General features: G+C 42.2%; 6 protein-coding genes and 1 pseudogene across 6 annotated transcripts; 2 read left to right on the forward strand and 5 right to left on the reverse strand.

Moving 5' to 3' along the window:
* The first annotated feature begins 12,136 nt into the window (after nucleotides 1–12,136).
* Nucleotides 12,137–21,252, forward strand: LOC131844069 (proline-rich protein 36-like). The gene is made up of 10 exons (XM_059192847.1): nucleotides 12,137–12,287; nucleotides 12,833–12,909; nucleotides 13,916–14,088; nucleotides 14,711–15,838; nucleotides 16,128–16,273; nucleotides 16,330–16,487; nucleotides 17,497–17,735; nucleotides 18,911–19,129; nucleotides 19,161–20,009; nucleotides 20,113–21,252. Exons 2-10 carry the CDS (start codon nucleotides 12,843–12,845, stop codon nucleotides 21,250–21,252), a joined length of 4,119 nt encoding a protein of 1,372 aa, XP_059048830.1. The 5' UTR covers nucleotides 12,137–12,287; nucleotides 12,833–12,842.
* Nucleotides 21,253–21,940: 688 nt separating this feature from the next.
* On the reverse strand, nucleotides 21,941–24,987 carry LOC131844067 (NKAP family protein CG6066-like). Its single transcript, XM_059192845.1, has 5 exons — nucleotides 24,507–24,987; nucleotides 23,938–24,082; nucleotides 23,383–23,615; nucleotides 22,557–22,809; nucleotides 21,941–22,150 (listed from the first exon to the last, which is right to left on the reverse strand). Exons 1-5 carry the CDS (start codon nucleotides 24,727–24,729, stop codon nucleotides 21,979–21,981), a joined length of 1,026 nt encoding a protein of 341 aa, XP_059048828.1. The 5' UTR covers nucleotides 24,730–24,987; the 3' UTR covers nucleotides 21,941–21,978.
* Nucleotides 24,988–25,160: 173 nt separating this feature from the next.
* Nucleotides 25,161–28,836, forward strand: LOC131844068 (transmembrane protein 138-like). Its single transcript, XM_059192846.1, has 4 exons — nucleotides 25,161–25,418; nucleotides 26,047–26,119; nucleotides 27,163–27,334; nucleotides 28,620–28,836. The coding sequence occupies exons 1-4, from the start codon at nucleotides 25,291–25,293 to the stop codon at nucleotides 28,724–28,726; spliced, it is 480 nt and encodes a 159-aa protein (XP_059048829.1). The 5' UTR covers nucleotides 25,161–25,290; the 3' UTR covers nucleotides 28,727–28,836.
* Nucleotides 28,837–36,189: 7,353 nt separating this feature from the next.
* Nucleotides 36,190–38,436, reverse strand: LOC131844070 (uncharacterized). The gene is made up of 4 exons (XM_059192848.1): nucleotides 38,351–38,436; nucleotides 37,852–38,006; nucleotides 36,235–36,450; nucleotides 36,190–36,200 (listed from the first exon to the last, which is right to left on the reverse strand). Exons 1-4 carry the CDS (start codon nucleotides 38,374–38,376, stop codon nucleotides 36,190–36,192), a joined length of 408 nt encoding a protein of 135 aa, XP_059048831.1. The 5' UTR covers nucleotides 38,377–38,436.
* Nucleotides 38,437–40,722: 2,286 nt separating this feature from the next.
* Nucleotides 40,723–48,372, reverse strand: LOC131844072 (uncharacterized). Its single transcript, XM_059192849.1, has 7 exons — nucleotides 48,211–48,372; nucleotides 45,671–46,793; nucleotides 45,124–45,460; nucleotides 43,855–44,347; nucleotides 43,023–43,313; nucleotides 41,912–42,108; nucleotides 40,723–41,070 (listed from the first exon to the last, which is right to left on the reverse strand). Exons 1-7 carry the CDS (start codon nucleotides 48,370–48,372, stop codon nucleotides 40,854–40,856), a joined length of 2,820 nt encoding a protein of 939 aa, XP_059048832.1. The 3' UTR covers nucleotides 40,723–40,853.
* A 183-nt stretch (nucleotides 48,373–48,555) lies between these two features.
* Nucleotides 48,556–57,394, reverse strand: LOC131844073 (E3 ubiquitin-protein ligase listerin). Its single transcript, XM_059192850.1, has 12 exons — nucleotides 57,347–57,394; nucleotides 55,607–55,807; nucleotides 54,406–54,537; nucleotides 53,656–53,790; nucleotides 53,098–53,210; nucleotides 52,547–52,721; nucleotides 51,973–52,505; nucleotides 51,341–51,509; nucleotides 51,056–51,122; nucleotides 50,828–50,945; nucleotides 49,018–49,834; nucleotides 48,556–48,576 (listed from the first exon to the last, which is right to left on the reverse strand). Exons 1-12 carry the CDS (start codon nucleotides 57,392–57,394, stop codon nucleotides 48,556–48,558), a joined length of 2,529 nt encoding a protein of 842 aa, XP_059048833.1.
* Nucleotides 57,395–59,841: 2,447 nt separating this feature from the next.
* On the reverse strand, nucleotides 59,842–64,740 carry LOC131844074 (zinc finger protein 1-like; annotated as a pseudogene).
* Between the last annotated feature and the right edge of the window lie 6,426 nt (nucleotides 64,741–71,166).

A 71,166-nucleotide genomic window follows, 5' to 3' on the forward strand; every position in this document is an offset into this window, starting at 1 on the left:
AATATGGTCGAGCGCAGTGATGGCTGGCTCATCCGTCATACTCGTGAACGAGCGCTGCTTGTAGGGACTGGTACTAGTCTGCTCTTATCACTACGACTGATTTAATCTTATTGTGTTTTTATATTTGACTCCAATAAATTAGTGCTGGTTGGTAGTTTGTATTCACACGTTTCAACTCGTTAAATGTAAACTTACTAGGATTATTTAAAAGAGCAACACACAAGTTTCTTGCTCGTTCTTCTTGTGATGAGACAGCTTTCTGAATAAAAATTTTGTTATGGCTATTCAATATCATACTTATATTGGATACCAGCTCGGTCCTTTTGACTCAGTTCAGAGACGTGCTATGAGAATTGTCGATGATCCCAATCTCTCAAACGGTATCGAATCACTTAGCTTGAGGCGAGACTTCGCATCGCTTTGTGTGTTCTACCGAATTATACGGACTGTGTTCTGATGAATTTTTTGACATGATGCCTACGGCTACCTTTTACTATCGCACCGCTCGCCATCGACAGGGAATTCATCCCCACACGCTGGAACCTAAGTGGTCCTCGACAGTGCGGTTTCAGAGGAGCTTCCTCCCTCGTACACTTAGATTGTAGAATGAACTTCCTGCCGAGGTTTTCTCGAGAGACTACAGCATGGGGTTTTTCAAGAAGGGTATATTAAGGTTTCTTAAGGGTCGGCAACGCACGTGACACCCCTGGTGTTTCAGACGTCCATAGGCTACGGTAACCGTTTACCATCAGATGGGCCGTATGCTTGTTTGCCACCTGCGTGGTATAAAAAAAAATTCAAAAGTGCTTAAATTAAGTTTATTTGAATAAATGATTTTCTATTCTATTCTATTATATGCTACATTCTCTGATTATACCTCGATACCAATCCCTTCCGCTCTGCAAACCATCGCTTTTAATTCCTAGTGAATTCATTAGTGGAGTGACCTAATTTCCTCCACATCCTTTCATCCTTCACTATTGACCTGGCAGCCTACATTAGCGAGGGCGAGATAAGCTCTCTATCAACAACCACAAGCCCACAAATGCAGACACGTGTTAACATTAATATGTTTGTCTGTCATGTACAGGATGTACAAGTAGAAACTTATGCAATATAAATAAGCTAATTTTACCTACATGCCGTCTACACAAAGTTAGTAATTCATTTTATGGTAATTGCATAAGTTTCTATAATAAACTGCTAGAATTTACGCTAAATCTGACAAAGAGGCAATTCAAATTTTATATTAAACAAATGTTATGTAAAAAAGCCTATTATAGGATAGATGAATTTACAGATGATAGCAATATATAGCAAGTATGAGTTTATTTGCGGACAACGTTATAATTTCTTTTTCATACTGCTTTCTTGATATATGATAGCGTAGCGGCTTTTGTATTGATTGCCGCATGCATCCTGATGTAAAGTGCGAATACTGTAACTACCATATAGTAATTTTAAGTAGCGGTGACGTGGTCCAGTGGAATGAGTAGTCGTGCTCACTAAAATGTCCAGACATGTGGCGGCGTGGTGGGCCGGGTCATTGGGCTCCATAAAATATGGTCCGAATTTCCGAACGAGTGGTAGATAAAAAACAAATTGTTATGACTATTCAAAAGTGCTTAAATTAAGTTTATTTGAATAAATGATTTTCTATTCTATTCTATTCTATTCTATTAATTGCCATTTCAAAATGGAGAACATCTGACGGTAGAACAAAGACATAATTGTAGAGTTATTATTAATTTTTTAATGACTAGCCGTACCCGCGACTTCGTCCGAGCAGGAATCAGCAGTCCGGGTGGAATTTAACTTCTTTTTTTCTAAAATAAAAATAGCCTAAGTTACTCCTTACTACATCAGTTACCTGCCAAAAAAGTCCCGTCAAAATTAGTCCAGCCATTTCAGAGATTAACCGGCATAAACAGGTAGACAGACAAAAATTGTAAAAAGTGTTATTTCGTCGTGTATGTATCGTATTTATATTCATAGGCATTACTACATGCCTATGAATATAAATACGATAATAAAACAGTTATTTCAATATTACAAACAGACACTCCAATTTTATTTATATGTATAGATGTGTCTTTGGAAAATAAACTCTATGGAATAAAATATAAAATTTAAAAAAAAAGTGAAATGACTTGAATCAATGGGCTATCAGTCGCGAAATAGTGATAAAAAAAATTGTAAAACACAATATTGTGCGCGTAGACTTTCCTGCGCTAAAACGCGCGCCAGCCTGATGTAGGTATGATGATGTAGTATAAAAATAAAAGGAGCTATTACCTACGACGTGTTGTATCCCTTTCATCTCTCGTTTAATATCCCTTTTTAGAACCTTTCAAATTTAACTAGACAACTTAGACATTATTGATCACATTCTCCAGTCCCGGGGGATGGACCCTTAAACATATGGCGGGATAAGTTTTTTGAACGTAAACATCAGGCCTGCGAGTACCCGTTCGGAGCCGTAAGCCCCCGGGCTCCGTTCACGTCCTGCATAAAGTTATTACCGTACGTTTCCCGAATATGGTATAGTACGCGTTTAGGATTTGTGACTTGATTTATTTGGCACGCTCTGTGTACAGAATTAAAACTAGGTTTATTTACTTCACAACTACTAGTCAGTACGTTAATATCTCAAGACATTTATAAAAATATCATCTATGCCAGAAAGAATATAGACCATTTCAAAAGAGTTAGTGATTACACTAATAAAAGCTTACGTAACAATAACAAACTGATTTTACCAAAATGTCGTTTAACTAAAGTTAGTAATTCGTTTTATGGCAATTGCGTAAGGTTTTACAACAAAATACCAGAGTCTGTTATAAATCTGCCAGAAAAAAGATTTAAATGTCATATAAAACACTTCCTTTGCAAAAAAGCTTGCTATAAAATTGAAGAATTCGTTAACGACAATAATGTTTTATAGAAAAACTTGAAATCCATAGCGCTGACAATATTATCTGATTACACTAATAATGAGTGCGTAGCGATTTCTATGTTGATTATCGCATGCCTCTTACTTGTTATACTGTAATTATTTATATAAAAATACATCTATTAAAAAGAGCAACACACAAGTTTCTTGCTCATTCTTCTTGTGATGAATCTGCATTCCGAATGAGTGGTAGAATCAAAATATGACTATTCAAAAGTGCTTGTAATAAATTTAGTATTAAGAAGAGAAGAATAGAATATAAAATCATTTATTCAAATAAACTTCCATTGAAGCACATTTGAATAAAGTAAATTACTAACATTGTTTTTTTACAGTGTATTTTGTTTTAAACAAATTTTTTAACAAACTGATTACGCTATATTCAATAATATTAATCTCAGGATAATTCACACAATAAGAGACTAACGAACACCAATTCATTTTTATATATATAAATATATTAATATTATAAACGCGTAAGTTTGTCAGTATGGACGGATATTTCTTACTTTTTCACGCAAAAACTACTGAATGGATTTTGATGAAACTTTACAGTATTATAGCTTATACATCAGAATAACATATAAATTTCGTGCACAGCTAGTACATAATATTTGCTTGTTATCCAGTTCTGAAATGCTTCAACTGCACTGGAACAAAATGTTAATTAAAGCAATTGCAGCGCTGTATGCAGCGACAATGAAATCACTTCAACTTTAGTAAAGTTATGCAAGCGGTCAAATCGCTCAATTTGATCAAAATTGCAGAAGTTTGTAACAAATATAATAATCACATCCGTCGGCAGCTGTTCGGTAAGATAGTTCAGGGCAGAGGTTCCCAAACCTTTTTGTGTCGTACCATATTTTTCGGTTTTGGGTAGACGGGGGTCTACCCAAAACCGAAAAATATGGTACCTTCCTAAATATGGTACATTCCTACCTGGTATTGATTTTTTGTAAATTTCTAACTGTAGTAAAGTTTAGTGTCAACATAAAGTAAAAACAACAAGAGGACCGCTATTGTAGACGCCTTGCAGTTTGTCATAGACTCCTGGGGGCGATATAGAACTTTGGGAATCACTGGTTTAGGGTTATATTCCAGCTGTTACTACAACCTACACAAATGTATTCTATGTGTAACACAGAGATATAATTATGTAAATCTAGCGAGTTATTTATTTGTTTGAACACAGTAATCTCTGAAACTACCAGCCTGGCTTGGAAGAATAATATATTTTTTTTAAATGAACTGAAATGATATTTTTTAGGCTGATGTTATAAAAATAAAAAACACATTAAAGAAAAAAATAACTAAAAACATTGCAACAATTAAAAAAATGTACATTTGCCATTTGATAAACTACATCTTGTTCTAGATTATAGACTATTAGCTGTAACCCGCGACTTCGTCCGCGTTAAAGTTATCTTTTTTATATTATAAGTAAATAAAATTACTAAAATAAGATATTTGAAAGAGCAACACGCAAGTTTCTTGCTCGTTCTTCTTGTGATGAGACAGCTTTCCGAATGAGCGGTAGATTAAAAAATGTAAAATGTAAATGTAATGACTATTCAAAAGTGCTTCATTGTAAGTTTATTTCAATAAATGATTTTCTATTCTATTCTATTCTACTAAAATAAGAATAATATATTTTTTTTTAAAGTAAGCAAAAAAAATACTCCGAGAGTACTAATGCCGTCAAATCAGTATGACAATTTCATAGATTAGCAAGAATAAACAGACAGACAGACAATTTTTTTTTTAAGTAATTTTAATTCAGTATATAAGTATGTACTTGCCTATACCGTGTATACTTTCGTATTCATTTAGTAAAAAGCTGTAAATTTTAAAACAAACAGACACTTTAATTTTGTCTATTTGTATAGTTTATACCTATATTACACTACGATTTAGAATAGAATAAAATAGAAAAAAAAATTTTGACTAATCAAAAGTGCTTAAATTAAGTTTATTTGAATAAATGATTTTCTATTCTGTTCTATTTATATATTTTTGAGTCGAAGTTTGAACCCCCAGTGGCGCCCTCAGACTAAAGTCGTCAGGCGGGAGCTGACCTCCAACCGATCCATAAGTCCTTCCGCGGGTTTGAAGTGCCATCTGTACTCATCCCCTATAGTCCGGTGAAGCTGTGATCACTTTAAAATATCGTATTTTCTATAATATTGATGTGAATTCTAACACTTATTTATATAAACGTTTAAAAATGTAATTCTGTACAACATCTATTCAAAAGAGCAATACGCAAGATTCTTGCTCATTCTTCTCATGATGTTCCGAATGAGGGGTAAAATAAAAAATAAGGATATTCGAAAGTGCTTATATTACATTTATTTGTATAAACTAAATAAACTAAATTAAATATATCACTGCTAAACTAAATATATCACTTAATTTTTGCATGCCAGTTTCTGGTGTGATACATAAATTTGAAAATCAGCGTCGTGGCTTTTGTCATGGCATAATGCTGAGATGGGCCCCTTACACACACATCAGTACAGTGACGCGGTGACGATGCTCCGCAGTGGTGGATAGGAAATGCATTTTACTTTGTTATTATTATTTATTATTGTTTTTTTATTATTATTATTTATTTGTTTGTTACTATGTTGTTCTTTTATTTATTTATTTTTTTGTTTTCCTCTCTAATTTAATGAATTGTTTTTTATTTACGTTTATCTTATATAATAATTTATATGCAGCAGTCGGCATCGTTTTTATTGTGTTGTGATGTGTGATGTAATAAATGTTATTCTATTCTATTCTATTCTAAATTATAATTTTTTTTTAATCCTGTAAACCACTCTTCAGGCAAATTAAAGATATTTGTATTTGTAAAGATTTAAATATATATTTTAATTTATTCGTACTTTTGCATACTCCAAAACATTAAATTTCAATTTGTATAAAATAAAAAACGCTTGCAGTGCGTTTCATAATTATACACCAGGAGGTTGAATACCCGTGACATAGCTATACATCTATACATATAAATAAAATTGGAGTGTCTGTTTGTAATATTGAAAAAACCGTTTATTACTACACGCATATGAATATAAATACGATACATACACCAAAATAACGTTTTTCAGAATTTTTGTCTGTCTCTCTGTTTGTTCCGGTTAATCTCGGAAATGGCTGAACCAATTTTGACAAGACTTTTCTTGGCAGATAGCTGAGTAATAAGAAGTAACTTAGGCTACTTTTATTTAAAAAAAATAAAGTTAAATTCCACGCGGACGAATTCGCGGGTACAGCTAGTTATTAATAAATTAACAATAACTCTACAATTATGTCTTTGTTCAACCGTCAGATGTTCTCTACTTTTATTTTAGAAAATAAAGTTAAATTCCACGCGGACGTAGTCGCGGGAACAGCTAGTAGCTATAAAATAAACGTATATTTAGAGTAATTTGTCCGAGGGGACTATGGGGATGAAATAGTCCCCCAACGGGGATTATTTCATATCACTGGTGGGATTAACCCTTTAGTTTTTACAAGTGCGTATAGGGACTTCTAATCCTAGATTATGAAAGGGAACAAAATTAATCATTTTGAGAAATATAACACAGTAAATTAACAGCTGTTACAATGGTTCTACTCTGAAGGTTTATAATTTTGTTTATATTTCCTACTTGACAATTGTACACTAAATGCATAGGTACATATATGCTACTTGTAACTTATATCATAAAAATAATTTAATTTATTTTAGTTTTTCTGTCTCTCTGTGTGCTAATGTTTGATACTGAAACAGCTGGATCGATTTTGACGGGACTTTCACTCAGCTAGTTAACGTTATGAATATCGTTACATAGTATAAAACAAAGTCGCTGTCGCTGTCTGTCCCTATGTATGCTTAAATCTTTTCCAGCGGTTTTTTTAAATAATAGAGTGATTCAAGAGAAAGGTTTATATATATAATACATGTGCACCCGTGCAAACCGGGGTGGGTAGCTAGTATAGAATATTTTAGGATACTTTTTTAATTAAAAACAAATCAAAATATCTTTATTCGTGTAGGTCTATTACAGACTTATGATATGTCAAATCTACCGTCAGTTCGGAATGATTTCGAGGTGAGAAGAACTGACAAGAAACTCAGCTTGTATTCCTATTAAAAAATATTGTTGTACATATTTACAATAATACTATATCATTTAAAGTCAAATTTGGAAGTATAGAGCGATCACCAGCATATGCTATTGCAAAAGCAAAAAGTCTAATCAGTGTTCGCAACCTGTGCACGAGGCACAGGTGCTGCTTGTGGGGACTAGTCAGTAGTTAGCATGACAGATCAACCAGCCACCATTGCACTCAACCATATTACAGAGAGCACATTGTCCCAGCCCACCACGTAAATATTTTGGGTAATTAACGTTTAAATGTAATTATTATAGGTAATTAAAAAAAACTGGTTTAACACGAACGAAGTCGTGGCTAACAGCCAGTTCCATATATGTGTGTAGATGGAGTCGTGAAGACGTACTAAATACGCAGTACGGAACGGCGGGGCGCGGCGTTTACGATCCCGTTACGGCGCCGCGACGCTCGCGTCTCGTTACCGACACGGGGAACATTTGTATTCTGGATACTCTCTGCCTCCCTAATTAGAGTTTACAGCCCCTATTTCCGGCAAAGAATATTTTATTTTACCATCAAAATATTCGTGGCAGAGTTTACTTCATTTCGAAGAAATTACCTACGGCGAACAAAAATAAAACTGTAGCGAATGTAATTAAATTACATATTTATTCGGTGGATGCTTGGAAACACGACACTCGCAATTATAATGTATTCAAATTAAAAATAAAAAAAAACATTACTAAGAATAGAAATAGAAATAATCTTTATTCAAATAAACTTAATATAAGCACTTTTGAATAGTCAAGTTTTTTTATTCTACCGATTATTCGGAATGCAAATTCATCACAAGAAGAATGAGCAAGAAACTAGTGTGATTTACTTATATTTAATTAACAACAAGGATTAGGCATGCGACAATCATTGAAACAATGACAAACATTGAAATCGATACGCACTTAATCTCTGTTCAATCAGATAACATTGTCAGCGCTATGAATTTTAAGTTAGATATTTTCTACAAAAACATTATTATTATTTATAAATTCTTAAATTTTATAATAAGCTTTTTTACGAAGAAAGTATTTTATAACACATTTGAATTTTTTTCTGGCAAATTGAGTACAGACTCTTGGAGTTTGTTGCAAAACCTTACACAATTTCCATAAAACGAATTACTGACTTTTGTCAAACGGCACTTAGGTAAAACTAGTTTGTTAACTAATTACGTAAGCTTTTATTAGTGTAATTACCTACTTTTTTAAATTGTTAATATTTTTTCTGGCATATAATATTTTAGTATATGTATTGAGAAGCGTGTCGATTATTGTTGATTATTTCCGTACATGTATTAATTAAGACTTACCCAATGAATCATCATCATTACATATTATATAACAAAGTCACTGTACTGTCCGTCCATCCCTATGTATGCTTAAATCTTTAAAATAATACAACGGATTTTGAAGCGGGTTTTTTAATAGATAGATTCAAGAGGAAGGTTTATTTAGGTTTATATATTATATATATAATACATGTACCCCCGTGCGAAGCCGGGGCGAGTAGCAAGTATACACATATAGTCTTAAGTAAACAGAAAAGAAAACAAAAAAGAAGAAACTTTATACCCATAACTTTTTTGTATACATAATCAGCGTGTGTAAGTAAGCAGTAAGAGGCTTTTTTTTATACCACGTAGGTGGCAAACAAGCATTCGACCCATCTGATGATAAACGGTTACCGTAGCCTATGGACGCCTGAAACACCAGGGGTGTCACATGCGCATTGCCGACCCTTAAGCTTCTCTGAAACCGCACTATCTGAGACCACTTAGGTTCCAGCGTGTGGTGGTGAATTCCCTGTCTATGGCGAGCGGTGCGTTGGTAGGTAACAGCTAGTTATTATTTAAAAAAAACCTGAAGATTTTGATGCCTGAGTAGTACAAATATAACTGAATCTTAACGGTTTTGATATAACTGTATGTATAAGCAGTGAAATTACTACCTGTAGTACAACTAAATATGTGCGTATAACTATGCAAAAGTAAAATAAAAACGAATTAACTAGTAATGTGAGGGTGGAAGGGGAGTAGGGTAGTGTACTATCAAAGTTCACGGGTAAATTAATAGCCGGCAAGTGTCGGTGGTAAGCCGTTCCAGCTATAGTATCGGCCCTCTTGCATTCCTTGAGATTTGGACGAATATCTCGCCACGTACGACTCGTACCACCGTACCTACACCGAACTCGACTATTTCGTTTGCAATCGATGCATTACTATCATAATACTAGAAATCAATAACGTGTGTATACCTGCGCGTTATTGTAAATCGTTCATTGCAGTTTTTAGAGTTTCGTGGTAATGGGAGCACGCTGTATAACACGTAGCGGAGTGTACGCTGCGGGTCTGGTACGTGACACGTATCCGGCACTATAACCTAACCTGTAATGTACTTCATACGTAGATATATACCCAATGTACAAGACAACCTAACGAGCTAATGCATTTTGTACATAACTGCGGCAACGAAAATATATTTAACATCCTGAAAACCGTATTATATAATCTTATTTCTCACATAGGGACATTTCTTTTATTGTTAGCTAGCTATAACCGCGACTTCGTCCGCGTGGTAGTTACTTTATTTTTTAATCTTTCTAAAATAAAAGTATCCTAAATTACTCCTTATTAAATCAGCTACCTGCCAAATAAAGTCCCGTCCAAATCGGTCCAACTGTTTCAGAGATTAGCCGGAACAAACAAACAGACAGATAGACAGACAAAAATTGTAAAAAATGTTATTTTGGTGTATGTACCGTATTCATATTCATATGCCTGTAGTAAAAGACGGTTATTTTGATATTACAAACAGACACTCCAATTTTATTTATATGTATAGATATGAGATACAATCTCTTTTTAGAACAGTAACAGTTAATGTTTTTTCTAATCTTTACGTAATAAACTGATGGTATATATCACTCAACCTTCACCGGGAAATAATTATGATGATTCTAAAGGTTTAAATAAAATAATTAATATTATAGGTTATCATATTTTTTACTCTATAATATTAATCATTAGAATAGAATAGAATAGAATAGAAAATCATTTATTCAAATAAACTTACATTGAAGCACTTTTGAATAGTCATAACATTTTTTTTTAATCTACCGCTCATTCGGAATGCTGTCTCATCACAAGAAGAACAAGCAAGAAACTTGTGTGTTGTTCTTTTAAATAATTTATTCTTACTTACAATTTAAGTTTAAGTGTGTGAATACAAATATTCTGTATGGTGTACCACATAATATATTAGTTACTAGCTATGCCCGCGGTTTGACTTGCGTGAAGTTTATAGCCTGTGTTATTCTGATGTATCTAGCTATAATATTGTAATTTATTAAAAAACCATTGAGTAGTTTTTACGTGAAAGAGTAAGAAACTTCTATCGTTCTAACTTACGCGTTTATAATATTACTAGCTACTCATCCCGCCTTCGCACGGGTGCACATGTATTATATACATATATAAACCTTCCTCTATCTATTAAAATAAAACCGCTTCAAAATCCGTTGCGTAGTTTTAAAGATTTAAGCATACATAGGGACGGACAGCGACTGCGACTTTGTTTTATACTATATAATGAAGTAAGATGTAAGAACATTATAATATTAGCAATCTCTAATGACAATGATAATTATATTAATACCTCACTAATGTGTTTTTTACTGTCCAATTGCTTTTTGTATTGTAAGATGCACTTGTAAAATATGATGACTTAGGCTTTGAAGCCGGCTACCGCAAGGGAAACCCCAAGTAGCGCCCGTGACTTGTGACACGGGTGTAGGTTTAAAAGGCTCTTTTAGAATGCATTAACACTCACCTTCACTACTTGCAGTTTCCCCCCAGGCCCAACCCATTTCTAATATAATTCACTTTAGTATCCAAAATACAACTGGCACGCTCTGCGCTCGTCGACTGAATGCCGCAGCTCACGCAACGAAAGAGGATTATTGCACTACCGACCTCCGTATTTATAGACCAAAGTCAGTGTAGTAGGTTGGTCTGTAAATACTAGATGGCGCTATTTATAATATTCGTAATAATCTTTACATTTGGTACTTCATTAGTATTAAATGCAAACTACCTTCTTTTAATATATTTTTAAAATATCGGATTTTTTCTACAATAATGATGTGAATTCTAACATCATCATCTGCTTCTTCCTTATCCCATTTATTTGGGGTCGGCGTAATATGTTTTTCTCTTCCATTCATCTCTATTCTCTGTTCGCAGTCATTTCGTTATTTACTCCCTTTCTCACCATATCATCTTTCACACAGTCCATCCATCTCTTTTTCGGTCTTCTTCTACCCTTATAACCATCCACATTCATATGTAACACCTTCCTTAGAATACATATAGAAAGGATGTGAATTTTAACAGTATCAAGAAAATTTGTTGGTAGATTTTTTAGGATACTCATATTAATAGCTGTAATAAATTTCGGTAGTTATTATATGTTTGATTTTATTAATCCAAATGAAGTATTTTGGTATTCTCAAGACTCAAACAAAGTTTAAATGTCTGTAATTAGACCTCACGACCTCATTCAGGCCACGTAACTGTTATACAGTTTAAATCTTATTCATTCCCATAATCTTTATCATAATAAAAGCGAGAAAACAACTTGAGCGTCTCTGTAATATAAGTTGGGCGACGTTAACCACTTTTTATATTATTATCTCATAAACTCGACTTGGTGGAATTTGTGTGAAAGAGCGAGAACAACTTTTAACTGAACTTGGAAGATGGCGCCACTATATTATAATGGACGTACGTAAAGTATTTCTATACTAAATTCAATCTCAGTTTCCCTATGGTAACAGCATCGTAATATACAATTTAAGATTTTATTTTATATACTGTTTTGTAGTTGTATATAAGTAGACTATTTAAATAACTAGTACATCATAATATAGTGGCGCCATCTTTATCAGATTTTGTTAAACTTCCTCATTTTCATGTCAGTCACAGAGGTTCCTCATGTCAATTTGTTTGACATTTGTTTAGCAATTTTTCGCTTTAGTATAAATAACACAACTAAAAGTAATGATATCTGTTGACGTTTGCATATTTAAGCATGAAAATAATCATAGAAGACTAAATTAGAGGTGTTTCTCTAATTATAGTGACCTAAGTAAAGTTCTATGTTCGAGCAAATTATAAAAAGTAAGTATTACAAATCTATCACTTCCGTTCAGAACAGGAAAAGGAAGTGTTATGGCGACAGAATGGTAATCTAGCTTCGAACTCCATATCCTTATCCTGTTATTATTAATCAATAATGCAATGGCGCAAAAGTGTGAAAACACTTTTCTAATGTCTATGCTCCAACAAAATCTAACGAAAACTAAAGCGAAAATATATTATTACTTTAAAGTCGTCCATCTTGATAAGTAAAAATGATGAAAAGAACATTTTATTATAACCAACATACATTTATTGCTGCAATTTTTTTATTTATATCACTACCAAAAATGGTTTCAATAAATTGTGCTCACTACAGAATTTCCTTCTCTGATATTAAAATATATAAGGGACATGTGTATTAAAGTAAATTGTCAATATATACCCATATTTTTTTAATAATGTTGTATGATTTGAATGAGTTAAGTACATAATAACACTTAATACAGGTAAAGGGTACTAGTATGTAGTAATGTACTTATTACTTGAGAATCATGAATAAATATGAAATGTTGCTTCGGACACAGGTCTGGCAGTATGACCACTGATCTCTGCACAGATGATGTAGTGGTGCGGATCACAGCTCCACAGATCATATCGGTATGTGAATGACAATAGCAATTGAAATAATTACTTATTGACTCTTATAATGTTACACTAAAAGTTTGGAGGTGTTCGGGTTGCTGTATGTATTTAAATTAAATAATAAACCATATCTTAGACTGACATATAACAAATTTTATTAAAATTACCATTAGCCACTATATAATAAGAAAGTTGTTCCACCATCTTGAATTAATATAGTATTGATAGTGTTGGTGGTCAAACAGTATGGTCCACTGCTTTACATCTGATGGACCCATGACGGTTAGAACAAAATAAAGTATTTCTATTAGTTGTCTAAAAACTAAAGTACAAGCTTTGCTTAGTTTGGGATTAGATTAAGCTATGTGAATTATACTGGTTAATTTTTTTATATCTTCAATGTATGCTACTATTGTGGAATACTGAATACACACAAATAAATAAAATTTAAGTATACATTTGTAATTTAAAGTTAACAGCTACTTACTAAATGCATATGAAAATATTATACTTTGTCTGTCTGTGTGTTCTTGCTAACTCTGAAAGGGATGGATCAATTGGGATGGAACTTTCATTTACAGTTAGCTAATGTTATAAGTATGAACTTAGACTACATTTTTTTTTAATTTTATTTTAATAATTAAGTCAATTTCACACGGATGAAGCTGCAGGTAACAGCTAGTTAGTGCTATAATACTGGGTGCATTTGTGTTATTTTTTCATGCATGATAATAGAATGGTACACCCGTCCTGCACTATCGGATTACACTGGCAGGGCACCAGTGGGGGATGATAAGATTATCTTGAGGTCAAGTCAGTTAGTTCATTGTGGCAAACTCACCATTTAACAACAAAGGAAGTGCATGGAGACGACTTAATATAGCTATCCATGGTGATCCTGTGGTACTTCACACATATAATTTTCAACCTTCTGCAGGTTGTGCTTCAGCATTAAGAGTCTTGTACTTATTTTTTGTAATTTCAACAACGGCAGTCGGAGGCAGAGGTAATCGACAGCGGTGGAGTCGCGGGGGTGGGTGGGGGTGCGGGGGGCGGCGCGGGGGCGGTGGGGGCGCGAGTGCACGCGTCGTCTGCCGCCGTGGAGCTGGGCCGCCGGCTGCTGCTGGCCGCGCGCGCCGGGAACACCTCGCTCGTGCTGGATCTCATGGCCAAGGGAGCGCCCTTCACCACCGACTGGGTGTGCAGCTATTACACTTATTACTAATTAGCTACATGTTATCTTCTTTTACATGTAATTTAGAGCGATAAATATGTGTGTGCAATCGTGACTGTTCGATAAGAACAGTGACGACTGCACACGCAAATTTCCCGCTTCTCAATATTCAAATTCGGTGTGTAGTCTGTGACGCGTAAGTGCGCCAGGTACATACGCATTGCACAGCCATACTTAGAAACGCTGCAGAGTACAACCTGCACATGCCGAAGAATGAACGTGACAGCAATGTACCAATCTCAATATAGTAGTTTGATAGATTTAATAGTGATAAAATCATGTTAAGTTTTGAAACGTTCTTGGGGCAATTGTATAATGATACGTATGCTTTCGCGTGTTTAGGGCTTTGATTTAATACTTTAATTGGATACATAATTAATTGATGCAAAAACGGGAACGGGCAATCTGCGCGCACGCATATCGTGCTCCTCGTCTGCTTTCACACGCACGTTCATTCCGGCACGAAATTCGAACTGACCGGAGCGTGCGCGTCAATACAGGCATCGTACCGAATCCGATGGTCGTTGCATTGACATGTACGCTCGCACAAAATATCCGGTATCGTAACGAGTGCGGTCGCGGTCAGCTGGGCACGTCGGCGCTGCACGCGGCGGCGGGCGGCGCGCACGCGGACACGTGCGCGGTGCTGCTGCGGGCCGGCATGTCGCGGGACGCGCGCACCAAGGTGGACCGCACGCCGCTGCACCTGGCGGCCTACGGCGGCCACGCGGACGTCGCGCGGCTGCTGCTGGAGCACGGCGCCGCGCCCGACTGCCGCGACATGCTGCGCATGACGCCGCTGCACTGGGCCGCCGCGCGCGGACACCGCCACGTGGCCGCCGCGCTGCTGCGCCACGGCGCCGACGTCGCCGCCGTCTGCAAGTTCGGCCGCACGCCGCGCCAGCTCGCCGCGCGCGCCCGCCACCCGCACCTGCTCGCGCTGCTCGACGCGCACCCGGCGCCGCCGCCCGCGCCGCCCGCGCCGCCAGGTACACACTCACCACCCGGCGCCGCCGCCGCGCCGCCCGCGCCGCCAGGTACACACTCAGCACCCGGCGCCGCCGCCCGCGCCGCCAGGTACTCACTCACTCGCCGGCGGCCGCCACCCGCACCTGCTCGCGCTGCTCGACGCGCACCCGGCGCCGCAGCCCGCGCCGCCCGCGCCGCCAGGTACACACTCAGCACCCGGCGCCGCCGCCCGCGCCGCCCGCGCCGCCAGGTACACACTCAGCACCCGGCGCCGCCGCCCGCGCCGCCAGGTACTCACTCACTCGCCGGCGGCCGCCACCCGCACCTGCTCGCGCTGCTCGACGCGCACCCGGCGCCGCAGCCCGCGCCGCCCGCGCCGCCAGGTACACACTCAGCACCCGGCGCCGCCGCCCGCGCCGCCAGGTACACACTCAGCACCCGGCGCCGCCGCCCGCGCCGCCAGGTACTCGCCAGCTCGCCGCGCGCGCCCGCCACCCGCACCTGCTCGCGCTGCTCGACGCGCACCCGGCGCCGCCGCCCGCGCCGCCCGCGCCGCCAGGTACACACTCACTCGCCGGCGGGGCCCCCAGGTACCGCCTCACTCACCAGTGGCGCCCCCAGGGACCGCCTCACTCACCAGTGGCGCCCCCAGGGACCGCCTCACTCACCAGTGGCGCCCCCAGGTACCGCCTCACTCACCAGTGGCGCCCCCAGGGACCGCCTCACTCACCAGTGGCGCCCCCAGGTACCGCCTCACTCACCAGCGGTACCTCCAAGTACCGCCCTAATTCAACAGGTGTTACACACCGCGCCGACAGACTATACCGAGCGCACGCTCAAACTCAGATATCAACTTCTAATTAAATAACAAAATTAATCAATTTGACTTCGCTTCAACATTTTTTATTCATCTTATGACATGTGGTTTTTATACTCGGCTTCGGATTTATAAATCGTTACGTTTCAGATGATATGCTGCACGACACAAATGAAGCACGACAGATGGAATTTCCCGCGGCACAAAGTAATGTCAGCCAGTAATACCCATTATATCTATTCTATACTTGATTAATGATGTTAATCCAAAAATTTACTGCCTTTCAGGAATACAGGAGGTTAAAGTGACCGTACCGAGAGCAGAAAAGCGACCGATCAAGACTGAGGACAACTTGGAGGTATAGTCAACTCGCTCAGCAATGTCGCATTGTTATTACGCGAGGGATAATAAGTAATAAGTCAGCGTTACTTGCAGACGGCCGGGACGGACGGACGCGCACGGGGGGAGACGGCGGCCGAAGCGTTGCTGCGGCGGCACGGCATCACGCTGCTGCCCGCCGACGACGGCAGCACGGTACTCAGCGCGCTGCAGAGCGGCTGCACCGTAGTCCTCTCCGGTACGTGCCCCCTCTGCACCGTCGTCCTTTCCGGTACGTGCCCCCTCTGCACCGTCGTCCTTTCCGGTACGTGCCCCCTCTGCACCGTCGTCCTTTCCGGTACGTGCCCCCTCTGCACCGTCGTCCTTTCCGGTACGTGCCCCCTCTGCACCGTCGTCCTTGCCGGTACGTGCGCCCTCTGCACCGTCGTCCTTTCCAGTACGTGCCCCCTCTGCACCGTCGTCCTTTCCGGTACGTGCCCTTTCTGCACCGTCGTCCTTTCCGTACGTGCCCCCTCTGCACCGTCGTCCTTTCCGGTACGTGCCCCCTCTGCACCGTCGTCCTTTCCGGCACGTGCCCCCTCTGCACCGTCGTCTCCGGTACGTGCCCCCTCTGCACCGTCGTCCTTTCCGGTACGTGCCCCCTCTGCACCGTCGTCCTTTCCGGTACGTGCCCCCTCTGCACCGTCGTCCTTTCCGGTACGTACCCTTTCTGCACCGTCGTCCTTTCCGTACGTGCCCCCTCTGCACCGTCGTCCTTTCCGGTACGTGCCCCCTCTGCACCGTCGTCCTTTCCGGCACGTGCCCCCTCTGCACCCTCTTCCTGTACGTGCCCCCTCTGCACCGTCGTCCTTTCCGGTACGTGCCCCCTCTGCACCGTCGTCCTTTCCGGTACGTGCCCCCTCTGCACCCTCGTCCTTTCCGGTACGTGCCCCCCTCTGCACCCGCGTCCTTTCCGGTACGTGCCCCCTCTTCACCGTCGTCCTCTCCGGTACGTGCCCCCTCTGCACCGTCGTACTCTCCGATACGTGCCCCCTCTGCACCGTCGTCGGTACGTCCATACCGTAACTAATAACTTCCTAGTTATCAACATCACTATTTTCCTTCTAACTAAAATTTTAAGTACTAAACGTATAGGTGAGTTAAAACCAAATATAAATAGGTAGGTACTCCAACCAAATATAGGTAATATTTCATTATCATATTTTTTTCATCCTCTCAAATATTAAATAATTATTTTCTGATCACAGATGCAGGAAAGTTAATGTTAAAAGAAAGCGGAACGAAAGAAGCGTCTCAGCCGGCCGCGCCCACGATCGTGAGTAAAGCCGCGTGTCAGCAGAAGGGCGTGGTGCTGACGGCGACGCCCGTGAGGACGCCGCCCAAGCCCGGCGTCAAGATATTCACCATCAACAACAAACTGCTCGCACTACCCAAGGACACCAACAAGTTACCCATCAAGAAGGTGCTCAACACGCAAGACATGCAGGTAACTAAAAATTGGATATTCTGAATGATAATTCCAAAGATATATTTATTACTAGCTAAAATACTAAATAACCAGAGTGTAATATATACCTACGAGTAGAAACTGTTTCAATTTTCAATATAACTTATGGATATTGTAAACAAAGATTTTATCTTAAAAATTGTCATATGTGGATCCGCTTAATAGAAATAGTAACACAATTATCCGAATCTTGAGCTATTTAACAGCATATATCACCACTTTTTGTAACACTATTTATTTGTGAACACTTTCTAAATTATATTTGAAAAATATTACGCAAAAATGTAAGCAAAATGAACGACGTTATAAAAAAAACTCTATAGTCAATGGTTAAACGAATGTAAGAAAAAAAATAGTTAATTTATTTAATACTGTTCTAAAAACAAGTGACATTTTATTATAATTATACGAAAACGCGCCAAATTTTTACACCGACAAATGACATCGAACATTTTTTTCAGGCCCTTGGTTTTGTGGTTCTGGATACACTCATTATTTTTGTATCGACAATGTTGCTGGGCGTATTATTGTGAATAGTGAATAATACAAATTTTGATTATATACAATTTTTATTGGATACAGAATACTTATTTTTAAACTTTCGCCTTTATAATAAATACAATTTTAAGGGGTTTTGATTTTCGTCAGGCATACTAGTATTTTGTAATCATGTATAATGAATTTAGTCGAACAAATCGTAATATTTAATTCAATTATTATTTTTTTAATCGTCTGTTATCGGCATCGTCACGTTAGTGATCACTATGTTTATCTGTTCTCTAAGTTCTATTGGAACAAAGTATCGTTGGTTATATGCTCAATGATCATAGATCACCATCAAACTAATTTTTAGGGTAATTATAATGTAATTAAGTATAGATTAAAGATCTATTTTTTTAAATAGTTGTTCGATGGCTACAGCTTTTCTCGTAGTATGGTAGTATGTAACGTAAAATAAAGTGTGAAATCATAGATAACAACCATAGCTCACAACTTTTATTGTTTCAAAGCGAGACGTACCAAAAATATTATTATTAAGAAAAAAATGTATATAATACATCTTTGAATGAGGATACTGTAAGCTCTAGTCGTCGATTTGCATACTTAAATAATGTTTGAAATATTTCTTTTCTTTGGTGTTACGTGACCGGCAGGTGGTAAGTTTGGACGCCACGCCGCTGAAGTCGATGCCGACGCCCGTGCGGATAGTGGTCAACAAGGGCGGCGGCAGACTGCCGGCCCCCTCCCCCGCCTCCGCCCCCGCCCCCGCGGTGGTCCCCGACGAGCGCGAGATGCTGCGCGGACAGCTGCGGGCGGCTCGCCGCGCCGCCGCCGGGCTGGCCGCCGAGCTGGCCGCGTGCCGGGCGCGGCTCGCACGCTACGAGCCCGCCGCCCCGCACTGACCCCGCCCCCGCCCCCTCCCCCGCCGCCGGGCTGGCCGCCGAGCTGGCCGCGTGCCGGGCGCGGCTCGCACGCTACGAGCCCGCCGCCCCGCATGGCCCCCGCCCCCGCCCCCTCCCCCGCCGCCGAGCTGGCCGCGTGCCGGGCGCGGCTCGCACGCTACGAGCCCGCCGCCCCGCATTGACCCCGCCCCCGCCCCCTCCCCCTCCCCCGCCGCCGAGCTGGCCGCGTGCCGGGCGCGGCTCGCACGCTACGAGCCCCGCCCGCCGCCCCCGCCCCCGCCCCCGCCCCCGCCCCCTCCCCCGCCGCCGGGCTGGCCGCCGAGCTGGCCGCGTGCCGGGCGCGGCTCGCACGCTACGAGCCCGCCGCCCCGCCCCCGCCCCCTCCCCCTCCCCCTCCCCCGCCGCCGAGCTGGCCGCGTGCCGGGCGCGGCTCGCACGCTCCGAGCCCGCCGCCCCGCCCCCGCCCCCTCCCCCTCCCCCTCCCCCGCCGCCGAGCTGGCCGCGTGCCGGGCGCGGCTCGCACGCTACGAGCCCGCCGCCCCCCGCCGCCCCGCCCCCGCCCCCGCCCCCGCCCCCTCCCCCGCCGCCGAGCTGGCCGCGTGCCGGGCGCGGCTCGCACGCTACGAGCCCGCCGCCCCGCACTGACCCCGCCCCCGCCCCCGCCCCCGCCCCCCTCCCCCGCCGCCGGGCTGGCCGCCGAGCTGGCCGCGTGCCGGGCGCGGCTCGCACGCTACGAGCCCGCCGCCCCGCACTGACCCCGCCCCCGCCCCCCCCCCCCCCCTCCCCCGCCGCCGGGCTGGCCGCCGAGCTGGCCGCGTGCCGGGCGCGGCTCGCACGCTACGAGCCCGCCGCCCCGCACTGACCCCGCCCCCGCCCCCGCCCCCGCCCCACACTGCTGCGGGCCGCCGCCGCCCACGGCTCCGACCGCTCCAGCCTCGGCTTCGGTGCCTCAGCCTGGTGCTGGTACCGCCCCCCGCCCCCGCCCCCGCCCCCGCCCCCTCCCCCGCCGCCGGGCTGGCCGCCGAGCTGGCCGCGTGCCGGGCGCGGCTCGCACGCTACGAGCCCGCCGCCCCGCACTGACCCCGCCCCCGCCCCCTCCCCCGCCGCCGGGCTGGCCGCCGAGCTGGCCGCGTGCCGGGCGCGGCTCGCACGCTACGAGCCCGCCGCCCCGCACTGACCCCGCCCCCGCCCCCTCCCCCGCCGCCGGGCTGGCCGCCGAGCTGGCCGCGTGCCGGGCGCGGCTCGCACGCTACGCGCCCGCCGCCCCGCCCCCGCCCCCTCCCCCGCCCCCTCCCCCGCCGCCGAGCTGGCCGCGTGCCGGGCGCGGCTCGCACGCTACGACGAGCCCGCCGCCCCCGCCCCCGCCCCCTCCCCCGCCCCCTCCCCCGCCGCCGAGCTGGCCGCGTGCCGGGCGCGGCTCGCACGCTACGAGCCCGCCGCCCCGCATTGACCCCGCCCCCGCCCCCTCCCCCGCCGCCGGGCTGGCCGCCGAGCTGGCCGCGTGCCGGGCGCGGCTCGCACGCTACGAGCCCGCCGCCCCGCCGCCCCGCCCCCGCCCCCTCCCCCGCCGCCGGGCTGGCCGCCGAGCTGGCCGCGTGCCGGGCGCGGCTCGCACGCTACGAGCCCGCCGCCCCGCACTGACCCCGCCCCCGCCCCCTCCCCCGCCGCCGGGCTGGCCGCCGAGCTGGCCGCGTGCCGGGCGCGGCTCGCACGCTACGAGCCCGCCGCCCCGCCCCCGCCCCCGCCCCCCCCCCCTCCCCCGCCGCCGAGCTGGCCGCGTGCCGGGCGCGGCTCGCACGCTACGAGCCCGCCGCCCCGCACTGACCCCGCCCCCGCCCCCCGCCCCCGCCCCCTCCCCCGCCGCCGAGCTGGCCGCGTGCCGGGCGCGGCTCGCACGCTACGAGCCCGCCGCCCCGCCCCCGCCCCCTCCCCCTCCCCCTCCCCCGCCGCCGAGCTGGCCGCGTGCCGGGCGCGGCTCGCACGCTACGAGCCCGCCGCCCCGCATTGACCCCGCCCCCGCCCCCTCCCCCGCCGCCGAGCTGGCCGCGTGCCGGGCGCGGCTCGCACGCTACGAGCCCGCCGCCCCGCACTGACACCGTCCCCGCCCCCGCCCCCTACCCCTCCCACTCGTGCACGTGCGGACTCACTCAACCCGCACCTTATTCGACAATACCTGCCTTTACACGACACGGTGACACTGACGACCTCGAACGGTTTAGCACACCAGCTTCCGAGGGTCACTCATACGGTACAAATATTTGTATTCATGAGTATGATTGTTTTAGGACAAATAACACAGCGCCACTGGGTGTCTTTTATGTATATATGTTCACCAAAAAAAATTTTCCATCCATGTATTTACACCACAAGCTTTGTTAAGCTCGGGACTAGAGGGCGCTGTGTGTATCGTCCAGGGTTAAAAGCTTATTGTGATTTAGTGCTGGAACGCCAGCGCGAAATCATGAGTGATAGCATTTTACTAATTTTCGTGTACGTGTAAAAGAATCAAATCGTTTTATACTTTTGTACAAATTATATCTTCGTTCGAATCGATTTTTGAATCAAAAATGGATTTATTTTATATTTAGCTCTAAAATAGTTCAGTAAATATGAATCACATCACCGACTCGTTCTTAGAACATCTCATGCGTGTGATGGGTTCACGTTTACTGACAAATAAGTGAAGGTTAAAGTTTATAGTTCTCGATCTTTGTTAATGGCTGACCAGACATGTCATGTAAAAAATATTATTGTTGTAAAATAAAAGATATTTCTCGAGTGTGGTGTTATTTATTACAATACGAATATCACGAGTAGAGTCATGTGTCCCGGCGTTGCGCGCGCGCCTGCAGCACGTCCCTGAACTGCGAGAGGATGGCGTTCTCCCTCTTGGCGCGCTCCTCCTTGCTGAAGGCGGCGAGAGCTCGTTTCTCGTCCGCTGAATATATCTGGTTCTCCTTGCGGATACGCACAGCTTCCATGCGGCGATGTCTATAAACATACAATTTAATTTTTATTTATTTGGATCTTAATAAAATAGTTAAATAGATACATTTCGTATAGTTACACTTTGTTTGATTTGAAAGGAATACGTTTCTTGTAAGTTCTTTTCATCTCGAACTGACGGTAGATTTGACATATCATAAGAGTCTGTAATAGACCTACATGAATAAAGATATTAAAAAAAAAATATTGTAGGTTAACTACGTACAATAAAGTATACTATAATAGGTAAATAGGGTACTAGCTAGCAATTCAGGACAATGCAGACAATTCAACATGATATAATATAGTCAATACGACGTTTACTATCTCAGTCTTTTTAAAGTAATATTATATTAGGATATAAGGCTGGTAGTCGGCCTGTGAGCGTGTGCGTGTGGACGTGGGTACGTGCCTGCTGCCGCTCATGACGTATCCGACGGCCTCGTAGGAGGCGATCTCGTCGGAGGTGAGTCCGATCTCCCCGCGGCGCGGGATGCGCTTGCCCTCCGCGACGTAGGCGGCCATGGCGGCGCCCTCGCCGGGCAGCAGGGCGCGCCCGAAGTCCCGCGCCGCCAGCGCCGGCCCGGCCCGCGGCACGGGGCCCGGCTCCTCCTCCGCCGCGCCCGCACTCCACGACCGCCCACCCGGAACGCTTTCCACTTCTTCTGGAAATAGAGCACCTCAATTACATCTCTTCATCTGGTCTCTACTTTACAGTCATCGATATTAAGCCCAATATTACTTTTGCAGTACCCTTATACCCTCACCCGTTGTAACATTATATATGATAATTTGATGATGTGCTGAGATGTCGCTACATAATTTATTGTTTATTGTGATATCTAAGTAATAAGTATACGGGTGAGATTATTGTACTATTTATTGTACATTAGTAAACTTATTGGAAAGTGTGCTACATAGCTCATTAGTAATGCGTCGTAACATGTCAAATGTTGATAGAAATATTATAAGTGTAGGCACACTCTGATCCAATAGAACTTACATAAAAGATTACACAAACAGTAAAATCACTAACCCACCAAAATCAATATGAATCTAAAATATCAGACAAGGTGGCTTTACTGCCCTTGTGTTGTAGACCCTTTTGCCTTGATTAATATCTTAAAATATTATTATATTCAAATATCAATAATTCTAATTTTATTTATTCAGATAAATAGAGATTACTAATATTATTACACTTTCTCATCAACAAATATAAGGCAATATTAACTTACTTCCCTTTTCCACCCAAACCTCCTCTTCAGAGCTGGAATCGGAATCACTACTTGAATTCTTAGATTTCTTTTTTGCTTTTTTCCGAGCCTTTTTAACTTTCTTTAATTTCTTTTTCAGTTTCTTTAATTTCTGTTTTGTATCTTTTTCTTTTGTTTTATCTTTTGACTTCTTGCTTTTCTTTTTCTCTTTGCCACCATTCGTGATATCTGTCTGAGATGTCTCATCTTCTGAACTGAAAAGCAGAAAAATATAATTTGTATCTTTTTGCCATTAGACAATTAAATCAACTATCTAATTAAAAAGAAAAGTATAATTAAAGTAAGTAATAAAACTAATGAAAACTCAGTCTGTCATGAAACTGAATATTATCCCAAAGATTTCATGAATTTGAATTCAGGCAACTTTCCATGAAATTGGTTCAACCTCTTGAGTCTGCCATATTCTCATCTTTCTAATTGACAAAATTGAATTCAAACACTTGCAATACCAAATCCAGGACACCTCGAATGCCCTACACAAGTTTAGCAAACAGCAATTAATAAGAATGTACTCACTCAGGTCTCGTGGGTGACTTGCCCCATACTGAGGAGACACCAATTTGACCAATTCGCTCCCGCTCCTCTCTCCTCGCGTCTAGAAATTCTTCCTCTTGTGGTTTATATCTACCTCTTGGTCCCACGCCACCACTACTGCCTAAACCTGTGATGCACATAAAGAACCTTTAGTAATAGCCCTAGACAATGTACACAGTGCTACTACTCCCAAACTAATAAGCCTTGTAATATGGATATACTAATAATTTATTAGAAACTAGCTACTTGAACCAGCTTCTTAACGCTAATAACTTCACAAAAAATAATAATGGGATAAATATGCCATGTTTCCCATCAACAATACACTAATATAAGAGGCGAAATTATTGTTAGTAGGGTAGACTAGTGACCTCCATGTGATCCTCATAGTTCCTTTGCAATGAGGTATTTGACCTGACTCATCTTGTTATCTATTCATCTGGTCATCATTCACTGGTGCCCCGCCAGCGTATTCCATTAGCGTAATTGGGCAGTATTTTTTTCTTATCAACCTAATAAATAAACTAATATTTATAATGAGACAAACATACCACCACCCAGACCGCCCCCCGAGTACTCTTTGTGGGAATTGTGGCCATAATTTCTGTCACGAGTCTTGCTCTGATCCCGGTATCTGTCCCGGCCACGCTCGTGCTCCTTGTAACGATCTCGGCTGTGGTCGCGTCGCTCGCGGTCTCGACTCCTGTGCCTTTCGCGGCTCCGAGACCTGTGGCGGTCACTACTGCGACGGTTCCGATCATGATCTCCTGCCATTGTTGTACTATAAAGCCATTTTTATGAATAACACGCTTTGTACGTTGATTCTATTTACATTTTATTCTGGTTACTGAAAAGTAATTTGTATATTAAATTGTAAACAACACTAAACTTGACACACTAGAGATACTTAGATATTTAGTTTTATAATTGTTATATAAAATGACTGTTTCGGAAATAATAACACAATCATTTACTACTACAATAAATTAATTGAAGTAAACAAAATAATTTTATGATTTGATGTTGCATGTAATATTGTAATATTAAGTGACAGAAGGACGTCATGTCAACTATTGACAATGACAGTAAAGCACCTTATTTATTACCTAGAAGCACAGATCAGACGGATTCATTCAAAGAGTAAAGTAAATATACTAAAAGGAAAACAGACTGCTTGATCTGTATTTCTTTATTTGTCAATAAAATATAATTTCATTTGAAAATTTATGCAATTTAATCAATATAAAAACGAAAAATAACAAACCATTATAATAATGAATGTTGACTTTAATCAAAACTATAAAGTAAAATAATCACATAATTTATTTTGTTACAATGAAGTTGTCAACGCCTAGATATTCGTTTTGTTTGTTTTTCCAACTTCTTTTTATGTTTTTGGACTTATTATTTAATTGTATCAGTTTATTTCCACGTAGTCGTGATGGGCTTCTCGTTTTGTTCATGTAAGTAAACACCAAGCAATCAGAAACGTACGCTTCTATTCCCAATTCAAAATTCCATCGGAAAAAAGCAAGTGACGGTACTTTAAATTGTAATGGTAGACTGATATTTTTTTTTATACTACTATATAGTGGCAAACGAGCATACAGCCCATGTGATGGTAAATGGTTACCGTAGCCTATGGACGCCTGAAACAGCAAGGGTGTAGCGTGCGTGTCGCTGACCCTTAAGAAACCTTAATATATCCTTCTTGAAAATTACATGCTGTAGTCTCTAGAGAAATCCTCGGTAGGTGGTTCATTCCATAATCTAAGTGTACATGGGAGGAAGCTCCTCTGAAACCGCACTATCCGAGACCACTTGGGTTCCAGCGTGTGGGGATGAAATCCCTGTCGATGGTGTGTGGTGCATGGTAAAATGTAGCCGTAGGCATCATGTGCCCAGATAACGAGGACAATTTACAGTGCCTTTGACTAACCCAACTGAGATAATAATTGTAAGAGCATGATTATAATATAATAGTAATAGCCAAAAATTTCTTCCAAACAACCTTTGCCTAAAGGAGAAACCACTGCTCTGTTACAGATGTTTAACTTGGTTTATTGTAGAATCAATATGTTATTATTTCAGATTCCAGGACCTGTTCCTCATACTGTCTATCACTGCAATGCTGATGACCTTCTTCTCAACATATTTATTTCAAGTGAGATTATACAAGTTATTTTAGGTTTTTGTATAATTTACATGTAAGATAGTTCATTTAATGGGAGATAACTGTTACCTATGGACATGTACATATGTATATGTTTATTTATGTTATACTGTATTTGTATATGTTTATTTATGTTATACTGTATTTGTATATGTTTATTTATGTTATATGTTTATGTATGTTTTACATGCACAATGGCCGAAATGAGAAGCTGATTGCGGAAAATGCAGTCCAACTTACATGTTTATGTTATGTTCTTTGTGGTTTACATTTCTCATGTTCCTTTAACCTATATGCAGGCCCATATTTAATAACATATTCTGTGAAAATTTCATTCTAATACTCCATCTTTTTTTTATGAAAAAACTAGGTACTAGCCCCGTCTTCACCCGGGCGTATTATACATATAAACCTTCCTCTAGAATCACTCTATCTATAACAAAAATCGCTTCAATATCTGTTGCGTAGTTTTAAAGATTTAAGCACACATAGGGACGGACAGACAGCAACATAGATTTTGTTTTATACTATGTAGTGATGCATTTCAATTGTAGTAGATGTATGATGTAGTATCTTATTGCTGAGATACCATCAAGACTCTTGACAATATGAAGTATGGTAAACAACTTCCTATTTGTTTTTCTACTCGCAGATTTGTTAGGAAATATGTAATATAATGTTAATTAATTAACATATAACAGCTTGATGTGTTTCACACAGTTGACATGTGTATTACACATTGTGATAGTTAAGTGAGTAGTGTGCTTAGTGTTTTTTTATGGATGATAATGGAATGGTAGCACCTGCCTGCGCTAACGGTTTATGCTGGCGGGGCACCAGTGGAGGATGATAAAATGAGGTCAGGTCAATTAGCCCACCGTGACAAATTCCCAGTGAATTTATCACGATGGTTTCCAGGGGGAACACGTGGACGTCAACCTGACATGCTACGTTGCTAGCAATGGGATAATCAATCGTCATTAATAACAACGTGTGATACACGAGTGACGGGTGTGGTGTGGTGTGGTGTGCAGGCTGGTCTGGTGGGCGTGCTGGTGCGCAGGTTCGGTGCGTGGGGCGCGGCGGCGGCGTCGTACGCGGCGGCCAGCGTGGCGCTGCACGCGGCCTGGTTGCTGCACAAGTGGCCGCGCGCAGACGCTGTCTCCCCGCCGCTACTCATACTGCTCTTCACTGTGCACAGATGCCGTATGTACACCATCTTATTTCCTATAGACGACAGTAGAATGGTGCACTCGCGTACGGTAACGGTTTACGCTGGCGGGGCACCAGTGGAGGATGATAAGATGAACATGAGGTCAGGTCCGTTACCCCAACATGATGGTTTCAGAAGAAACGCATGGAGGGCAATCTACCATGGTACATTGCTAGCAATGGGGTCAACAGTGCGCATTAAATTCTCGCCTCAGATTATTCAATGTAGTTTGCTGTTTAATATAAAAAAAAATCCTAATTACAATATTAGATATATATATGGCCCTTCTAGTAAATTATAAAAATACCTCTTAAAATAATAAACATACGAAATACGGCAAGCGTACAGTTCATCTGACGGTAAACGATGATTTGCCTATAAATGCCTGAAGCATGTTAGCGGTGTATTATTATAGGGGCTTTAATGCCAGTTTTGTTTTTTTACAATTTACAGACAGATAAAGTAATGATGAACAGTATAAAAAAATTTGTGATCAGAAGTACAATAGTTTAGAAGAATGTTTGCAGAAGAAGCCATTTTGTAGTTAATTTCCCGCGCAAACGCAACGCGCCACAGATGCACAATATGCAAGACGCGCTGCCGCAGTAGAATGACGAGCGCGTCATGGCAGTATGTGCGATGTTAATACTATGAGTATAACAAGCATATTATTAGTACCCTTCTTGGATAAAACATGCAAGCATCTCTCAGTGAAAAACTAAAAATCTATTATCACTTTAAATTAATCAACTTATTTATGATGATGGGCTATGCTCGAAGTTACTCTGCGTGATCGAATCAGAAATGAGGAGATCCGCAGAAGAACCAGAGTGACCGATATAGCCCGAAGAATTGCGACTTTGAAGTGGCAATGGGCAGGGCACATAGCTCGTAGGACAGATGGCCGTTGGGGCAGTAAAGTCCTCGAGTGGCGACCACGGACCGGAAGACGCAGCGTGGGAAGCCTCCAGCAAGGTGGACCGACGATCTGGTCAATATCGCTGGAAGGCATTGGATGCGAGCAGCGCAGGATCGATCGTCGTGGAGATCTTTGGGGGAGGCCTATGTCCAGCAGTGGACGTCTTCCGGGCTGCGATGATGATGATGATGATGATGATTTATGATGATAATTAATTCTAAATATTACCAGGGCATTGTGTTTTTATAATGCCTTTATTTCCTATCATGTCTATAGACTATAGACGGGCCTTCAATATATTCACCATACCATAAACATGGCTCCTTAATTTGCAAATCATATTGTGAAAATATTTGCAGTGTCACCCTGGTATTACTTCTTCTACAAGCGGGCGGCGCTGCGGGTGAGCGACCCGCGGTTCTACGAGGACATGGACTGGATCAACCACCAGCTGCAGACACATTGAACGACCCTCTGGACACGGCTTCCTTCGCGACACAACTGATATTACCCTCATTTGATTATCTATAAATAAGTATGTTTCTAGTCAATGAAGATCTCTATTTAAATAAAACATTCCAATATAGTTGTGTTATTCATTATTCATATGTAAATATCCCTCTCAGGACTTTTATAGCTTTAATCTTCCACATTTTTTTTTTTCGGACTACTCTAATGCTGTTGGCAGCAGTTGGCCTTTACAGCTTCACCGGATGATAGAGGGCGAGTGCAGGTGGCACTCCAAATCCGTGTAAGAACTTATGAAGCGGCTGAAGACCAACTCCTGCCTGACGTATACGACTTTAGTCTAAGGTACTAGGGGTTCGAACCTCGGCTCAGGCCGTCGTAATATCGATCCCCGTTTGAATTTGACGGGGGATCGATCGGAGGGGTCTTCAACATAATATTTTTATTTTAAACATTATTCTTATTATATCTATTATCGCCTTGTCTTATGTACTATCTCTATTTTAGCTGAATGTGTATTAATTTATATCAATTTATTATATATATCATATCCCATCAAAAACATAAATGTGAAATGATAGCCGAGTTCAATATTGTGATATATACCTTAATTGTTAACTTCGACGACAAAAGTGAGATCTAATGATCAACCTGGTAGCCAGGGATGGATCAAAGTTAATTGGTGGCTATCGACGTTTTCATAGAATTTTAGTATTCGTCCAATATAAGTTGAAATAGAATCAATTAAATTAAAAAATTATAATAAAATGGTAACAATTAACCAGTTTCAGTGGAAATAATTTCTGGAAGTAGGTTATAATTTTGATCTATAGTTGATCAGTGATAAAAATGACGATATTTTGACTTTAATATCTAAATAACCGTTTGAGATATGTTTATGAAATTTGGAACACATATTTATCTCGCAAGTCTCAACATATGTATGAACGAATTTGACAGGTTTATGTGAAAGAGTTTTTGAGTTATGAGGGGGTCAAAAGTGGCTCCAAATGGTTCGTGCAAAACTACACACGGTGGTGCTCGCCAGTTCTCTTACTTGAACTCGGCTTTGACACGCTCCCGCGTATCTAGATCATAAATCGTGTACAACACGGCAAGACACCACCCCAGGTCTTGTGCTGAAAAACAGCGTTGCAGCGCTACACATTACTGAGCACACATTCAGTAGATGCTTGACTAACATACACATTACACATGCATGTTTTTTTTTTGTAATTGTCGCACTGTTTGTTATATTTTTTTTGTTTGTTTAATGTAGTTTTTTCTTCTACTGAATAAATATTATTTAATTTCATTCATTATCTTTTTTTGTCTATTTATTATTTTTTCTTATTATGTGGCCCCCTCGAGTAAAAGAGTCCTCCATCTTCCGCGATCCTCTCTATCCATGGCAGTTCGCATCCAGTCTATTCCAGCTATGATTTTTATGTCATCTGTCCATTTTTTTTTCTGCCGTCCTACTTTTCTTTTGTCTGTCGGGCCCGGCCATTTTGTCGTTACATTAGTCCATCTGTCTTTGCATCGCGCCATTTCAGGGCTTACTAAATTTATTTCGATCATGCCCCTTCTATGGATGGAAGACTTTATCGATTATATAAGAACCAAGAGTAACCTGACATTGAGAGTGACGCAGCTGGAGTCGAGTCACAACGCGAGTTTTCTATTCTATTCTATTCTTAATCGGCTCTTATCAAATAAGAATTGAAACTAATTGAAAGACAATAAATCAATACTGCAGGCTGACTGAACGCACATAAAACAGAAATAGTATACAGGGTTCCCTTCCTAATAAAACATCCTCGTACAAAGAAGTAAAAATTCTCGAATATTGGCACAATTTGGCTGTCAAGGTTCGTACCAATTGCAGTTTCACAAAATCCCGTACGGTTGGAATCCCTGACAGTATTTGTATTATGTATCTCTGGAGAAACATAACACAGATTAAGTAAATATATTTAATAATGTTTTAACCAGAGATTATATATTTTACAGCGCAATGTGTTTAACGAATGCAATAACATAATACCATTTCCTTTTATCCACTAGTGTTTAATATTAAGTAATTTACAAAATAAAAAACGCCATGTTATGGTATCGAAACTTTTGTAATTAATTTTCAAAATTCGAATTTCAAATCATTGTGTAATAATAAAAACATTTATAATAAATTTTCAAAATTCGAACTTCGAATCATTGTGTAATAAAAAAAAACTTTTGTAATAAATTTTCAAAATTCGAATTTCGAATCATTGTGTAATAAAAAAAACTTTTGTAATAAATTTTCAAAATTCGAATTTCAAGAATTGTGTAATAAAGTAAAATAAACTTAGATGGCCTAGAAGGTTTTATATTCATAATAATTCACTATGGTTTATTAGATTACTTAATTATATATGATTATAAGCATTTGCACGCTTTTAAATGAAACATTACAAGAGATTTTCATTATATTTTTAAAAACTGTACTTTTTACAAATAATTAATATTATTTCCATATTTATCGGAATATTCTTAATCGTCGTATTGACGCTTAGTATAATATAATAAGGAAAATTTATTACTAGCAGTATTTAAAAACATTTATTTAATAACAGAATTTCAATATACTTTATTAATTTACATTAATTACTACTTTATCATTACATAGTATAAAACAAAGTCGCTGTCTATCCGTCCCTATGTATGCTTAAATCTTTAAAAGTACACAACGGATTTTGAAGCGGTTTTTTCAATAGACGAGTGAGTCTAAAGGAAGGTTTATATATATAAAACATGTACACCCGTGCGAAGCCGGGGCGAGTAGCTATGATTTAATAAATAGGTACGAAACTAATTCCGATGACCTCTGATTGCCGTTTTATGTTACGCAGCATCGTTCTAGAACGGTTTTTCCCAATTAGTGGTACGCGTACCTCCAGGGGTACGTGAAGTTGCATCAAGCTTGTAGTAAAAAAAAACAATTTCCGAAATATTATTTTATAACGATCATCGTGCACTGGGAAGGCCTCCAGTAAGGTGGACCGACGATCTGGTCAAGATCGCGGGAAGGCATTGGATGCGAGCAGCGCAGGACCGATCGTCGTGGAGATCTTTGGGGGAGGCCTATGTCCAGCAGTGGACGTCTTCCGGGCTGCGATGATGATGATGATGATGATCGTGCACTGAGCATTGTGACCGACCGTGCAGTTGCCACATCTCGTCATTCGGCTGCTCCCGTCACCCGTCACCCATTCCTGCTTCCCGCCAGTTCGGTTTTTGTCGCATTAGTATGATCGCTACAATAAGGGATACGCAAGGTTTGAGGTCTTTTTTGAGGTGGTACGCAGCAAAAACTAATTGGGAACCACTGTCCTACAAGATGCGGAGTATCAGTGGGCTTATACAAAGCATGTTAGCTGGTCTGGTGAAGTCTCCCCGTACTAGAGATACATGAGGTGAGAGGAATTTTATCTTCTGTAGGTTGTCGCCCTCGGGAGGCGGCTGGCGTACTATCAGAAAGCGGCGCGGCACAGCGGGCAGTTGGACTTGCCGCTCGACGAGAACCACTTGCGCTGCACCACAAACATACAGTGTACAATCAAATGAGAGGTTTATTTTTTAGTTCTACAACTGTATCACTAGATGGCGTAAGTATTTAAGGGGGTGAATCTGTACATGTCCCCTTAGGGTTTAGGTCTAGGATCTACTTCGTCGAGAACCTGGAAGCTTCAAATGGTAGAGGCGAGAGACAGAATAGATGTTTTTTTTATGTTGAGCTTATATACCAAGTTACACGTGTCGCGTACACGCGCTGCCGCAGATAGCAACGGCTTGTATAATAGGTCGTGCAGCTGCGTTGCTTATGTGCCACGTGCCAGCGATAAGAGTTCTAGGAAGTTGCAAGGACTAAAATTGGCACGTGTAATAAGTATGTTGTTACAAGTAAGTTAAATAGTATAAACATGTGTAAGAATGGAGTTAAATATTTTTGGTCCGTATATGACATTTTATGAAAATAAATGAGAGAGAGAGAGAGATAGAGCGGGGCACGTACCATGCAGGGCGCGTGGAACCTGTTCTTGCACTGCGCGCACTGCATCCTGGGCAGGTGTCCGGTGCGCGGGTGCAGGCGGCAGTAGCACACGTAGCACTGCGAGTAGCTCGCCACGTGTGTGAGAGAGACAGAGACAGAGACAGAGAGAGAGAGAGAGAGAGAGATAGAGCGGGGCACGTACCATGCAGGGCGCGTGGAACCTGTTCTTGCACTGCGCGCACTGCATCCTGGGCAGGTGTCCGGTGCGCGGGTGCAGGCGGCAGTAGCACACGTAGCACTGCGAGTAGCTCGCCACGTGTGTGAGAGAGACAGAGACAGAGACAGAGAGAGAGAGAGAGAGATAGAGCGGGGCACGTACCATGCAGGGCGCGTGGAACCTGTTCTTGCACTGCGCGCACTGCATCCTGGGCAGGTGTCCGGTGCGCGGGTGCAGGCGGCAGTAGCACACGTAGCACTGCGAGTAGCTCGCCACGTGTGTGAGAGAGACAGAGACAGAGACAGAGAGAGAGAGAGAGAGAGAGGGAGAGATGCAGGGCGCGTGGAACCTGTTCTTGCACTGCGCGCACTGCATCCTGGGCAGGTGTCCGGTGCGCGGGTGCAGGCGGCAGTAGCACACGTAGCACTGCGAGTAGCTCGCCACGTGTGTGAGAGAGACAGAGACAGAGACAGAGAGAGAGGGGGAGAGAGAGAGAGAGATAGAGCGGGGCACGTACCATGCAGGGCGCGTGGAACCTGTTCTTGCACTGCGCGCACTGCATCCTGGGCAGGTGTCCGGTGCGCGGGTGCAGGCGGCAGTAGCACACGTAGCACTGCGAGTAGCTCGCCACGTGTGTGAGAGAGACAGAGACAGAGACAGAGAGAGAGAGAGATAGAGCGGGGCACGTACCATGCAGGGCGCGTGGAACCTGTTCTTGCACTGCGCGCACTGCATCCTGGGCAGGTGTCCGGTGCGCGGGTGCAGGCGGCAGTAGCACACGTAGCACTGCGAGTAGCTCGCCACGTGTGTGAGAGAGACAGAGACAGAGACAGAGAGAGAGAGAGAGATAGAGCGGGGCACGTACCATGCAGGGCGCGTGGAACCTGTTCTTGCACTGCGCGCACTGCATCCTGGGCAGGTGTCCGGTGCGCGGGTGCAGGCGGCAGTAGCACACGTAGCACTGCGAGTAGCTCGCCACGTGTGTGAGAGAGAGACAGAGACAGAGAGAGAGAGAGAGAGAGATAGAGCGGGGCACGTACCATGCAGGGCGCGTGGAACCTGTTCTTGCACTGCGCGCACTGCATCCTGGGCAGGTGTCCGGTGCGCGGGTGCAGGCGGCAGTAGCACACGTAGCACTGCGAGTAGCTCGCCACGTGTGTGAGAGAGACAGAGACAGAGACAGAGAGAGAGAGAGATAGAGCGGGGCACGTACCATGCAGGGCGCGTGGAACCTGTTCTTGCACTGCGCGCACTGCATCCTGGGCAGGTGTCCGGTGCGCGGGTGCAGGCGGCAGTAGCACACGTAGCACTGCGAGTAGCTCGCCACGTGTGTGAGAGAGACAGAGACAGAGACAGAGAGAGAGAGAGATAGAGCGGGGCACGTACCATGCATGGCGCGTGGAACCTGTTCTTGCACTGCGCGCACTGCATCCTGGGCAGGTGTCCGGTGCGCGGGTGCAGGCGGCAGTAGCACACGTAGCACTGCGAGTAGCTCGCCACGTGTGTGAGAGAGACAGAGACAGAGACAGAGAGAGAGAGAGAGAGATAGAGCGGGGCACGTACCATGCAGGGCGCGTGGAACCTGTTCTTGCACTGCGCGCACTGCATCCTGGGCAGGTGACCGGTGCGCGGGTGCAGGCGGCAGTAGCACACGTAGCACTGCGAGTAGCTCGCCACGCGCGCACTTGTTGCTTCCGCCCACATTTGCATCGCCGTCAGCACCGATCCGTTCTGTGGAGCCAAGCAAAATGGTGTTTAAACATATGCTGTATAAGGTTCATTATAGTAATAAGATACGATGGGACTGGCATTATCATATTATGATAAAAGTCCCTAAATAAATGTAAGATTAAAAAAAAAAAAAAAAGGTTCATTATCATACAAAAGGCCAAATTGATGGTCTGAAGTTTCCGAACTCTTCCGAACACACTAGTGAACGTAGTGTACATCTTATGACAGTTACTCATCAAATTTAATTACTTGAGTCAGTTTATGCTTTTATATTTTTGAAAGGTAATACGTTTATGTAAATCAAAGACTTAGACTCTGTGTACGACGACTCTGTACCATCATTTACCACAGTGAAATTTTGGGTAGCTGAATTTAAACGTGGTCGTAACTTGGGAGATGATGAACTTTCGGGACGTCCAAAAACTGCAAATAACGATGATAACATTGCTAAAGTTCACCAGACAGTATCAGACGATCGAATTAAAGTGAGATATATAGCAGAGGTAATGAAAATGTCCAATGAATTAGACATTAAAAAGCTGTTGGCGTGTTCGATGCTGGGTTTGGTAATGTTAGACCAAAAACGTGGTCGAAAGTATACAACGTTCTGTTGGCGCAATAAATCAGAGTAGGAATTAAATATTGTATATCAAATTTGGATACACCCTTATATACTTGAAACAAAAATACACTTAAGTGGGTTGCAAAGATGGAATAGTTTCCAAAAAAAGCAAAATCTGTTTATTCTGCTGGGGAAGTGACGACGACTGCTTGTAGAGATAATTATGGAGTTATCTTAATTGATTATTTTTAAAAAGGAAAAATTATTACAGAAGTATGCTATATATCATTATTGGATAAGGTGAAGGAAGAAACTGCTGAGAAATGTTTATATTGTAGAAAAAAATAATCCATTTTTGCTAGGACAACGCGCTGCTTTACATTTCAGCGGTTATCTTGGCAAAAAATTTTGATTTAGGGTTTTACTTAGTAGTTTCAAATGAGTTTTTTTTTCTTATCTAAATTGCGTTGAGGAGGATAGAAATATTTGTCTAATGAGAAGATAGTTACTTTGCAGATGAGAGAGAGAGATGGGATGGACACATTAGAGAGATTGGAGCATCTTTGGGAGAAGTTCGTCGGAGTATTATTATTATTACGAATCTTTTTAGATCATTCAGGTATTTATATACGGGTATGGGTTTATCTGCTTGTATTTTATGTTCTATCATGATCGTTATATAATTACATACTAATATTTAACAAAGAAAAAAGTACCAAACGGTTCCTTTAAGTATAAAACTGATATATCTAAGAAGCTGTGCATTCGTAGTCACCTGGTACCCGAGGTAGAGGAGCAGCCAGTGCGTGCCGGTGACGGGCGAGGCTGGCCCGGGCGGCGGCGCGGCGAGCTTGGGCAGCGAGAGCGGGTGGTCCGCCGCCAGCCACACGCGCAGCTCCAGGCGGCGGTCCTCCACCGTCAGGGCCGCGCTGGCCTCGCGCGACGACCGGTGCGCCGACAGACACAGCCCGGGCACGCGCGGCGCGGCCTGCACCACGCGCGACAGCTGCGCCGACACTAGTGCGGGCGACACCGCGCGACGAGCGCACCCGGCCAATAGACGAGCCGCACGGGGCGGAGCCGCGGCCCGCCAGGCCCGCGCGGCGGCGGCGCCGGGCCCGCCCACCGCGTGGCACACCGCGCGGCACGACAGCGCGCCCAGGCTACTACCCTCCGCCTCTGTGCCGCGCCACGGACTACGATTAGTGATTTGTAGTTGTCTCTACGAAGTACTTGGCTACCGATTCTCCCTCCGAATTAATATCGATTAAACTTTATTTGAACGAGTATAATGGTTTTTGCCAAACGAGCTGAATATACAGAGGTAAAGCGAAGAATTATGAATGAACAGACTCTAATTAATAATACGTGGTTGTCTCCACGAAGTACTTGACTACCGATTCGCCCTCCAAATTAATTGGCGATCTTTTTGACTAAACTTATACGAATATAATGGTTTTTGACAAACGAGCTGAATATACAGAGATAAAGCGAAGAATTATGAATGAAATATCTAATAAAATCTTCACACCTTGAGAACAATACCCCCAAATGTAGAGCCCACCCAGCCCAGACCCACAACAACAATTTTATTTTCCCATACAAACCACTGACACCTATCAAACAGATCAGGTGCGTTCAGGAATTTATTGCTTCACTAAACTTAATAAAACCCAAGACATATTATTTAATTCTGAGACGAAACGGAATTCCTGGGGTCAGATAGTATGTACATAAAAATATTGATCTTATATATTAAATGACAATAAGAAAATGTAAGATGATGTTAAAGTACTTTATAATCCATAAAATAATATTGTTTGCATGCAGCGCCAACAGATGGCGCTGTAACAAAATTGAAACGCGCTAACGTTCCGTTTTACAGAAAGTCAATATGTATTTTGCTTTATAACATTTTAAGACGAGGGAAAATGTTAGGACACTTGATACGGCACGATAATTACATGAAAATTATTATTGAGGGTAAAGAGGGGGAGGGGAAGACCAAGGAATAGCTACATCAAACAAATTGAGGACAAAATGGGAGTCGTGTCGTATCAAGAATTCAAGAGCATGATGGTAGATCGCGAAAGTGGCAAGAGCTCCACCGACAAGAGCGTAGCTCTTAAATTATGAATGAATGAATGAATATATTTTGTACCTGTATTTGAAACCGACCACTAAACCTTATATACACGAGTGTAGTGTTTTGGTTTAGGACTTTGTGGTTTTAACAGGTGGAGTGACACACACAGTTTAGACACGGCAGTGCTTTGTACGCAATATTGTATTTGTCTTACTAGACATTATTAAATGCAATTATTATATTGATGTATATAGGTAACTGTGTCCCATAGATTACCACTTTACCACCACAAATTCAATGACAACAACATTTGCTATCGTTAAAACGTTTATGAGTTTCTCTAAAAACACAGCGTCGATATAAAGAAAGCAGTGTGATGCAGATATACCGACATTGACACATTTAAAATATAAATAGCTAAATTAAATGGATAATCAAAATGAAAATATCGAAAGAATTCAATCCTTTTGGATGCTTTTAAAATGATGTCTGACCGTCTACGGTGTAGTGTCGCGTGACGTTGAACATGTCGTAGTAGGGCTGCGGCAGTGGGGGCGCAGACTCGGGCGCGTCCTGCACCATGCTCACCACCGCCGCCGGCAACAGGCGCAGCGCCACCGGCAGCATCAGCTCCGTGTACTTCTGCTCCCTAAGCAGGTCCAAATAAATCTTTAAAATAAACCGCTCCAAATCCGATTTTGGAGATGTTTTTTTTAATAGATAGAATTATTTTAGAAGAAGGTATATATATATACACCAAACCAGGTATATACACCAAAATATTATTTTTTACAATTTTTGCCTGTTCGTTTGTTCCGACTGGTCCCTGAAATGGCAGAACTGACTTTGACAGGACTTTTATTGGCAGGTAGCTGATGTAATAAGGAGTACCTTAGGCTACTTTTATTTTAGAAAAATACAGTTAAATTTCACGCGTTCAAAGTCGCGGGGACAACTAGTAACAAAACATTCAAAATAAAGCATTGTACGTACTGGAAGAACTGTATGTAGTGGTACATGAGGTCGCCGCCTGCGGGCGCGGCCGCCGCCGCCGCCAGCAGCACGTGCAGCGCGTCCTGCACCAGCAGCGCGCCACGTGCGCGCGCACGTGTCGACTCCGCGCACGTGGCCGCCGCGCACGTGGCCGCCGCGTGCGCCGCCGCCAGCCGGTACGTGCGGTCCATGCGGTGCACCACCAGCCGCGGCGGGGGCTTCTCCTCCTCGCTGTCTTCGGACCCCTCGCTCCACTCCGCCAGCGCCGTCACTGTGATCGCAGTTACCGAGTTTCATTGTACAGTTGGTGCTCACTCGATTGTATCCGAATAACTAATTACGGAGTCATAAGAAGAGAAAAAAAAACCGAGTTCTTCCTCCCGATCAGCCGTTCGATTAAAATGGAAATAGAAATTATGATAGTCAGTGTCGAAATTCATGTCACTAGTTGAGGTCAGTCCTCAGACTAAAGTCGTATCCGCCAGACAGAAGTTTGTTTTTGCCGCTCCATAAGTTCTTTCGCTGATTTGGAGTGCCATCTTAATAATTTGGTGAAGCTGTAAACATTAGTTGGGTCCGATAGCATTAGAATAATAAAAAAAAAAAGACGAAAAATACTACAGATGTGCTTTGCATATATGTATATAGAATATATACGATCCGACGACGACGAATATACAATATTACATTGCTCATTTCCTTGGCCCTCATTTACGTAATTGATGTAGTACATATGACGTATTTGTAAATTATCCATTAAATTAGAAATTATGATTCCAATAACCTCAGAGTTTTATTCATGAATCTATATACACCACATCGTGAAACAGTGGACAAGTAACAGACCAGAGCTTCGTTAATTTATACCACTACTATTATAAATCCTGATGCTGCGTTCTATGTACGTAACATTCTGAAACAGTAAACAATGAACAGAGAAGGAGTAGCGGTGTGAGTGTATACTGTGGTCGTGGGCGGTGGTGGTGCGTACCGTCGTGCGCGGCGGCGGCGCGCGTGCGTGCGAGCAGCGCCGCGTGCGCGAGGTAGTGGTAGCCGCGGTGTGCGGCCGCGCTCCACGCGCCGCACGACGCCGCCACCACCGCCACCAGCTCCTCCACGTCCCCCGCACCGCCCGCCTCCCCCGCACCGCCCGCCTCCTCCCCCGACAGCCCCCGCTCCGTTGCGGTGGCCGCAGACAGTACTCGCGCCCGTCCACACGTCATCGGCTCTGCGTGACTCTCTGTAACCATCAGCATACAAGTTTTGTATGATTTGAAAACTTGTCAGTTCTTCTCATCACAAAGTCATTCCGAACGGACGGTAGATTTGATATATCATAAAAGTCTGTAATAGACCTACATAAATAAAGATATTTGGAATTTTGATAACGGCCTCGGCAATCTAATAAATTCACACCGTCCTACTCCAAATGGTCACGAATTCGATTACTCGTTATTCGTATTCGTGAAAATTATTATTTGTATTAATCAAACTGACTTTTAAAAAAGAAATTCAGTTAAATTTCTTACCAGTTCTTCTTAATTTATTTTTCGTCTGTATACTGAACTGGATAGTAAGAAAAAAATATTAATACAAAAATTTTGACTTTCATAATTTTTAATTTGACTTTAAATAAACCCTCCTTTTCGATTCGGCTTTCGGTTCTGTCCGTCCCTATGTGTAATTAAATCTTTAAAACTACGCAACGGATTTTGAAGCGATTTTCTTTAATAGATAGAGTGATTCTAGAGGAAGGTTTATATGTATAATACATGTACAGCCGGGCGAAGCCGGGGCGAGTATCTAGTAATATATAAGTGAGCAAACGTGGAGAGGTAACGCACCGAGCAGATGCAACAGCAGATTGCGGCTGGTGGCGAGCAGTGCGGGCGCGAACACGTTCCTCCACTCGGGCATCAGCGCGGCCACATGCGCCGGCGGCTGCCGTCGCTCACACGCGGCCGGCAGCGCGCGCACCCACCGCGCCGCGCTCCCCGCCAGCCGCGCCGCGCTCCGGTGCACCAGCGACACCTGCACACCACACGCTCTACGCTCCGCCGACGACGCATTCGGAATTATCCGGAACTCCACATCACTAACTACCCCCTTCCCCTCAATCTGATCTTGAGTGCTAAGTCATGCAGCACATACAGAATTATCTGGAAGTCTACATCACTGACTACCCCCTTCCCCTCAATCTGATCTTGAGTGCTAAGTCATGCAACACATATGACTGTGTTATCTGGAAGTCCACTTAGAAGTGGACTTTTTAAGTGACGTTAAATTTAGTTTATATATATTGTAAACATCTCATATCAGGTTGTCCCCTTTTGAAAGTGTAGAAAAATCTTCGTAAGACGTTCCCTAGCTACATGTTATGTTAAATTACATCCCTAGCTTCAATAGTCTGGACTAAGAGCTTCGTAATCCAGTTGTACAAAGGTCGTTACTACTGGAGTCGACACCGAGGCAAAGAGACCCCGAGGCCCCAATCTTCAATCCCTTAGAGAGGTGCGATTGAGCAGACGCGACCCACCTTGGCGGAGCCCCAGTTCTTCTTGGAGAGGTCGAGCGAGGCGTAGAGCGAGCAGAGCGTGATGGTGGTGAAGTCCCAGTGGTGGGCCGGCATGTCCCAGCCGCGCTCCGCCACCAGCAGCGCCAAGTACTCTGCGATGGCCGCGTTGCTCACCACCCGCGCCCACGGCGCATCCGATATGTCCCTGTCGTACGACATACATGTTATTGTCATACATTTACGGTACTGTTGTAAATGTGACCTGTTCCCGATGGTTCCATGTTTATATAAAAACTAGCTACTCGCCCCGGCTTCCTTCAGGTGTACATGTATTATACATATAAACCTTCCTCTTGAATCACTCTATCCATTAAAAGAAACCGCTTCAAAATCCGTTGCGTAGTTTTGAAGATTTAAACATACATAGGGACGGACAGACAGCGACGATGACTTTGTTTTATACTATGTAATGATCCACTTCCAAAAATATACTTTAAAATTTTTAAGATTTCTAACTTAAGAATAATTCTAAAAAACAATTATAATGAGCTTCAATACTAAATAAATATTTATGTTAAGGGTTGTCATCCTCATTACAGCCTTATGATAGTTGTTAGGGATGTGATATTAACTCTATGGTTGTCTTAGAGGAAGAACTATAGATAGAAAGGAAAATTACTTCAATAGTCGCTGGTGCAGATTTAAGTGGCTATGGCGAGGTAGAGTGGAATGACTAGTCATGCTCACTAAAATGTCCAGACTTGTGGCGGCGTGGTGGGCCGGGTCATTGGGCTCCCTAATATATGGTCGAGCGCAGTGATGGCTGGCCCATCTGTCATACTCATACATAAAATGTGAACTTACAAGGATTGTTTAAAAGAACAACACAGAAGTTTCTTGCTCGTTCTTCTTGTGATGAGATAGCTTTCCGAATGAGCGGTAGATTTAAAAAAAAATGTTGACTATTCAAAAGTGCTTAAATTAAGTTTATTTCATTAAATGATTTTCTAAGTGGGTAGTGTGTAGTGCGGGGTGTGGCGTGGCACCTGTCGTAGAGCATGATGTGGTTGCGGTCGTAGTAGAGGTCTATGACGGGCCCGGGGTCTGTGGGTCCCGGCTGTCCGAGGTCTGCGGGCGCGAGCCTCTCCGCCGCCCGCACGCTGCGCATCATCACCACGTGGGCGGTGGACAGCGCCGCCCCCTCCGCCCCCTCCTCCTCGGCCCCCGCCCCCCGGCTGTTCGCCTGCGACCACACGCACACGTCACGACATATTTCAAAAACGAGTGGCACTTTACAGAGAACTATGCGCCCATATCATTCAGAATAAAAACTGCAGGCACAATTACGGGCAATCGCACAATAAACAAGTATATATGCGTTGTATGTGTCAAATACATGGTCGTAATATTACTTTTTATTAATATTTTTGAATTTTCACACTATGAAACATTTTTTTTTTGTATATTGAGTCCTCTAGGCAGTTACTCTAACTAATAAGGGCTAGGGGAGGGGCATTAACAAGTACTGAACCAATAAATTTTAAACTTCTTAAAAAATAACGTATTTTATTTGTGTCAATTCTGAAAACAACTCCTTTACACAAAATCCCATTTTCCCCCATTTAAGTTCAGTCACCATAAAAAAAATGGATTTATAGATATTAATAATGATGACATCTCATAAAAGCTGAAGTTTCAAGCTTTCAAATAACATATAATTTTTATTACAATGTTATACACTTTCGCTTAAAACAATGTTTGAAGGAGGTAGCGCTTGAGTCGATTTGGTTGCTTGCGAGTGTAGTTAGCCGGCCCTGGTTACCATCCTGGAAATCGGTTCCGAAGATGCTAGAAGCGTCAATCATAATGCTACGTTTACATTCAGCCGCTTCCCCTGCCACTCGCGCTGCCGGAAATATTGCCGGGCGACAACTGAGCGAGAGGGCTGAATGTAAAAACACGCTGCCACTCGCGCTGCCAGTCCTTTGACTCGCGCACGAAAAACCGACAAACGAGGGAGCGCCGGACAACGCGAGTAGCAGCGCCAATAGCATGGGAAGTATCGTGTTTACTCTCGCGCTGCTCACTTCCCTGCCCACTCGGGCTGAGTGTAAATGGGGCTTAAGACTGAGGAGAGCATCATTTTTAAACACGTACCTGCAAGCTATGGCAAAATCCATTTCCAGTAACCACCTCCGTCAGATTATCAATGTTCATCGTCGCATTTTCTCCATCAGACTCTTCAATTTCGGAAGACTTTGCTAATTCTTTAGTCTTGACGTCGTAGAAGCGTCTCGCGTACGACCAATAGTAGCCTTCCTTAGCCGCTAGTACGGTCAACTCCACTAATATTTTATTCCGTAAAGATATCGGCGTTTCCTGAATGATTTCTCCCAATATAGCATCCAATTTTGATTTAGTTTCTTGGATTAACTCGTAATAAGGCCACTGAAAAATAATTAGAATTATTAGACAACTTTCGAACAATGTTAAAGAATTAATTAGTTAAAAAGTATTGACAAATTGCTTGTAATATAGGGTGCAAGCAAAATAAATTTGATTTTTTTGGACCCACTCAACTCCTAGATTTAGAAGTATAACCTTTAAAATTTAGTTAAAACGAGAAATTTAAACTATTCTAATGTGACAGAGCAGAGAGGTTAAAAATAATAATAATAATAATCTCAGGACAATTTACACAGCGCCATCTAGACCAAAGTTAAGCTAGCTAAAGCTTGTGTTATAAATACTAGATAACTGATACAAATACATAGATACATTTTTTTCGTAAATACATACATATTAAAATATCCTAACAATCATACTTCATATTCAGGAATACAAATGTTAGTGTCGTGTGAGGAATCGAAACCGCGACCATCGGAAGTAAAGCTGTGTGCTAAACCACTAGACCATCGAGGTCGTCAAATATAATTGAATTAGATTAAGACAATGTACGGATGGTCTGATATTACTATAGTATACTCACAAACGCGTAGCCTTCATACAACGACTCAATAATTACATAATCCCTTAGAACTTTCATGAACTCAGTACGTAGATAATCGTCGTTCAACAACGTACTACACGTGTCCTCTGGCGTGTCATCATCGTCATCATCATCACCAATTGAAGCTGTATGTAGCAACATGGTGCGCAGATAGATGGACCGGAACAGTATTTTCGTGGCATTATATATAAAATCTTCTACTGTCAATTCTTCGACGTCTGCTTGCGAGGATTCTGCTACTATCTGCTTGATGTGCTCGTTGTCGTCGTCGAAGGGGCAGTTGAGTTTGCCGACGATGCAGTCGTATCGCAATGCGAACAGCTCGAGTGCAGTGGTAGGGCGGTCGGTGGTCTGGGGAGGGGGAGGGAAATCGAAGATTAAGCCCGTCAGTTCTGACGGACCGCCGTCGCACACCAGGTACGGGCACAGCGAGGTCGCGTGCTCGATTTTCGGTATGTCCAATTTGTCCGTACTGAAATATAGAAATAAATATAAACGTTTTGAATAGGTATTTCTGAGGACTTTGTCTCATATTTGGAATGTAGATTTAATAAAGAAGAACGAGTAGGTTACTTGGCAGGTGATCGTTTCAAATTAACATTATACAAAATTGGAGTCGTGTCGTATCAATCAGCGATGTTGGGGAGCTCCGTAACCGAAACTATCGGATATCCGATATAAAAAAATATTCGTAACCATAACCAAATCCGAAATAAAAGTTTCTGACAATATCGGATAGGGGCGGATCCTAATTGAGACATGTTATGTAACTATTTCATTAGCTATTTACATTTTACTTTTGAAATTCTTTAACAAATTAATATCCGTAACCGAAATTATCCGAAACTAACGGTGAATCCGAAATAATTTCATATCTGTATCCGGTATAATAAACATTACTATATCCGAAACCTATCCGTATCCGATATTTCATATCCATAACATCCCTAGTATCAACATTTAAAGAGAATGATAAAAGTGGCAAGAATATCGACAAGAGCGGGGCTCTTAAATTATGGATGAATGATGCATTATATCATCATTTTAAGTTTATATTATGAGTCAACATAACTAACTAACTATTGAAAGAAACATGGTAATATTCGCCGTAACTGTTAATCATGTAATACACAGAACGTCTGGCGTGTATACGTTCAGATAGCGGTCGTACAGTGCAGTGTTGGCGGAGTAGTCGCACATGTGGAGGAGGTAAGGAGGTGAGGAGGTCAGGGAGTGAGGAGCACGTACCTGCGGAACACGTGTCGGTGCAGCAGGGCACACGCGCGGCGGGCGGTGGGCGTGCGTGTTCGCAGCGCTGTTAGTCCGCGCCGCCACGCGTCCGCTCCTCCTCGCTCCTCTTCCTTCCGCTCCTCCTCCTCCTGCTCCTCGTGCACCCCCTCCAATTCCAGCCGGAATAAGTTCAGCATCAAGTCCTCGTACTGCGGGTAGTCAGCGTCCGGTAGAACGCGTAGTATATGCGTGGCCAAGTTCGTCGCCCGTACTGCGCGCTCCTTGTCGCTCGACGCGAGGGCCTCGTTTAACATCGATATTATCTCGCCCACCGTCTGCCTGCTCACTATCGTCTCTGGAAGTAATTAATTACGGTTGATAGTAAATAAAATAAAAAAAATTATCACATTTAAGATGTGGTGCAGAGAAATCTTCGTTCTATGAAATCGTTCAAAGACGAATACAGTCAGGTTAGTTTTCATTACGTCGAAAGATTGCTTTCCAGGCCAGGCCGCGGACGGCGGCGGGGGAGGCGTGGGAGGCGGGGGAGGCGGGGGACACGTACCTGGTGTGGAGGCCCCGCCGCAGCCGGCTGCCAGCAGGCTGGCTGCGCGCGCGTCGCTGGCGGCCAGGCCGCGGACGGCGGCGGGGGAGGCGGGGGAGGCGGGGGACACGTACCTGGTGTGGAGGCCCCGCCGCAGCCGGCTGCCAGCAGGCTGGCTGCGCGCGCGTCGCTGGCGGCCAGGCCGCGGACGGCGGCGGGGGAGGCGGGGGAGGCGGGGGACACGTACCTGGTGTGGAGGCCCCGCCGCAGCCGGCTGCCAGCAGGCTGGCTGCGCGCGCGTCGCTGGCGGCCAGGCCGCGGACGGCGGCGGGGGAGGCGGGGGAGGCGGGGGACACGTACCTGGTGTGGAGGCCCCGCCGCAGCCGGCTGCCAGCAGGCTGGCTGCGCGCGCGTCGCTGGCGGCCAGGCCGCGGACGGCGGCGGGGGAGGCGGGGGAGGCGGGGGACACGTACCTGGTGTGGAGGCCCCGCCGCAGCCGGCTGCCAGCGGCTGGCTGCGCGCGCGTCGCTGGCGGCCCGGCCGCGGACGGCGGCGGGGGAGGCGGGGGAGGCGGGGGACACGTACCTGGTGTGGAGGCCCCGCCGCAGCCGGCTGCCAGCAGGCTGGCTGCGCGCGCGTCGCTGGCGGCCAGGCCGCGGACGGCGGCGGGGGCGGCGGGGGACACGTACCTGGTGTGGAGGCCCCGCCGCAGCCGGCTGCCAGCAGGCTGGCTGCGCGCGCGTCGCTGGCGGCCAGGCCGCGGACGGCGGCGGGGGAGGCGGGGGAGGCGGGGGACACGTACCTGGTGTGGAGGCCCCGCCGCAGCCGGCTGCCAGCAGGCTGGCTGCGCGCGCGTCGCTGGCGGCCAGGCCGCGGACGGCGGCGGCGGGGGAGGCGGGGGAGGCGGGGGACACGTACCTGGTGTGGAGGCCCCGCCGCAGCCGGCTGCCAGCTGGCTGGCTGCGCGCGCGTCGCTGGCGGCCAGGCCGCGGACGGCGGCGGGGGAGGCGGGGGAGGCGGGGGACACGTACCTGGTGTGGAGGCCCCGCCGCAGCCGGCTGCCAGCAGGCTGGCTGCGCGCGCGTCGCTGGCGGCCAGGCCGCGGACGGCGGCGGGGGAGGCGGGGGAGGCGGGGGACACGTACCTGGTGTGGAGGCCCCGCCGCAGCCGGCTGCCAGCAGGCTGGCTGCGCGCGCGTCGCTGGCGGCCAGGCCGCGGACGGCGGCGGCCCGCAGCGCGGCGGCGGCGGCGGGGGAGGCGGCCCAGCGCCGCGCCGCCCGCGCTCCCCCCTTGGCCGCCAGCGCCGCCTCCAAGCACCACTCCGTCACCACAGACGCCATCTGCGACAACTCACTTCATAAATTACTACCCCCTCCGATAGTCCAATTCGGGAATCGAAATTACGGATTTATAAATAGTACAGCAAGCTGCACGACCATATGTGGCTGTTTAGCTCGAATGGGCCGCTCGAACCGGGAAATTCTACATCTCAGCAGGTTACCGACGTTAAACGTTATCGCGTTTCGCGTTGAGGTTTCGGGCGCCCTTTTGACGGGAAGGAATTAGGAATGTATAAGGGGGGAGGGGTCCCCTTATCCATTCCTAATTCCTTCCCCTACCCACCCCTTTCTTTACCATAGCAGCCGAATACAATATATTTTTTTACCCCAAGAGTTGCTGATGAACCCCTGAATCCACGTTAAGCCTGCCCTGCGTAATCTGGGGCGGGTAATACTGCGCTCGTAATGGCGGGTAATTTGGCCAAAAGGAAACATAACAAAAATCCTTCGGCTTTTACCTTGCTCAGTTTTTGCAACATCATGGGCATTCATTTAATTCTGAACGCCGTCCACCATCTAGAGACGGCGAGGCCGGCATTCTTACGAAGACGCAAATATCCTGTCCCGACGAAATTTCGTATCTGCCCTGCCCTGGATATAAATTGGAATACCATTTTATTCCTCAGGCCAGTGTCTTATGTCGGAGAGGATATTTATTGTCACCGCCTACCGGTACATTTGAAGGTACTGTGTAGATTGCGATGACCATCCACGCATCTATGCACGTATGGGACACAGTCACCTAGATACATCAAAATAATAATTGCATTTAATAATGTCTAGTAAGACAAATTCAATATTGTCTACTAGGCACTGCTGTATCTAAACTGTGTCACCCCACCTTACTTTTTCCTATTTTTATTTAGTATATAAGATCATTATTTCTATGTACATATTGTCAGTTTATCATTATCTGTAATATACATCGTCTCGACCAGCAACATCTTATTATTTACCCGCAACACACGCTTATACAGGTCCCATAGTGGTAACACCGAAACTGATCAATTCTTTGATCATGTCCAATGGCTACAGATTTTTTTCTCCAACAGATTCCGTCGGAGATCGTGGTTCTTGGTGATTTTAATGCCCATAATGCTGAATGGTTCGGTTCACGCGGGAAGATGGAAGATCTGTTTATGTAATCGCTTTGGCGTATGGTTACGCGTAACTGGTTTCCTCGCCTACACGAATTCCTGATGTTGTTGACCATAAGTATACCTTCACTGTTAGACCTTCTGCTGACTTTTCATCCAGGTGGCTATTTGACCTCTGTAGAAGCACCACTTGGATTCTCTGATCATTGTCTGATATTGTCAGAGCGAAATGCCTCTCACGCGTCCTTCTTTGCCGCGATCTACTGGTCGACGTCGTGTTTGACATTTTATGTCGGCAGATTGGAAAGAGATGCGAAGTTTTGTTGCTTCAAGTTTTGTTAACCATGGGAGGCGAGCATGTTTCGCACTGGTACGATCCCTATGTAATAGCTGAATCTGTCACCGATGTAGTACTTCAGGGAATGGAGATGTTTACTCCGAATTCTCTGGTACCTGTCGGTGGTAGATATCAGTCCTGGTATGGCGGATCCTGTAGATCGGACCAGAGTCAAAAGAGTTATAGCCAAAGCAAAGTCAGAGCACATAAGCAGAATTGGTAAGAGACTGAACAGTCTCCAACCATCAACCATCAGGATCCCGGGTTTTCTGGTCTCTCAGTTTCAAGACACCTTCTTGATATAAAGCCAAATCTGGAGATCCTTGACGTTGATATATCCAGTGACGTTCAGTTTGCGATCATTTGGAGGACAAGGCTAAAATAGCCCCTAATGCCTATTAGGGGCTATTTTAGCCTTGTCAAACAAATGCGGTGCATATAGAATACTGTTCTCATCTTTGGGCGGGAGCACCACAAGCTACTCCCATTTGACCATATTTTTCAATATTACGAACAGCCACTCCAATTTTATTTATATGTACATATATAAAGATAAACTATAAATATAAGAAAAAAGAAACGGTTGGTACTCACCGAGTCGAACGATTTCATCGTAGCGTCTTGTTCGGTTTCCGTCATATACTTTAAAATAATGAAAACTATGTCCACGATAGCTTCACATCGCATAGCGTCGTTCATGAGCCAGCGTCTCAAGACGTTATCATAGAACTCATACACAGAATTCGCCCCCAGCTGCTTCGCTATCCCGACGAACGTCCGCTCCCTGTCGAATTCTAGCAACAGAGCGGTGAGCGGCTTCAGAACGGGCTCCGCGATGTTCTTGTTATCGACGAACTCGAAGTACCCGACGCAGACCTTCTCGATGAGCTCGTGGAGGTTGTGATCGTATCTCTCGACGACGTCGGGGTCGCACTCCGGCGTCGGACTCGAGCGCTCCTCAGATTCCGGCGAGGCGTCCTCGTCCTGGAACTTGACGCCGTGCTTCCGCCTCGGCTCGGGCCGGATGGCGGCTCTCAGAGTTCGGAGCAGCAGCAGGTGGGCGTCGACGAGGCGGAGGGCCTGGTGCAGGTCGGCGGGCAGCGCGCGCACGTGGTCGGCGAGGGTGGCGGCGAGGCCGTGCCAGAACCCCCTGACGAGGAGGTCCAGGCGCGGCGCGGGCGGCGCACGCAGCCAGCCGCGCAGCAGGCGGCCCCAGGCGGCGGCGCTGGCGGCGAGCGGCGCGGCCGCGCGGGGCGCCAGCGCCGCCGCCACCCAGCCGCGCAGCGCGCCCGACACCACCTCCGCCGAGTACTCCGCCTCCAGCGACGACACGTACCCCATGCACTCCGACGCACTCCTTATCCAGTACTCTCGCTCGCTCTTACAATTCGCTATGCTCTTCTTCTCCAACCTGTAACGAACCGACGATCTAAAAATTATATACTTTCACCTCGAACACGACAAGTGCTCATCGACGACGTTTCTGCCGGGCAAATCTACGACAACCGATTTACTAAGAATACTAATCATAATATATTTGTGATCGAGAGTCAAGAAGTACGTGCGGTATGCACTGACTTCAGTGAAACGTTTGATGTCGTCGACCACAATATTCTCAATAATAACATAGAACACTCTGATATTTGTGGCTCAAGTGGTCAAGTGGTCCTACCTAGAAAATCGTTATAATCACCTAAAAAGTCGTAATAGTAAGCAGACTTAAATACAAATAAGGAGTGCTACCTTCAGGTGTTCCCCAAGGCTCCCATCTGGGTCCCATGTTATTTTTGTTGTTTGTTAATGACCTTCGTTAATACATTACACTATTACAATATAAACTTCACACTGACGATCTTAATATCTAATTATTGTCAAATCGGTGGATGATACCAAATAACTACAAAACAATATTAATGATGTCTCTGATTGGTGTGCTCGCAATAATGACACAGTTCCCAATGTATCTATGCACACATCATATTTTCGCGAAAACGACAATTAACACTTTCTACAGTATTAATGGCGTTCAGCTCAAACAAGTTGCTAGATATCAACAAAGGTACTTAGGGGTTTTATCGGACGTCAATGTATTTTCTTCAAATGAACTACTTAAATAGCCATCTGTTTTATAATACTTCTGTGCGGAAAGGATCCTAGGATATTGCATGTTTGTAATCCTAAATACGAAATACATAGTTGTATAGTGTCTACATAGTTAAAAGTTTCAATGTAAAATACAGTATTCCGTAAGATAGCCAATTTTATCATACATAACTATAAATAAAAAAACTAAAATGACAATCACTGATAGCGATGACTGTGTAATGACGAGCTCTTTGACTCCAAGTGACCCGTTTCGCTTCGTCTACGATACGATCTATTCAACATTAGGCTCAAACCATACCCCTTATAGATGGCTGCGAAGAACTTAATATGGAATTCCTTGGTGGCGAGGTGCGGCGGTAGTCCAGCAAGTAGTGGCAGCAGTAACGTCGACAGCTGCTTCGCGTCCTCCCACCCTCCTGCGTAACAATTCAAGTTTTTAAACGAAACATGCATGAGATAATGATGTAAGTTGCCCAATTTATATCATAAATACAAACATAGTAATCAATAAATGTAGTTAACTCACCATTTTCTAATAGATCAATAATTCTTTTTGTAAGTAGATCGTTTTTATCTAACCACGTGTGCCAGTCCTGTAACCAAATCAAGTATATTTAAAAATTAATAATCTGCAAGTAGTACTTGTAGTATGCACACGTCTACACAGACAGGCTGAGAGAAAATGTATATCCTTTTAGTAAAAAAGATATCCGGCTCGAAGGACTAAATAATTATTACGATTGACATGGTGCAACAGAACAAGTATTCACTGTGATCAACATCAGTAGACAGTAGGGTGCAGGCAGCGTACCTGCAAGTTATGCATGATCAGCAGCAGACAGTCCCAGAGTGGCGGCGCGACGGGCGTGGCACGGTCCGTGGCAGCCAGCACCTGCCGCAACAGTTTCCGGCCGTGTGCTGCCTCGAAGTTGTCCTTGAACCGCTCCACAAAACTGCCCATCGCGGAGAACCACGCCGCCCTGCGTCACATTGTACATGTCTTTTAGTTACACATTCACTATAATAATCAAAATAGTTTTTTTTAATTAAGACTTGTAAGTATTACAAAATCTGTAGCGTTTATCACCTCACCACTGTAGCGTTATACAGGATGTCTCATAAGCCCTTTAAAGTGAAAAAATAATAAAAATAAAATGACGTAGTTTGTAAAAACAAATTTATTACAAGGTAATCTACATAAAATGGGAATTATTATTTAAATTTCATCCAAATGTGCTGTTTCTTAGCATAAGTATGCTAATTTTTTCCATCACTGTGTGACCACATAGGCCAGGGCATGTCTCCTCTTTGAGATATCACTTTGTTAGGGAAAAGTTGAGGGACTGTGCGAGGTAGGAGGCCCGTCAGGGCGCCTGGCGATGCGCGGCGAGCCTCCAGAAGGTGGCGTGCTGCAGCAGCGGCGCACCAGGCTGCGGGCGGTACCTGACGGGCGCCTGGCGGTGCGCGGCGAGCCTCCAGAAGGTGGCGTGCTGCAGCAGCGGCGCACCAGGCTGCGGGCGGTACCTGACGGGCGCCTGGCGGTGCGCGGCGAGCCTCCAGAAGGTGGCGTGCTGCAGCAGCGGCGCACCAGGCTGCGGGCGGTACCTGACGGGCGCCTGGCGGTGCGCGGCGAGCCTCCAGAAGGTGGCGTGCTGCAGCAGCGGCGCACCAGGCTGCGGGCGGTACCTGACGGGCGCCTGGCGGTGCGCGGCGAGCCTCCAGAAGGTGGCGTGCTGCAGCAGCGGCGCACCAGGCTGCGGGCGGTACCTGACGGGCGCCTGGCGGTGCGCGGCGTGCCTCCAGAAGGTGGCGTGCTGCAGCAGCGGCGCACCAGGCTGCGGGCGGTACCTGACGGGCGCCTGGCGGTGCGCGGCGAGCCTCCAGAAGGTGGCGTGCTGCAGCAGCGGCGCACCAGGCTGCGGGCGGTACCTGACGGGCGCCTGGCGGTGCGCGGCGAGCCTCCAGAAGGTGGCGTGCTGCAGCAGCGGCGCACCAGGCTGCGGGCGGTACCTGGCGCCTGGCGGTGCGCGGCGAGCCTCCAGAAGGTGGCGTGCTGCAGCAGCGGCGTCAGCAGCGCGTCGCTCCAGTGGTGGAGCGGCGGCGGCGCGTGTGTGGCCAGCCAGCTCGCGCCCCGCAGACTGCTGGCCGCGAGCCTCGCGCTCGCCGCTTCGCGCTCCTCCGGGTCAGCAATCCTGCACCATAACCACCTCACTTACATACCACCATCACTGGACCCGACCCGCGTCTGCCAAAGCTGTCGGTAGCTTGAGACGGTTGTTACTAACCGGAATAATCACTACGCCAAATTATGATTCGCATATGTAGCAGTTACATATAGATGATCTGGATGTTCCTCAGGGATCTATTCTAGGTCCCTTTTTTTATGAAAAGGATTTTGATGAAACTTTACAGTAATATAGCTCATACAACAGAATAACACTTAGGCTATAATTTAAAAAGATATTACGTTAATTATGTGAAATAAAATGATAAATGTCAAGTAAATGTGGTGCAAACGAAACGTTGCATGGGTCAGCGAGTTTAATATAAATTAACTTTAGTACTTACCTCTGAGCGATTAATGATTCACCATTTCCAATAAGATTATCTAATAGTTGTGCAATAATTTCATTTTTACAAAATATAATAACTTCAGGCAACTTCTTCTCAGGAAATGTGTCCTGAAATGAAACATTGTAATTTAAAACTATAGCTATGTAGTTAAAAGTATATTCATATTTATTAATATTATAAATGAGAAAGTTTCGATGGATGTTTGTTACTCTTTCATCCAAAAACTACTTAAACGGAATAGGATAGAAAATCCTTTATTCAAATAAACTTAACTTAAACACTTTTTTTTAAAAATCGTAACAATTTTTTTAATCTACCGCTCATTTAAAATGCTGTCTCATCACAAGAAGAACGAGTGAGAAACTTGTGTGTTGCTCTTTTAAATAATCCTTGTAAGTTCACACTTTTCAAGTTGAAATATGTGAATAAAAAGCACCAACTAGCACTAATTTATTAAGGTCAAATATAAATAAGAATTTAACATTAACACATAGACTTCATGCAGGTGAAACTACCTGCACAGGTATTAAATAGTTGTACATAGAGAAGTACCTTGAGGGAGAGTTGTGCGAGGAGCTGGGCAGGCGCGTGGTCGTCGTGGCGGGCCAGCAGCCACGCGGGCAGCAGCTGTCGCAGGTGGGGCGCCACGCGCCGCCCGCACGCCCGCACCACCGCCGCCTGGCTCGCCTACCTGACACACACACGCCACACACATACATACATACATACAACCGTCTCACAGCGGAACCAACAGTTAGCAGCTGTCTCGGACAAACTATTACTAATAGCCATTCAAAGGGGGAACGACGTCAGTATCAACGGAACTTTACCTAAAACGACTCCTTTTAATAATAATAATAATAATCATCTTTATTCATCTCAAACAAAAACTAATACAATTGCTTCCCATACAATAATAAAACTTAAAACTAATGAAGGAGACAAAACTCAGATGGTCCATAACTCAGAGGAGGCAGTGAGTCCACGCTCTCTGCTATTCTGTTATAGCCTTTACCAGTAAATTAATACAATAAGAGACCGACGACGATGATAACACGTAATGATATTTTAGTTATTATATTATATTTTTAAGGTTTTTAGTTTTAGGTTAATAATGTTAGTTAGTTATCTTTTAACTTTTTAATTGAAGCACTTTGAGATATAAGCTATCCTATCTTTTAAGTTGCAACAAATTTTAATCGAACTTTAGCTGCAGAAACGCGTAGCCACGACTGCTGGTATTATAAAAAAGTGGTATGTGCAAACATACAAGAGAAGATTCTAAAATTGATACATTCTTACCTGTGTTGCCTCCCGAACTTTCCAGTCGGTATCCACAGATAAAGTTTTATAGAAGTGGGTCCAACTGGGTAACACTGCTTCAACCTCATCTACATCACTCTTGTTTACCAATTCTGTTAGTTCTTGTAATGCCTGCAAAAATGGAATCAAATTTATTACAGTACAAATAAAATCTAAATATTCATGTATATCTGTCACAGTCTCTTATGATATATCAAATCTACCATCAGTTTGGAGTAATTTCAAGTACTGATAAGAAATTATTATGTTTTTGTTTTCAAACAAGTTGAGTATGATTAAAAAACTAGATTCATTTTTAAATGAAGTTATGGTGAACATAATGACCACCACCATATGTTATTACACTTATGTTAAAAGGAAAATATTAAATTCAAAAATCATTTATTCATGTAGGACATTAGCTACTTATGAACACCAAATTTTTTATATTATATTTTTCCGTACCATCCAGTATATAGATCCAATTGAAAAGAACTGGCAGGAAACTCAATTGAATTACTTTTTTTTTAAAAGCTAGTTAATCAGTGGCCTTAACCTGAATAGACCAGTCCTCCCAACCAAAAATATGTCTTTCTCATTATTAACTATGACCATATATAGTACACACAAGATTTGGGAGCCCAGATGAGACGCTAATTGCGGAGAGTCAAATTTACAAGATAAAGGTTAAACAAAAAAAAAACAGTCAAATCAACAAGATTTTTTAAATCTTAAAAAACACAGTATAAATATACTTATTTATAACATAATTAAAAAAAAGCAATATATCTTCATTTATCTATTACAGACTCTTATGATATGTCAAATCTAGAATAAAATTGATTATAATTAATAATATTAGAGATTTAAATATCAGTAAAATAAACAGTGTGCATAAAATTAAATGAAATATTATATGATATCTGAATTAGCCTATGTTTAAAAAGGCAATACTGCCAGTATCTTGGGTATGCTACCTCAATGTGCAGGGTTGTATTACAATGATTGTTTTTTGTGATTATATGTATTAATGTATTATGTATAATGTGTAAAAATAAATAATTATTAAGCCTATATGATGACCTGACTTTTGAATAATAAAGTTTATTTTAACATCTACAATTTAATTTTATGTACATATTAGGTATAATTTGTAAAAACTGAACAATAAGCATAAAATGAAATTTAAAAAAAAGAAAACCTTTATTTTAGTTATGGGATCCTTCTTGTTAAGCTTCTTAACACACATGGAGAACTCCTGATTGAGTCCCTGATCCAAGGATACAGTAGCTAACGTCGGGAACAGTGGGGGCATGCTCTTGCCTCCAACCATATGAGCAGGTGCAGGATCGAACTTCCCTGGATTATTCAAAAGTCCCGCACTGCGACCACTGCTTGAAGGCTGTGAATATTTTAAATTAGTACTTAATTATGTAAACATGTTTCATAAACTTATGTAGGCATAATTTAAATTTATGAACATGTATCAAAAATTTGTAAAGTACCTTTGGGGCTATTCAAGTATTATGAAAGAACTATGGGGTGGCAGGGGCATTTGCTTTGCTTTGCTTATTCTGGATGACATGGGGGTGGGGGAGCCTAGATTAGATGATGATTACGTCATCAGCAGTTATTTACTTTTTTACATGAATGGCAACCCTCACATTGTCTTTGCTAAAAGACAATACATTAATTGAAAAATGTTTACGTGAGAAGGGGGGGAGGGGGTCAGAGCTTTGCTTACTTTTACTGACAAGGGGTGTGGGGGGGTAAATAATTGTAATAATTCTGCTTACGTAATACTTGAACAGGTAATTTATTTATTGGGGGATTTGATTTGTGACACCTGTATAGATCTATTGTGCTCGCCCTTATACTTGTAAAGTACCACAATATTACATTTTTTAATATTTATTGATACTTTAATACACAAATAAAGGTACATATGAGACAGACAAGACCTTGAGGCACACTTATATCAAAATATAGCTCACAATTCTTTAAAGAACCAATTTCACCAAAACTTACTCTGTATTTATGATTTTTTTTTCTATCACAGAGGACAAACGAGCATGCGGCTCACCTGATGGTAAGTGATTACCGCCGCCCATGAGCACCCGCAACACCAGGGGAATTGCAAGTATGTTGTCTGCCTTTTTAAAAAGGAATAAGCTCTTTTCTTGAAGGTTTCAATATCATATTGGTTCAGAAATACCACTGCTGGAAGTTGATTCCACAATGTGGTTGTGCGAGGTAAAAAGTTTCTAGAAAACCGCACTGTGGAAGACTGCCATTCATCCAGTTTCTGGCGGGTGGTACGGTGGTGAAACTCAGCAGCTGGTATTAATCCGACCAATTCCTCAGAACACACCCCGTGATATATGCGTAGAAATTGCACAGAGATGCAATATCTTGCTGCAAAGTCAATGGGTCGAGTCTGTCACAGAGACGTTGATTACCATACAGGTAGTTAATATACAAATAAAACTATATAGGTAAGGGGTATGCAGGTTTTATTTGTATATATATACTACCTGTATGGTAAATCAGAGTAGGATGAGATATTACACCTCTACTATTTTTATATCTCGGATTATAAATAATATTGTACTTCTCATAAAAAATGGTGGGAATGTAACCTTAAAAGTGTCATAACTATTTGTAATTTTAAAATATGTTGACTTAAATAGCTAATACAAACTGCAATATTAATTAATAAAATAATGCTTATATTGCAAATTATTGCGTAATTATTAAGATTTTCAATACAGTGTTTACACAATGGTTTGGAGTAGTATTTTGGAGTTTTGAGATTTGGATTTTAGGGCAAATTGATTCCAATACGGAACAAACTACCAAAAAATACTATTTATTTAGGGTAAATCGTTATTAACTATTACGTGGAATATATTGTGATAATAAAAAATGTTTACGTGCTTACCCTGACATTATTTTTAGTTCTTTGGCTTTGTTTTGCCTTGCCACCCATTTTGCTTTAGGTACTCGTAAAATATACGCCGAATTTAAATTTAGTCTTATAATATTAACATCATTTACGAATAAAAAGACAAGACAGCATTTCTTGTAGTAATATGGTTTGTTTTGACAGCGCATATGACGTACATGAGAAATGTCAGCAAGTAAAACTAATGTAATATTTTCTTGTTCTATGTAACCTTTAAATGGCAGGCAAAGAGAACTGCACTCATACAGCCATTGTTTGTTACAGTGACATTGACAGCGTTTTTTTTTAAACAAACGCCTGAGAATTTTGTGGCATTTATTTTATTTGTTTCTTTTGTTTCCATTCTTATAGCTATTTTCACAGGTCTTAGGCTAATACAAATAATAATAATAATAATAATAAAATTACCACATTGCTAATGATGTACCAAGGTCAACCTTCACGTGGTACCTTCTGAAATTTATCGTTGATAAGGCTGTATGAACATTTTCTATAATAACTAATTAAACTCGATGAAACGCTGTCGATGCAATAAGGAGTAGTTAGATTTGACAAACGATCTACTTTTAGTTAATTTGTATGAACAATCAAAGATGTACAATCTTAATTTTTTAAAAATGTGTAAGGCATTAATATTTCAGAATTACAAATAAAATATCTTTGTATTTATTGTGATAACAGAGTAATTCGTATAAAGCGGACCATAAACCTTTATAGCAAATTTTCGATTGAAAGTATTGCTAACGCGCATGGTTAAGGAAAGACGCAATGTCTAAATATAGAATTATAAATAGAACGAATACTGTAGATTATCTACATAGTAATTTTATTGCGTAGACATACTCTTAATTACTGGAGAATTCGCCACAGTGGGCTAATTGGCCAGATTTTTTGCTTATCCTTTCATCCTCCACTGATGTCCCGCCAGCAAATGCCGTTGGCGCAGGCACCATCATCCACACAAAAAGCTACCTATTCGACAGTCTAAGAATAGAATCGCGTGCTGTTACAACGTAACTTTGTCACAAGTCAATTTATTGTACCCAATATAATTTAACGTATGTGGCGGATTGCTCAATTTAGTTTGCTGTTCTCTTATTCCTTTCTATCACGCCAGTATGTCGAGGTATAAATAAAATAGACGAATGCATTGAAATGTCAATATATATTTTTAATATTCATAAATTCAATATACATTATAATAATATCAAGTAAAATGAATTACTATAATTTATATAGGCAATATTTTAACACATGTTAATCTATGGGTAAGTTTAACAATCTAGAGTACTTATTTTAACAAATGTTCGTGAACCTCGCGTCAGGATGTGAGCGCCGCGCCGCTCGCCCACGATTCTGTGCTGTCACCTACTGACACCTGAGGCAACAGGCACAGAGTAGGTACAGCAACGGCGTGGCACAGAGTCGTGGACGAGCCCGCGTTTTTTAACGTTCATTACACAGTATATACGCTCACTTCACTAAATACAACAAACACATTATGGCAATAGGAATTCACATTGGCTTACATCTACCGCTAAAACTATAAATAGTTATATAATATAAACGATACAAAAGGAAGAAATACTTTTCTGCAATATGCGTATTGCACAAGTAACTAAACATTGCCATAGTACATAATGCCATTTTATGTAAAAAATAAAATTTCACTTTGTTATAAAATTCTTTGAAGCCTTAAATATAATTTTGGCACATAATTACAACTAAACTAACTAATGTTAGTGATGGGATATTTATATATTACAGGGTTCCGCATCACGCAATAATGTAAGTAATCTTTGGTTTATCTAGCCCACCGATGACAATTTGGAAGTCACTTATATTAAAATAATAATATTAAAATATGTAACAGTTCGAACAGGTTGATTAATACGTTATTAATTTATTAGTAGGTGCAGTTGTGTGGCAATCACTTGTGGTCTTATTCTTAGCCATTTGGGCCCAAACAATACTGTTAGAAGTGTTATGACCTATGACCTATATACATTGTGGTGTAAGTTAAAGATAGCGTGGATGTATACCTAAAAGGTATGACTACACCACCATGACTTTGTACTGTTGACTGACCCGCACTTGAATACTGTATGCCTGCCTTTACAGATGAAACTATGGTATACTAATGAAAATCACGTAGTTACACACTGTTCTCAATAAGTTAGGTAATTCGTTGATTAGAAACCTTTAAAAATTAATTTTATCTACTTACAATTACAAAATATAGAAATAATTATATATCTCTTAATGTATTTTCACTTAGGAACTTTCTGTTCTATCATATATACTGTAGTAAATGTGTTAATGAAGTTAGGTGTGCGGGCGACCACCCACAACGAGGCATGCAGGTACCTATATGATGATGAGCGGCGACTGTTGCTTTACATATATAATCTAAGCTGTTATTCTATTAGACTGACAAATACAAATTAAGTACTTATTAAATATGTAACACGGAATAGGTACCTGAACTATATAAACTGCATTTCTTAAAGGCGAATTGAATTACCTATTAATAAGTTTGCACATTAGTAATGACAAATCACAAGGATATAAATACAAACAACGCTCATGGAACTTTAGGACTACACATATAGGTTTATGTTACATATATTGTAAAACATCTTATTGTTACCGTGTTCATTAAACAGATGCACATTATTGTCACATATTCGTCGTGTAACGCGTTCATACACTATGCATTGTTACATTACAATTAACGTATGTAATCATATTTACATATAATAGCGTACACTATTTACATTTACTCTATATACAACTTACACTAATCTTTGGACTAACCGCAAAAGTTTTAAACATATGAGAGATCCCATAGGAGTAATATGGAATGCTTTTACCTTAAGTATTATTGTAACTATCTAAACACTTATCATTACAATACGACAAGCTTGCGCAGGCCCGTCCACCAGGCCCGCTTTATTGTTATCCAATTTTGAATGTCTCAACAACATACGATAAAATTTAAAGAAATCTAAAAAGTTGGAACTACACGTACTGTCGCGCCTTCCATCAACGTCCTAATTTGAATAAGCAATACTTTAATTATGGAAACAGCTGACGACTAGGAACGTTTATGGCATAGCGTCGACATTTATATATATATAGAAGATATCTATTTATATTTTAAGACAAAAATACTGATGCTGTTTTAGAAATAAAGCTCGGAGCCGGGAAGCACTTGGTGTGTCAGAATATGTAGTGGATGATGTTTGTGCTAAACAAGTAGAATGCACACCAATATAATTCAATGGGTACATGTAGTTACTAAATGTTATACAGCGACGATAATTAGTGATGGTTTCAATAATATATAAATTTGTAATGATATAAAACGCGTAGGTATACGAAGAATTGTTTATGGAACCAATGTCAAAGACGCAGTAAAGAATTGCGATGCGCAGAGAGAAAATAGCATGATTGACGTAGAAACAACGGATGCCCATCACTATATCACTTCATTGCATACATTGTAAGTAAGTACACTACAACCCAACATGATTACAAAGACAGTTGCAATTGCAATACATATTAATAAATTTATAAAATAAAAAAATAAACTTTAATTTATCAATGGCGCCGTTTTCATATCTTAATTACATGGACACTATACAAAAATATTCGTAACATCTATTTTTGAAGAGTATTATACTACAGGTACCGGCCTTTGGGATTCCATTACACGAAACTTAATTAAATTTAAATATTATAATAAAATAATAGCATTGGCACTTGTTTTTGGTATCATTTGGCACTATACAATATCATAAATAGGGAATCAAAATTGTTTTCTTACATATAATAAATGGCATTGAGCAATGGCCTTAATTAACTTGGAAACGAAAATACCGGGCGACGAATACTTTGTTATTATGAGTATTATTATGCAGCAGCTCGTATTTGTTCGTTCATTAACAACACTCTATGAGGTAAAGTTGTTATCAACGTGAGTAGAGTCGGATGGAATCGAATCACCTCATTCATTACAGTTGTAGGTATTCACTACTCTGTTGATAACGTGAAATTTATCACACGAAACAGGCATTGCATGCGTGGTTTCGATAGAACTTGGTTCCAATGTTTCGTGATAATACACTTGAGGGCCCCGGCGCTGTCTAGTCTCTGTAAGGCTTGCATATAGCGAACCTGTGGTTCATGTGCTGACTGTACGAGCCGGAGTGGGAGAACTTCTTGAAGCACTTGCAGCACTGGAATGGCTTCTCGCCGGTGTGTAGACGCTTGTGCTCTGTCAAATGATGTTTATGCTTGAATGCCTTCGGACACTCCAAGCATTTGTACGGACGTTGTCCTGTTGATGAAAAAATTACGAAATTTAATATATTAATACTACAAACAAAATTTTCTGAACCATCGTCATTTTTTAGGAACCTTTAGGTAAATTGTCTAGCTAAAGCTAATATTTAAAATATGATGGTATTGGTCTCGTAAGTAACGAAATAAATTATAAGTAAGCTCTCATAAGCAGAGTCATGCAGAGATTATGAGATTAAATATTCCAAATTAATTTAGTAACAATTTTCTGCCGAATATGATGACATTGTTTTTAATTAAAAATTACCAAAATTAAATAAACTATTGGTGTCAAAGAATAAACATTCCTACATTTATTGTAAATAGATGATAGGTTAAATTTAAAGATATATACCTGAATGTTCATATTTGTGTCGTGCGAGAGAACTTTGTTTCACAAAAAAGTCTTGTCGCACTGGTCGCAGACGAACTGTCCTTCGCCCTCTTTGTACTCGGCACCCTGCTTCAATTTACTTTTCTTAAGTACGGTCGCATCGTCTTCGAAGTCGTTTGCCGGATGAGACTCATCTGCCCAGGATGGACGTTCGTACGACGGACTCGATGCTCGGCTGATGTCCGTTGGCATCTGCATGTTGAGCAGAGATGATCGACCATTTGCCATATCATTATATTGAATAAATTTGTCCATAGGCATCATTGGCGTAACAGCTAGATTACGTAATAATAACCTTTCTCTTTTTTGAGCATTCATTGTTTCTCCTGGTGAAGGAGACAGCCTAAAGTCAGTGAGAGAAGAAGACGAGCAATTGGAATGTGGATAAGTGTTCAAATAGTTAGGACGGTGTGGCGTCGTACTTCGCGATGATTTCTGACTGAGGTTCACCGCTTCCTCCGTATCGGAATGTGTAACAGAAATGCTACAAGGCGGCGACGGTGACGGACTCGACGTCACCGACGGACTCGACTTTTTAGTAGACAAGTCGAGTGGCTGATCAGACATGGCTAAAGTCTGTGTCATTCGCCGCACTCTGGCCCTATTGTTCTGAAACCAAACTTGTACTACTCGGTTATCGAGTCCAATTTGCTGAGCGATCTTCTTAAACTCTTCCCTGTTAGGTCTTGGATTTACTGCGTAGTGCTCTTTTAAGACTGCCTGTTGCTCTTCACTTAATGCAGTTCGGACTCTTATTTTTCTATCATTATCATGTATAGAAATTTTGTCATCGCGATCTTCTCTTAGAAAGTCTTCGTCTTCACTTGCACTCACTCCGCTTTGTATAGAGGCACGAGCTTCTGCTTCTAATCTGTTCAATGCTACCGTTTCGGCAACTTGAGCTGCCAAACCCTCATGTTTTCTAAACAAACCTCCACAAACCATTTTCTCGTGATCTAATAAATCACTTTTATTACAGAAGACTTCATTGCATTTCCTACACCTACGATTATCTTCAGGCTCTTCCTTAATAATTATGTGTGGAGTTGGTGGTGATTCTATACTGGGGCATACATTTGCAGAAACAGGAGAAAGCTTTTCCATATTTGCCCTAAAGAAATGTTTTGTAACGGATGCATTAACAGAGTCTAATATTGTGTTATAGCCAGAATTATTGTTATTAACTTGATGGCCATTGTTATTTAATGGGACGGAATCGAAATTTCGAGAGGGTGATCTCAATTCACTATCTCGATCTTCTTGCTCCTTCTTTATGGATAAGGCTTCATCGTCTTCTATGTCCATGACGAGCTCTGCGCTCCCTTCGGAGCGTTTATCGTCTTCTTCAGTGACCTCTTCGATCATATATTCAGGGTCGACAGGTGTACCCACATGCTTTGGGCTAACTGGGCTCTCTATCTTTCTTTGATGATATTGAGATGACGCCAATTGCTCGAAAAGTTGACTAAGAGAAGTGGGAAAACTGTAAGGTGTAATTCCACTCGCAGGACTCATTGGCATCCCGGGTGGCATGTAGAAAGGATTCATTCCCGGTTGCCCCAGGGCGCCCGATGGAAGTTATTCTCTTGAGACGACATGGAGGCAAAGAAGGCAGCAGCGGCCTCGTTGTATTTGGGCAGAATAGGTAAGAACGAGTTTCCGTTCGGCGCTATATTGTTGTTGAGTTGAGACGCAACCATTGCATTGGCGCGCTTTCTCGAAGGACTCCGTTCAGGGTTGAGGGCCGGATTGTTCGGCTTGATTCGCCCCATTTTGAGATTCATTACGAGACATTTCTTAAGTCATGTGGCTCGAGTAGGAGCGGAGTGGAGAATTTCTTGCCGCAGTTGGCGCACTCGAAGGGTTTCTCGCCGCTGTGTATTCGCAGGTGTTCCTTCAGGTGATGTTTGAACTTGAACGCCTTGTCGCAATCGTTGCATTTGAATTTACGCAGAGTCGCGCTCTCGTCGTGACTGATCATGTGCCGTTGTAGTCGGTACACGTTTGTGAAGCTCTTGTGACAGATCTTCACGACTGTTGACAAAACGAAACACTAATTATTGATCGGAAAGTTCACTCATGTAAATCATATATCTATTAAATTTTTATTTGAATGAGTTGAATTATGACTTTCTATTTAATATTAGTGTTACATCTAGATTACTTTTAACTGGTTCGTGTGTTATTTACTTTTAAGGTCGTTTTCGATTGACCTTTCCAGTTGCGAAGGAATTGACATAAATCGAGAGGGACAGTTTGAGAGTCAATCATGAACAATAAACAGAAATGTGACCTAGTCGTAAACTGCAAAAGATATGGCTATGTATAATGTTTATCTCTAGGTCACATGAAAATGATACAAAGCTACCTGCTATAGTTGATGTGTTTGGTATCAAATATCATTAGGTATACAGATAACCGCATGTTATTATTACAATGCACTGACATATTTGAGTGTATCCACCTGTGTGTTTAGCGAAGTGGAGGGTCTCGTGTCGCTCGAGTTGGTCGCGCGTGGGGTACGCGCCGCGGCACTGGCTGCACGTGAGGACTGCCGGGGCCAGGGGGCGACCCTCTCGCTCCCTCCTCCTCTGGACGGTTGCCTCCGACCCGCCGCCGGCCAGCGGACGGACTGTAACAATAAAATTACTTTTATATAGATAATCATCATAATCAGTGGGAAGAACAACTTCAGAAACGTCTGATTGTCATCTGTGGTACAAGCGCGCTTTTTCTTAACAACTTTTGGTTTCGTGATGGCGCAGGAAAATATAATAAGTCGTCTTGATTTTGAAACAATAGATTGGTTAATAAATTGAATTGTTAAGTATTGGCTCTTACTCTGAAGCTAATTTAAATTGCGAATAATTTTATTTCATTTTAATTTAAGAACAATATTCTAAACGTTTTAATAGAGATGTGAGGTGTTTTAAACGTTAACTTTTTCTAATTAAATTATGTGTAGAGGTACTATTACTGCGTATTTTGTGTACGTGAGTATATCTCCAGAGGCCAGAGAATGTAAACTAATATTAATGAATTATTTAAAACGATCACAAAAACACAATATGTTCCTAAACAATATATTGAATACTGTATACCTAATGTCGTTAGCAGCGCATGGTGTATGGTTGGTAGTAAATTATACTGATTTAGCTAAAATCTCACAGTGAGTTAACTTGATTATGTCAATATCTTAATTTTAATCCTTGTGTTCCATTTTACGCACACCTAATTAATACCACAGCTTATATTTCAAACTATCGGATTTGCTTGGGCTGCGAAACGGAACAGTTGTTTTTGGTTTTTAATAGAACAGCAATAAATTTAAATATTCGTGTAATTCGAACTGTTCAGAAATGCTCATAGCGCGTATTGTTAAATTCGACAATTGGATAAGTATTTAATTCCGAGCCAAAAGAAAAAAGTATTTAATTCATCGAAGGTGATTAAAACAGATGTCGTGAATACCTTTCGGACGCGTTCGATTTTCAAAAAACAAACTCGGCGGCAACAATTCAAAATCGAATCATGTTATTTCGGTATACGGTTCGTTTTCCGCGTAATAATGTTTACAAAGCCCGTGGCGGGAGGCCGCTGTAAATCAAATATAATAAAGAGCAAAAACAACAGCAGTGACGTATTAATTAGTGCGTTCTCGGCAGACGGCGGCGTCCGGCGCGATGGCACGTTATCTACGCCGGACACAGCCGGACGAGGCCAGACCTGGTATTGGTTTTAGAAAATACGAACCCGTAATCGCCTTCGCACTCTAAAAACTAATAATTAATCTGTATTGAGCCATTTACAGCATGCCTTCTGTTACCTATGTAGATATATCTACCTATATGTACAATATAAACTGTGGTATATATAGGTAGGTATGTCGTTTTAATTGTAATAATAGATTTATTTGTACGTCGGCACATACCTATTTATAAGATGTTGCGTTCCTACATAAAGTAGATGGAATATCTGAAGTGCCTAATTAAACGAGTAGTCTATAATACTAAAGGATTCAGAACAATCACACAGCGCTATCTAGTCTCAAGATATGCAGAGCTTGTGGGTATATACTAGACACAACTGATATAAAATTTAGATATTTGTTTTTGAAATACATACATAATATACATAGAAAACATCCAGACCGATGCAGATAAGCCTTCTCAAATACAAATGTTTGAACTGTATGAGAGTCGAACCCGCGACCATTAAAACAGGTTGCGTGCTAAACTGCTAGGTCACTAGGGTTGACAATGAAAAGATGTTACCTACATACGTATCAAAACAAACTAGATACCGTTGAAGATTCCACCTTATATTTTCAAGTAGGTACCTAAACGTTATTGCAACAGTAATAATTGAATTTAGCTCCTCTCCTCTGATTACCGAATTCGTGATAACAGTCGTGAGGATATTTATAAATAATTAATTATAAAACACTTTTATTTTTTGTAATTTACTATACAAAAAAATTTAATATTAACAAATAAAATTTCCACATTTAAGTTGAACGCTACTCGCCAATAGATGGCGCTACGTGTCGATATTAAATAGAGTAAGTAGCGCGTTTGTTAAAAATGAACGTAAGGTTAATTTTTAATTTCAATATAATTGTATAAGTAGGTATTATTATTATTAATAATTTTGTAATCAATAATTAGAATGACTATATTTACACATCTACGAGTAGGTACTGCAGGCAGGAGGCGGATCTTACCTAAGGGCTTTTTGGGCTGCAGTCCAGGGCCCCGAGGATACAAAGGGCCACCAGTACTCACTGAAACAATATTTAGAATTTAAAAAAATATCTAGAATGTTAAAAAACCTATCATAAGGTTGGCAACCCTGAGATCAATCAACACATGCAAGTGCGCGTTTATCAAACGGAACGGGGAATTTCAGGTCGGTGTATTTTTTATTTGAATAGTATAATAGGGGTAGGTCCTTAAGTAGATTTAGCCTAGGGCCCCACAAATCCACGATCCGCCTCTGACTGCAGGAAAAGAAAGAATAGAAAATCATTTATTCAAATAAACTTAATTTAAGCACTTTGAATAGTCATACGTGTATAGGTAGTACATACCTACACACTATTTCTAAACAATTAGATATTGTTGAACGCTGTTGCATATTTATATGCTCTTTTATACTACATTAATCTCATTAGCTTATAAATATTTTAGATTTAAACAACTTTGTATTTCAAATTCCTGATGTCTGTCACAATATTTTATTAGACACTAAATCGTACCGTAATACCTATTTAGAAACAAACAAATTCATAAAAGAATTTATGTTAATAAAGAAGGTACAAATATAAATTTGAAATTTTTGTGCATGTAGCACTTGTCGGGAAATGAAATCTTCAGTATTTAAATTGGAGGTATCTATATGTATTAGGTATCAATTTAATACTTTTAATATTTAATTATATTATTAAATTTTCAATATTTTTAATTCAATTAATCATTTTATTCACAAAAAAACAATTCCTGTAAACCTTTTAAACTTTGAACTACATCAGTTGATTTTTAGTGACGCTACTGCCGCTAGATGGCGCTAGTAGTAACTTGACAACTGCGGCTCACAATTTAATAAGGACTTACAATTTTACTGTTTTACAATTTTATACATTTTTACAGTGAATATAAACGAATTTATTTGTATTTTTATACTATTAACATATATTAAGATCTTTTAAGTATATCTAATAAAATATAACTTCATATTTTGTTTATTTTATTTATACCAATTAGAAAACAGTTAGATCGATGTTTCTATCTGTAATGATTTCTTAGGTATATGATCCATTTGGACCTACTGTAACTACTTAATAAAAGTTAATTTTCTTTGGACCGCACTACGGTATAATTTTTCATACCTATAAGAATACGGAGATTATAAAAACAGCTTAAATATATCAACATTCAAATTCATATTTATACATATATACAATCTCATTTTTTAACTATTTAGAAAAAGTTTTAGAAAATCCTCCATTCGGTATAATGACAAAGAGAAGTAAATATGTCACAATATAGGTAGTTTCGTTTATGATATTGTGTTCATGTGACACTAGGTGGAGTATAGCGGACGTTAAGTAGGTAGGCTCCTACACACGGTAATAGATGTGGTTGAATAATCTGTGGCTGAAAAATCTGTGCTCCGTTTCCCCCGGCCAGAGCGTCCATTGATAAAAATCTCACACCAGAGGGAATCTTAGAAATGTGAACTATTCATCATATTGCTAGCAATGTACCATGTCAGGTTGACGTCCACGCGGTTCCCCCTGGAAACCATCGCGACAGCCATTCCCCGTGAATTTGTCACGTTGGGCTAACTGTCCTGACATCGTGTTTTTATCGTCTTCCACTGGTGCCCCGCCAGCGTAAACCGTTAGCGGCGGATGCATCCATTTCATTGTATCAAATCGCAGCTGAAGTCAATATATTAATAGGAAAATTTAATGTTAGTGAAATATGTATATAGGAAAAATTCAACCATAAAATATATATATCTGTGCTCGACCACTCACGGGCCAGAGCGTCCGTTGCCGCTGATAAAAACCTCACGCACACCATCCAACGCTCTTGCTATTGCGTTGTTGAATTCAGAATATATTGGTAACAGTGTGGCTAACACAATTTGTGAAAACTTACCACGCATTAGTAGAAAAATACAAAAAAAAATCACCACATCCTTAATCCTTCATTACATAGTATAGAAAAACAAGGTCGCTGTCGCTGTCTGTCCGTCTCATGTATGCTTAAATCTTTAAACTACGCAAACGGATTATGAAGCGGTTTTGTGATTCAAGAGAAGCGGTTTATATATGATATACATGTATTATATATACCTATATATAATACATGTACATAATGCAAAGCCGGGATAGTAGCTAGCAATTTTATAAATGTGAAAGTATGGATGTTTGTTACCTTTCATGCAAAAACTACTGAATCCATCAACATGAAATTTTGTACACATGTTCTTGGTATTAGAATGAACATAGGGTACTAAAAATCAAATATTTTTGATTCAATGCGAGCGAAGCCGCGGGTAAAAGCTAGTATGTTCATATTTATATCGCTATTAGGTCAGAAGTTTAGTTATTATTTAGTACAGCACCCTTAATAATAAATAATAAACATTGCTGCTTTACGTACGAAATGTATTGGTCACGAAACGATAAAAAAAGTTACAACCGATTTTACGTTTAATTTGCCCACAAAAGGCATAAATGCACCAATTATAGTGGAAACTATAAAGTGGCAACACTGATTATTATCACACATGCATAGACACTAAGATAAGAGTTGGATCCTCGCACACAAACGCGTGACAGGCCACACCTGTTCGGGTGTTGTGCCGCGCCGGCCTCTCGACCCGAGGAGGCAGGTTCTTCTTGAATAGAAACAACTCCACCTACCGCAAGATGTTCAGCAGATACCGTTCAAATTGCAATTGCTCGATGAGAGATTTATTCGACTGTTTTAAAAACTGTTTAGTTGTATTGATTTTTGCAGTGATTAATTTTATTACATTTAGTTACATATCTTTTGTATATAAAAATTACGTGTCACGTTGTTTGTCGATGGACTCCTAAACTACTACCGATTGCAAATTTGATTTGCACATTGTGTGCAATTTGATCCAACTTCAAAGATAGGATAGCTTACATCTCAATTTATAGTCGCAATATTATTTTATTCAAGAACCTTAGCCACAGCAACGCGTGGCTCCATCTGCTAGTATTGTTATATATTTTAATATAGTTCATATCTCCGAAACTCGCGACTAAGAGTTAATAGTACCTACCTATAACACAAGCTCTCTTAGTTAGTGACTCAGATCAATGTGTGTAAGAGTTCACGGTTATTAACAAATATCATATCTAAGTATTTACATCAGTTCTCTAGTACTCATAACATAAGCCTGTCTTAGCTTGGGACTAGATGGCGTTGTGTGGATTGTCCTTGAGTATTAAACTCATTTATGCCTCATATTTGCGTGGTATAAAAGGAAGTACAATTATTATTATTATATAACTATTAACGTACAGATAGAGACTTTGTTTTATACTATATAATGATAACATGTTAACACGTCCTTGCATAAGTTGGTATATATAATCTTTATTTCATTGAGCTTTTTCGCAATGACACATTATTACGAACAGTGGACACCTTCAAGTGTTACTAATTTTAAATATAGCAAATCATACTCTTATTTGGCGACAATAATAAACTGTAATGTTCAATATAGAGCAGGCCATTTGTATTTAGGGTTGCCAACCCAATTCATAACAACGTGTCCTAATTAATTTTTGTTAATTATACTTTACTAGCTACTCCCACCGGATTCGCACGGGTATGTATTATACATATAAACCTTCCTCTAGAATCACTCTATCTATTTAAAAAACCGCTTCAAAATCCGTTACATAGTTTTAAAGATTTAAGCATGAGACGAAACGGAAAGGACAGCGACTTTGTTTTAACTATGTAACGATACTTTTACATACAAATAGAGTATGCAAAAATACTATAAGTATTTTCAACCTTTAGTGTGATGCGTAAAACGAAATACTCATTATGGGTAATTAACGATTTATAATTACTGAACGAAATGTTAGAGGTCAATTGTGAGTTGTGATATTTGTCACAGCTTCAATGTTATAGGCACGCAAAAATACGTTTTTGAAGTAATAAAAGGAAAGAATTTTTTTTTAAATCATAATTATGAAAATTTATTTATTCCATTCCATTATAAGTATTCACAAAATTGTTTTAACAATTAACATCCCGTAAATATAACAATATAAAGAATCCCGTGCTAACAAAAACTGTGTTACAGAAATCCGAAATTAATTAAAAATACTTAATTTTTTCCTAACCAACTATTTGTCATAAAGTTGGGACTTGGGAACCCTACTCGTATTGGTCATTGTTTAGAATCTTTGGGGACTACCGCGATCAGTTGAGGTAGTTACTTATATATTGAATTATAAATGATTTAGCATTAAAACTGTAAACCGCTAGACATACCTAGA

The sequence above is a fragment of the Achroia grisella genome, unplaced genomic scaffold (genome assembly GCF_030625045.1).
Source record: "Achroia grisella isolate CSIRO2021 unplaced genomic scaffold, CSIRO_AGI_Agris_v1 utg39164, whole genome shotgun sequence".
Taxonomy (NCBI): Eukaryota; Metazoa; Arthropoda; class Insecta; order Lepidoptera; family Pyralidae; genus Achroia; species Achroia grisella.

Bases quoted from the DNA above. Each gene is read 5' to 3' on its own strand.
- LOC131844069 (XM_059192847.1), top strand. From the start codon at position 12,843: ATGACCACTGATCTCTGCACAGATGATGTAGTGGTGCGGATCACAGCT. The intron at 15,839-16,127 runs GTACCGCCTCAC...AAGTAATGTCAG, and splicing joins CTCACCAGTGGCGCCCCCAG to CCAGTAATACCCATTATATC. The intron at 16,274-16,329 runs GTCAACTCGCTC...ATAAGTAATAAG, and splicing joins GAGGACAACTTGGAGGTATA to TCAGCGTTACTTGCAGACGG.
- LOC131844067 (XM_059192845.1), bottom strand. From the start codon at position 24,729: ATGGCAGGAGATCATGATCGGAACCGTCGCAGTAGTGACCGCCACAGG. The intron at 24,083-24,506 runs GTATGTTTGTCT...TGTGCATCACAG, and splicing joins GGGGGGCGGTCTGGGTGGTG to GTTTAGGCAGTAGTGGTGGC. The intron at 23,616-23,937 runs GTGAGTACATTC...TCTGCTTTTCAG, and splicing joins AAGTCACCCACGAGACCTGA to TTCAGAAGATGAGACATCTC.
- LOC131844068 (XM_059192846.1), top strand. From the start codon at position 25,291: ATGAAGTTGTCAACGCCTAGATATTCGTTTTGTTTGTTTTTCCAACTT. The intron at 25,419-26,046 runs GTAAGTAAACAC...TTATTATTTCAG, and splicing joins GGGCTTCTCGTTTTGTTCAT to ATTCCAGGACCTGTTCCTCA. The intron at 26,120-27,162 runs GTGAGATTATAC...TGTGGTGTGCAG, and splicing joins TCTCAACATATTTATTTCAA to GCTGGTCTGGTGGGCGTGCT.
- LOC131844070 (XM_059192848.1), bottom strand. From the start codon at position 38,376: ATGTACCACTACATACAGTTCTTCCA. The intron at 38,007-38,350 runs GTACGTACAATG...GGACCTGCTTAG, and splicing joins CACTACATACAGTTCTTCCA to GGAGCAGAAGTACACGGAGC. The intron at 36,451-37,851 runs GTCAGACATCAT...GGCGCGGCACAG, and splicing joins GCGACACTACACCGTAGACG to AGGCGGAGGGTAGTAGCCTG.
- LOC131844072 (XM_059192849.1), bottom strand. From the start codon at position 48,372: ATGTCAAACACGACGTCGACCAGTAGATCGCGGCAAAGAAGGACGCGT. The intron at 44,348-45,123 runs GTACGTGCTCCT...TCTATATTTCAG, and splicing joins CACCGACACGTGTTCCGCAG to TACGGACAAATTGGACATAC. The intron at 41,071-41,911 runs GTGCCACGCCAC...GTCGTACGACAG, and splicing joins CACATCATGCTCTACGACAG to GGACATATCGGATGCGCCGT.
- LOC131844073 (XM_059192850.1), bottom strand. From the start codon at position 57,394: ATGGGTGGCAAGGCAAAACAAAGCCAAAGAACTAAAAATAATGTCAGG. The intron at 52,722-53,097 runs GTAAGTACTAAA...GTTATGGTGCAG, and splicing joins GAATCATTAATCGCTCAGAG to GATTGCTGACCCGGAGGAGC. The intron at 50,946-51,055 runs GTGAGTTAACTA...ATTGTTACGCAG, and splicing joins TATTGATCTATTAGAAAATG to GAGGGTGGGAGGACGCGAAG.